Raw genomic sequence first — 63,874 nt, 5'->3', positions numbered from 1 at the left:
GGAGAAGCTAGAGGGCAAATCTCGGAGATTGGAGTGGGCACTCCTGTTTCTCCTCTTCTGTCCCTTCTCCAGAAGACTGCAACTTACTTCCCTTTCTAATCCAAGTCTGGGCCTTGAGGGCTTCTGTAGATGATCTGGGAACCTGCACTAGGGATCATCTAGTATGTTTATGAAAACTGGACAAGCTGGATCCAGGAGCAGATCCAATCAGAAGGCAAGCGTCCCGAATTTATTTATTTATTTATTTATTTAAAGATGACCGGTAAGTGGATCTTAACCCTTGACTTGGTGCTGTCAGCACCACGCTCTCCCAAGTGAGCTAACCGGCCATCTTCATATAGGGATCTGAACCCATGGCCTTGGTGTCATCAGCACCACATTCTTCCAAGTGAGCTACAGGCCGACCCCTTTGATATGATTTATGATTGATCAAATGAAGACACTGGAAAAATCGTGTGTGTATATAAATAGTACAAGCAGGAGGCTTCATTTAGCAGGGTAGGAAATGAAAAGAAGTTTACAAGGCGCTGATGAAAGAAAGGATGTTCATGAAAAATTGGGTAGAAATTGCCACTTCTCCAGATTTTTGGGAAACCTTCATGGGAAAGGTGGTGAGCAGGAAAGTTTGTATCAGTGATGCATGAGACAGTGTATAGTGTCTAAAGGTGTGGTTTTGAAGTCTGACTGCTTGAGATTAAATCCTGGCTCCATCACTTATAAATTGTATGACCATGAGCAAGCTACTTAACTTATTGTGCCTCAGCTTCCTGATCCATAAAAGGGAAGACAAGAAAAATATATCTCATAGGTGGTTTTGTGGGCATAAGATAATAAATGTAAAACATTTAGCATAGTAATTTACTGGTAGTGTGGGCTCAAACATTATCCCACAAGTGACCATTCACATGTAGAGCACCTCCTCAAACCTTTAAGTAATGGCAGGCCATTCCTGGCCTCAGCTTCTTTAGTTGTAAAATGATGAAGCTAGTCTAGATCAGTGGTTCACAGACTTAAGATGTCATGGACCAGGAAAAAAAAAAAAGTAATATAGGGTGTCAACTTTTATTTTTCCAACTAAGGAGATTTAAAAATGAAATCTTCCATCTAATATCACCACCATTTCATTTTTTATAATCTCAAAATATCCTTTTAAAAGAGTTGGAAAGACATTATCTCAGACTCAGATGGAATCTTTTTAAAAAGCCCAGTACATCATTTTTGTCATTTCTCCCATGGACTGGTAAAAAATTTGGTCCTTAATCAAAGTCCAACATTAAAAATTGTATTATTGCAAGTTTATTTTTTTTAAATGTGCTACATTAGCAATGATTTCATTTTCATAAAGTATTAAAATGAACTACTAAGTTGGTCTAAAAGTAGGATCGAGATTGGGAATGAAAATCTCTCAACCTATTTCCTGGTTAAATGGAGATTCTAAAGTAGTTGTATTTTGTGGCACTGGAAAGCAATACTGAAAAATCCTTTGAATCCTAGGGATACACTAAACATGCTTGGAAAAGCAGGGAAGAGGCAAATGATTCCTAGCCCTAGGGAACAGGATGGACTGAGATCTGAGTTGGGCTCTAATCTGTACTTAGTGACCAAAAGCAAAAACTGTATTCATTATGACTGAGGACTTTCTCTGAATACAAAGAAAAACTAAATGTAGGAGGCTCGGAGTGTTTTACTTTGCCCAGATTGGACAGTAATTTCGATATTTTTGCCCAACAGTACAAGGCAAGTATAAATTTCGCTTGAGAGCTAGTATATGCATTGCGGTAGGCAAACACTTCCATCCCCATCCCTTAGCAAAAAAGAAAATATACACACACAAACACAGACCTGCCCTAGGAGCATCAGTCTAGCATTTAGCAAGTTCATGTTCAGGCACATTCCCAGATGAAGTGGCCAGAATGGTATTTCTACTTTACCCTATATAGTACTACAGTTTTAATTCATTTGAACAGAAAATGCTAGATCATTCATAAAGGAAGTAGAAAAGGAAATGAGAAAAGGAAAGGAATACAAAGGCAAACATAATTTTTATGTTCAAACTAAACAAATGTGGTCCTTATAATAAGAGAATTTTATAACTGGAAAAGTGCTACTGAGAAAATGTGAGGCCAGGCCGGCCCGTGGCTCACTCGGTAGAGTGCGGTGCTGATAACACCAAGGCCTCGGGTTCGGATCCTATATAGGGATGGCCGGTTTGCTCACTGGCTGAGCGTGGTGCTGACAACACCAAGCTAGGGGTTGAGATCCCCTTACCGGTCATCTTTTATTTTTTTATTTTTTCTTTTTTTAAATTTTCTTTTCTTTCTTTCTTTTTTTTTTGTGTCGTTTTCGTGACCGGCACTCAGCCAGTGAGTGCACTGGTCATTCCTATATGGGATCCGAACCTGCGGCAGGAGTGTCCCTGTGCTCCCAGCGCCGCACGCTACCGAGTGCGCCACAGGCTCGGCCCACCGGTCATCTTTTAAAAAAAAAAAAAAAGAAAGAAAATGTGAGGCCTACAGGTTAAGTGACTTGTCCAAATACCCTCAGCAAGTTAACAGCAGAGCTAAGATTCTCCATCCCCAGTCTGGTTTTTGACCTCCAAACCAATTGTTCTCAACTGTGGTTGCACATAAGAATCACCTGGAGTTTTAAAAAAAATCTATGCCCAAGCTATACTCCATACTAATTAAATTAGAACCTTGGGGTACGGGGACCAAAGTATCAGCATTTTTTTTCTAAGTTTCTAATGTGAGGACATAATTAAGAACCACTGTCCTGTACCATAGTGCCCCAAAGATAATCAAGGAACAAATAAGGAGGATTCTGTGAATAGGTTTATTAAGACCATCTAGCAGAACCTCTTTGGCAATTATCACAAATTCTAGGCCAAATTCATATTTGCTTCCATGGCCACCATTACAACCACAACTGGATCACATAGTATTATAAAATGGAACTATGGTCACTTTATTTTACCCAAATTCAAATAGTTTTTCATAATCAGACTTTCTTCTTTCCAGTAATGTTACAATTGATGTATCCAAGTCCAAGTGTAACTTGGAGCTGAAAGAGCAATGACTACAGAACCAAGGAATTATCTCTGAAGCTGCTGCTCAGGCCACTGTGCCACCCCAGAAGCTCTATCCTGCTTTTCAAGGAAAGGCAACACCTGTTCTAGCCCCAAGCCAACCCTCACCTGGTTTCCAGTCTTTTCGCAAGTCTCAATTTTTCTTATGACAGCACATTACCAAATACCTGCCTCATTAGGATAACGCATAAAAACTTACTACAAAAAATTTTTAAATGTTTATTTGTATTAAATAGGTAGAATGGTATAAGGGTTCAAAGAAAATTATGCACTTCAGCCCTTGTTTCCCTACTGTTCACATTAGTTTATTAAAAGAAGATTAAGTAACATTAAGGGGAATGGAAGAAGTATTAATATACCCAGGGTAGCCAAGTCCTCTAATTCACTAAAGGATGAACTGAAATTGTTGGCCTGGTTCACATTTATGTAACAGCCTAAACAAATTATGTTTCCTTTATTCTAGGTCTGTGAAAAAGAGAAGTGGACAACGTTTATAAGACAGCAATCTTTTATTAAACATTTTTTTGTCTAAAACTATGCATGGAGAGATTAATCCTAATTCATAAATTAGGGTAAGTCTAACATCACTATTCCAAACAAGTATTATTTACAAAAATGAACTTTTTCTTTGCTTTATCACCAGGTTCACAGGACTAAGTTTTAAACCAACTTCAGTCTAGCTTTTATATTTTTCTTGCCATCAAATGCCCAGCAACCCTTATGCGGTAGGGGGCAGCCTTTTGACAGCAACATTCATCATTCACCAGGAATGTAGAACCACAAGTGAACAACAACAAAGATATTAAATCATTCCGAACAATTCCTATTTGCTTTCCAAAAGCATGCTGTTCTTATTCTCCCTTTCTATACAGACAGGTGGGAGAGAGACCCCATAGAGTACTGTCATGTTAATTAAATTAACTTATTTCAAAAGTGAACAAGATGGCTTAGTGTGTATGAGGATGAACTGCTGTGGATGACACTAGCATAATAAAGTAAACTTTAAACGCAGATTAGTAACATGTACCCCAGCAACTGGCCGGCTCAAATAGATACTTCTCATTTAATATGGATCTCATGTGCAAATTTTTTACTTTCCAGTTAAATATAGTGCCAAAATCTTTCAAAACAGTTAAGAGAATAGGAGTCTCAGAAATTCAAATCAAAATGTTAAACAATAAAAATTGCTGGCCTATTATACAGTTTCTGATAGACTCCAATACACTGGGTGCCAGAAAGTCATTCTATCTCAGTTGCTAGTAAAAAGGTAAATTTTGTGTACACATAAAAAGACAATATTACACGATTGGAATCTGTCAAAAAGAATATTTAGAATGGAATTTTCAGTAAACACTTGGGACGAACGGCAATCAGAACACAAGAGAAAGCAAAATCCACATAATTCCTAATTTGAGAAATCAAAAATGTATACATAAATTGATAAATACTGTCTTCATAGGTCACTACTTCCAAGGACTAGTTAGTAGTTAGTTTCTAACTAAATTATTACAGGACGTTCTGGTGTTACATTCTCTTCTTGTGATCAGTTTGTTCTGGCAAGACTCCAAGAACTTGCCCTTGAAAACAGCTTAGCAGGAGAAGGCTCTGAGGCAATCATTTCATTTATTAACTAGCCAGAGAGTAATTCCCAAAATTACAATAATCACTGACAGGACAAGCACCAGGATACACATCTTCTTGCGAGATTTTTTCTGAGAAAAGAAATATGTAAAGAAGACACTCATGAAACAAGTAAAATTTTTTATATCTAAGACTCCAAGAGTGCTTCGTAAATCTGCCTCCTTGTAATTCAAAATAACTCTATCCATATAAAAATATGTGGAGACCTTCCTAAAAATCTAAACAGTCATCAGCACTAGGCAATAGTGCAAGTTTTAATTCCAGGTCCCCAAATACAGTTTTGTAAAGGAGCTATACCTATGTTACTAGGCATTATTTGCAATAAGTTTTTTGTGCATGTGTATTTTAATAACAGTTTTATACCTATTATACAATTTTATGTTCATTATAAAAAATATATAGGTAAGCAGAAAGAGAATAATCATCCACAGATAAAACTGTTAACATTTTGATTGTATTTTCTTCTGATCTTTTATCTATGCATAGTTATTAGACATAAATGGGATCATACTGTATGTATGAAGTGTGATGTTTTTCTGACTTTATGTTGAGCATTAACATTTTTCTGTTATTATAAGCTCTTCATAAACCTCTCTTAATCCCCATATGCTATGGGTTAAATGTGTCCCCTAAAAGTTCATGTATTGGAAACTTGACCCCCATTGTAACAATGTTAAGAAGGTGAGAAATCCAGTTATGGTATCTGTAAGGTGGGGCCTTTGAGAAGTGATTGGATCGTGAGGACTGTGCCCTTGTGAATGGCATAATCCATTCATGGAGTAATGGAGTAATGGGCGTGATCCTGAGGGCTTTATAAAGAGAGCCAGTGAGAAGGTGTTAGCTCGCTTGCTCTTGCAATTCTCTCCATATGATACCCCGAGTTACTGTAGAGAGTCACCACCCAGAAGAAGGCCCTCACCAGATGTGTTCCCTGGACCTTGGACTTCCTAGCCTCCAAAACTGTAAGAAATAATTTCCTTATAAATTACCCAGTTTCAGGTATTCTGTCATAAGCAACAGAAACAGACTAATACATCATATAATACAACATTGAGTGAATGTATATAATTTACTTAATTATTCCTCTACTGTTGGATACTGAAGTCACCACATAGTTTCTAAAGGAAATACTATTATTAAATACAAATTCTTTAACAGCATTGCCAGGTAAAATACAGCTATCCTAGGAACATGGAAAATGACTGAAATGCTATTTATTAAAGAGCCATGCAACAACAAATTGAGAGAAAATGTGAAGGAACTCATTTGTGCACTGAGTTAAAATCCAGATAAGTCATAAAACCCAAGTTTCAACTAATATGTATAAGAATTTCACTTTACAGGAACAGTTTCATAATAATTAACCCCTATTTATTCGTATATAGTCAAAATTGATTCCATGTCTATCCTTGGTGGCAACAGTCAACATAAAGTTATCTAGGAAGCCCTCCTTTAACTGTACTGCTTACTATCCTAATTGAAGCTCATTTCAGCTGTTTAGGGTATGTAGTAGATTGAATTATGTCCCCCCATATTCATTGAAGCTTGAATTGTTTCCCCCACGTTTTATGTATTAGAAACTTAACCCCCACTGTGACTGTTAAGAGGATGGGAAATCCTATTATGGTAATTGAAAGGAGGAGCCTTGAAGAGGTGATTGGATTGTAGGTCCGTGCAGTAGTGAATGGATTAAAAATGGTGGTCAGGGGTGTGGTTCTGAGGGCTTGAAAGAAGAGAGAGGAGAGTCTCTCTCTCTGCTTCCACCGTCTTGCAATGTGACACCCCTGGGTCACTGTCGCCACCACCATCATCAGATGGACTTTGGACTTCCCAGCCTCAGAAACTGTAAGCAGTAAATGTCATTTTCTTTATAAATCACCCAGTTCCAAGTATTTTGTTATAAGCAACACAAAATGGTCTATTACAGGGTATAAAATCAGCCTTATCAGATTTAGGCATGCTAGCTTATGGGGTTAGCTTTGCAGTCAAGAGGCTTCTGTGTAAGTTTATCAAGATTTGATAACTTTTTGTAGATCTCTCTGCAAAATGAAACACTAAAAGTAGAACTGGACTACAGTTATGACTACTTGATTCCAGCTTAAGGCTAAGCAAAAGCTGCAGCTGTTCTCAATGTGTCCGTGTACTCTGATGGCCCGTAAAGTCTACAGCACAGAGTGACTTTCTTTGGTATCTGTTTTTACCTGATAGTAAGCAGCTTGCTGTAACTGATCAGTCGCTCTTTCAACATGTACCTCCGAGCTTTCCACATTGGCTTCTATGCTATCTGCAAAAAGGAGGACAGTGGATGTTTTAGCACACTCAGATGTTTCAAGACTGCAAATTGTACAGATTTCTGATGTTATGGGTCCTGGTTTCATTACCACCATCCCAACTATCCAGCCATGACATCAAAAGTCTACCTTGAAAATCCCTGTTCTTTGGAAATAAACACTAACGTATTTAGGGGTGAAAGGCTATGAAACACACAACTCACCCATAAATGGTTCAAAAAAAATTATGTATACACATACAGAAAGAGTGAAAGTACATAATAAAGCAAATGGGGTAGAATGTTAACAAGAGGTAAATCTGGGTAAAGGGTACAAAGGAATACCTTGTAGTATTTTTATTTTTCCAACTTTTTATAAACTTGAAATTATTTCCACATAAAAAGCTTTAAAAAAAAAAGTTATTAATTCCATAATTACGCAAGTTTCCAGACATCAAAGCTGGGAAGCTGACAGCTATTTCTCTAAACAAAGACTTACCAAGAGGCTATAGCAAGTGAATGGGGCTGAGTATTCAGGGAGGCCTCACTTTAACTTGTACATTTGACAACATAAGAAAATTTCTAAGAAAATAAAATAGCATTCCTAAACCTTAATTCTATAGCTAAAACGTCTTACTGACTTCTTTGCACATAAATACTATGAACTCACCTTAAGATTAAAGATATCAGTAATACATACCAATCAGATCACCTTGGTCATGGATCATCATGGCCAAATCTTTAAATATCTGATTGACATCCAAAATGTCAGCCTAAGGAAAACAAAAAACAACTAACATTAATCAACATGTTAGAAGATTCATTTCCTCTGCTTACCTAAAGTTTTAGCCTTTAACATAATATATGTGTTTTTAAGGCTCTGTACAGCATATTTTCTCCATATACAGAAAATGATCTATCACTACCTACTTAATATTGTAAAACAGAAGGCATGTAAATCTGCCCTTCAAGCAATATTAATGAGACATGCTAAATGGGAACCAGGAAGATTGTTCAAGCCCAAACAGTATAGAGTAGAAGCTAAAGTGCTGGTATGGACAAATTCTCAGTGTGATAGCCCTATGTGGAGCCTAGCCTGGGCCTCATGACAAAAGCCTGTGAGCGCCTCACAACAACAACTACTGGGACTTTGGACTAGAGAATTTAAATGGTCTTATAGGATCATGCGACCTGGTGAATGCGAGAAGGAGATACTCAAAACAGGGAGCCTATAACTGCTTTTAACTGACCGATAGCTGCTTGGTTGATGGATGGCAGTTCCAAGGTGAATAAACTACATCCTGTTTGGAAGGCTGCTACTCTGATTGAGGGAGGTAAAACAGATCATCTCAGTGGGCTGAACTATATACTGTTTTCTTAGCAGTGATGGAAAGATTGAACAGTGGTTAAAATCCATGATCTTACTGGTTTGGGTTCTTACCTACTTGTGAACCGTGACCAATGGCCTGGCCATATGGTCAGGCAGAAGGGCAGTGGAAACCTGGCCTATTAAAGGGATGTTAATAATGGGGCATGGCCCTATGGAAATTTATTTTATTTTATTTTTTATATAAAAGATGACTGGTAAGGGGATCTTAACCCTTGACTTGGTGTTGTCAGCACCACGCTCTCCCAAGTGAGCTAACCAGCCATCCCTATATAGGATCCGAACTCGTGGCCTTGGTGTTACCAGCACTGCACTCTCCCGAGTGAGCCACGGGCCAGCCCTGGCCCTATGGAAATTTAAGGGGTGCATTTAAGGTAGGACATGTCGATGTCCATCAGAACAACTCTATTCCAGGTTTGGAGGGTGATTGGAATCATAACTTGGCAAGAATAGTTCTTGCCAGCATTTCAGTCACTGGGTAAGACTCTATTGTAGTTGAGGCAGTCTGCTAGTTGCTGTGGATACACCTAACTGAGGTGGGGGAGAATAAGTATACAGTAAAATAAATAAGAAGAAAGGGTGTTATACAGGAAATAACTAATGAATGGTATAGAAAGGTATGCAGAAGAGGAAGACTTTACAGAAGAGGTAGGACTTGAGTTGTGTCCAAGGAGAGGCCATATAAGCAGAAAGGCAACTGAGTTAAAGAGCAAATAGCCCAGCTTGGCTGTAACATAGGGTTTGTATGTTAGAGGTGGGAAATGACTGGATATGAAAATTGAGAAGGAATTTGGACTTCATTCTGCTGAATGTGAAATGATCCATTAAATTCCTGACATCCATTATATTACACTCCTTCCCTTAGCTCTATGTCTCACTCTACTCCCTGCTATAACAGTATTTCTAATGTTAGAGAACCAAGACAATGATTATTAGCAGTAGGTGAAAAAGAGTAAAGAAAAGCTATAACATCTTTGAAGGCAATAAAATAATCATAACTTCTGATAAACTATCTCATCTGAAAACAGACACTAACGGGCGCTCTAGGGCAGTGGGTCCCAATCATGACTGCACATTATAATCACCTAGAAAGCTTTAAAGAAAATATCCATGCCCAGGGCCTCATCCCCAGAAATTATGATTTACTAGGTTGAACCCATATAGTGTGAATATTTGCCTATTTTTAATCTCCAAAAATAGGAATTTCACAGTCCAATCTAATAATTGGTGGGGGGGAGAAGAGTTAGGGCATTTTAGAAACATCTTCTCCATGTGATTCTAATGCTCAGTCAGTGTTTAGAATCATTGCTATAGATGAAGGTCAAGGGGGAACTCAAAGTTACTCCCCTTCCTGTGCCAGGGCTGGCAGTCTTCTACCTCCACAGAGGAGAAAACTACTCAGGTTTAAGGATATTTTACAGTCACTGTGCAGAGTTAAAGTTGGAAGCTCAATTAGGTAGAAATGGGGTATAGACCTCTCCCTCACCCCCCACCTCAAAAACGTTTTGACCTACCGAAGTGATAAGATCTACAATTTGGGATTGGACTTATGGATACACAAAAATACAGCGAGACTTTTGGCCTGCCTTTGCACTGGGCTATTCAACTCACCAAAGGGGCTCTCCATAGAGTCCTGCTTAACCTAGAGGTTAGCTTTGAAATTTGGAAACAAAGTCCTAATAAGCAATAAAATATTTGTTTGCCTTGTTCTGTTCTCCATGCATATTTCTCAAGGAGACCATACAAGATGTGGTGATTGAGTAAAGGATTTGGGTACTTCTGGGCACAAAGGCCAATATCATCATAACAGTAGTTCAAATTTACCATGATTACATTGAGACAGATAATATGCAAATCACACAGTGACTCATTTTGTGCTTTTTCATAAGCACTGACAGAAAATTCAGGTGGACCAGAAAGACCAGATACCTGCTGACACACTGAATCAAACAAAAAACATGACCTGCTCTCACCTCCAGCTGTTGAATTGCTGTTTCCCTCTCTTTAATAAGTTCGAGATCCTGCTCAGTGATGGCCACCTCATCCTCCTGGCTCTGCATCTGGTTCCACTCCTCATGGCTGCAGGGAGATAAGAATACTAGTTGATTCCTTCTCTCTAAGGTATGACATGACATACCTACAACATCTCTACTGCCAGCAGAACCTATCTAAAGACATAACCAGGGCTCCAACTCCTCAGTATCAATACAAAGTCCCTGAGAACCACATTCTTTATATCCAGAGGCAAACAGTTGATAATACTAAGAAAGCAAAGTCTCAGCTTTTATGGGCAAAACTGAGGGGAAGCAGAATTATGAGGCATGGGACTCCTTGTTGTTTCCATTTGGGGTACACTCTGCATTCTTGCTGGGAATTGCTACACAAGGCAAGTAGCCAGAGATTTAAACTCAATGAATTACACTGAACATCCCTTTCCAGGGCTGTGTTGGAACCTTGGGTACTAAATGGGTGGAGGAGAGCAGGGTAAGTGACCTATCAGTGCTTCGCCAATTACTTTAACAGAAACACATGTCCTTGTTTTCAGGAATGGCCTTGAGGTTGTGCTTTGCATTAAATGCCTCTTAACAGAAATGTTATAATTCTTCTCAAGTATTTAGAAGAAAGGCATATTACTTATACTAGACATGAACCACTTCGAAAATCCAGAATTATACATTTTTCCAACAGTATGACTAAATCATACTTCATCTCCACAATATTTAAAGAATGTCCTCCTTGTGCAGGAAATACAAAACTGAATAAGACAGAGTTCTCCAGGCCTTTCAGGTGCTCATAGTGTAATGGAGGGAGATGGATACATATCTGTGACAAAACACATTAAGTTCTGAACTAATAGGATGAATACATTCCTATGGGATAGCTTGGAGGAATTAAGAAAGGAGACATCTTTCAGATACAAATTGCATTTCCTCTTAATACTCCTGTAAGAATGAGTTGCCCCCATTTTAGAGGTGAATGGACAGAGACCGAAGAACTTTGAAGAATTTAAATCTGAATTAGAGGTAAGATGATTTAGACCTCCTCATCTGTAGATGTGTGGGTTCATACTTATTCCTAGTGAGTCAAGCCCCCTCCTCAACACATAGACGTCAGGGGTTTCATGGAATTTTTTAATTCATCTTGAAATTATTCCTTCCATAATTCAAAGGCCTTGGAAACACCTATGATTTTGACTTTTTAAATTTTATTTTATAGATTATTGGTTACTCATCCCAGGTCCCCTTTTATATTATCCTCCCTTTTTTTCTCGTTGACTTTTTATTTTTTATTTATTTATTTATTTTAAAAGATGACCAGTAAGGGGATCTTAACCCTTGGCTTGGTGTTGTCAGCACCACGCTCACCAAGTGAGCCAACCGGCCATCCCTATACGGGATCCTAACCCATGGCCTTGGTGTTATCAGCACCACACTCTCCCGAGTGAGCCATGAGCCAGCCCCTCTCATTGATTTTTTAAAATTAAAAATAGTTACAACTCAAATAACATGATTTTTAAAAAATAAATAAATAAATATAAAGACATAGCCTCCCATCTCAACTACCCAGCAGGTTGTATGAATAATTCTTTTACCTGTCAAATGAGACGAGCTGCTCTTCTCTTTGCCTCTCTTCTGCCTAGAAAGCAGATGGCATTAGCACTATGGTTATCTAGAAACATGTCACAGGCACACAAAACAAGGGTTTCCTTAGCTACGGGATAAAGAAGCAACATCCCTTGGCTCTGACAGGATCTGTAAGGTGACACAGGACTGTGGCAATCTATCTCAACTAAGAAATGGCTGTGAAGTGGTTGAAAGCAAATCTGAATTCCAGTTTGGGCCCACAACAGAAACCATACTGAACAGGATGAGAGAAGAGCATGGGTGGAAGAAAAGGATAAATAATAATAATAATAACCTATTTTAAAAATTTGGGAGAGGTAAATTAAGGGGACGAGGTGAAAACTTGCAAGAAGATAAGTTTCTAGAACATGTAAAGATTTTTTTAAATGGACATTTATAGCATATTAGGTACTAAAGTGGCTTCAAAATGCACTTCAAAAATCAGTCCAATGCACATATTACTTTTGTAATTTAAGAACAAAGAAAAAAATGTTCAAGACCAATTTGTTCATTTTTTAAAAGCTTGCTCTTTTTATAACAGCAATACAGGACAAACAAAATGACGAAAATTTCAAAATTCTACCCAACCAGAGGAACATTGTGTTTTTTTGTTTTTTGTTTTTACTTTTACTTTTTCCCTTTACTTTTACCCCATATCAAGAAACAGAACATTGCCGATGTCCTAAAAGCCCACCATGAGCCCTTCTCCAATAACAACTGCCCCCTTCTTACAGTATAAAGTATCCATTATCCTGACTTTGTGGAAATCATTGTCTTGCATTTTTAAAATGGTGATATAAATCCTTATTCAATATTGCTTTGCCTGTTTTGAACTTTACATAAATGGAATTATACTGTTTGTGTTCGTTTGTGCTTTGGATCATTCCAGATTACACCAGATCTATCCCTGGTGCTGAATGTAACTGTGGTTTGTTCATTTGCTTTGCTGTGTGGTATTATAGTATATGAATATATCACAATGTATATATCCATTCTACTGTTGATGGACATCTGGATGTTTCCATTTTTTGACTACTATAAATAATGATATTATGAAAATTCTTATATGAGTACATACATCCTGGTATATACATATACAGATTTCTCTAGGATAGAATTGCTGGGTCATAAGGTATGCAAGTGTTCTGAAAACATAGCCATAATGTTATTCAAAGCGGTTATTCCAATTTATACTACCACGAGCCAGACAGGAAAGTTCCTGTTGCATCATATCCACAACCCCCACCCCCGATTTTCACAGAATTAAAAATTTGTGCCCTCCTTGTGGACATGAAATAGTATCTCATTGTTGTTTTCATCTGCAATTCCACAACTGCTAAAGAAGATGAGTACCTTTTCATTTGTTTGACCATTATTCAAAATGATACTAGGCTAGCTAGTTAGCTCAGTTGGTTAGAGCATGGTGTTATAATACCAAGATCAAGGATTCAGATCCCTGAACAGACCAACAGCAAACGAAGATAATAATAATAATAACAACAGTAATGTTTTTATTTGCCTTTTTCACTGTATTTACACTCATGGAACAAAAGCAATGGTGGATAAAATGGCTCAAGGCAGTGGCACCAAACTATACTAATAATTTTGTATTCTCCATCACCATATACTCACAGTTTTTTTAAAAAAAACAAACCATTTTGCCCTGGACGAAGCTATACAAATTATTAATTAATCTTGACCTCTCAACAAAGAGCTTTTAATATTCTGTATGATGAAATGGGAAATATACATAAAGCACTTGTGTTGCATTCAGAAATATGTTTGTCTCCAGGGAAAACGTGTGTAATTGAGTTGCAGGCTGAACTAGCCACTTTTTTTTAGGGAATAACATTTTTACTATTCGATATAGTTTTATAAGAATTTATTTAAAAGTTTATAAAAGCTAGGGGCCAGTCCATGGCTCACTTGAGAGAGTGTGGTGCTGATAACACCAAGGCCACGGGTTTGGATCCCTTTATAGGGATGGCCGGTTAGCTCACTTGGGCGAGCGTGGTGCTGACAACACCAAAGCAAGGGTTAAGATCCCCTTACTGGTCATCTTTAAAAAAATAAATAAATAAAATTTTAAAAAAGGTTATAAAAGCTTACAAATGTTTATAAGCTTTTTTATACATATAAATTTTTCACATGGGTATTTGGCAGACAACTTCTTTTTTTTTTTTTTTTTTTTAAAAGATGACCGGTAAGGGGATCTCAACCCTTGGCTTGGTGTTAACACCACGCTCAGCTAGTGAGCCAACCGGCCATCCCTATATAGGATCCGAACCCGTGGCCTTGGTGTTATCAGCACCGCACTCTCCTGAGTGAGCCATGGGCTGGCCCTGGCAGACAACTTCTTAAAAATAAACAAAGCGAATCACTTCAAGGAAAACAACAGATAGTGTTTGTTGCCAATGATAAAAAATGTAGCTTTCAATTAAAAAAATTGAATTTTGAAAAACTTGTATCTACCACTGTGAGAATTTCCCATAATTTAAAGATTTTTCTGATGAAACTGAAGGTAATATGTAATTTTTTTTGATATTGTATAATGAAATGTATCAACATTTTGAAGACCTGTATAACTCAGGGGACCGATATTTTCCAAATGATAAATACATGATGTTACAAAAATCATGCATGGATAAGAGATCCATTTAAAGTATAAAATATAAATGTTAATGTAACAGAGTATGAAAAAATTATTAATATGGTTTTAGATTCCACAACGCAACTAACTTTTCTCAAGTTTTGATGTAGCACAGATTGAATATCCCTTATCCAAAATGCTTGGGACCAGAAGTGTTTTGGATTTGGGGATTTTTTTGGAATTTGGAATAACTGCAGAATACATACTGGTTGAGCATCCCTAATCCAAAAATCCAAAATCCAAAATACTCCAATGAGTATTTCCTTTGAGCATCATGTCGGAGTTCAGAAAGTTTCGAATTTTGGAGCATTTCTGATTTCAGATTTTCAGATTAGGGATGCTCAACCCATATCAAAGAAGAGTATCAACAATAATCAGAAAAAGTTATTAAAATTCTCCTTTCTCTTCCAATTACATATTTCTGTGGAACTGGATTTTCTTCAGATACTTCAACCAGAACAACATATCACTACAGAGTGAATACAGAAGTAGATATGTTCCCAGACCAACAGAAGCTAAGGGAGTTCATCACCACTAGACCTGCCGTACAAGAAATGCTACAGGGAGTTCTTCAAGCTGAAAGAAAAGGATGCTAATTAGTAACTTGAGAACACATGAAAGTATAAAACTCACAGGTAAAAGTAAGTACACAGTCAAATTCAGAATACTCTAATATTGTGATGATGGTGTGTAAATCACTTGCATATTTGGTGTGAAGGTTAAAAAACAGAAGCAGATATGAAAATCTAATCTAATGTCTATTAAGCCAGACGTTAAAAAGACTTTCAAAAGTGAAAACAATGCCACTCTTCCCACTAATTTTGTTTGTTTGTTTTAGAAAAACAGTTATTTTAAATTAAAAGTCTGATTTATATTTATGTTAATATGTAAGGGGTTTTAAAAATTTTTTTTCTCTCACCACTATACTTACAAGGATGTAATGGTTTTACTGTTATCTCTAAATGAATTAACAAATAAATATCTAATATTTTTCTCAGTTTTAATTTCTAATACATTAAACATCAATAGACATAATTCATATAAACAAAACCTCCTTGGGGTCTTTAATAAATTTTAAGAGTATAATGGGGTCCTGAGATCAAAAAGTTTGAGAACTATTATTTTATTGGGTTATATCTTTTTCATATTGATTCGTGATAATTCTTTATGTATTCTAAATAATAAACCTTTGTCAGTTATACATATAGCAATATCTTCTCCCTGTTTGTGGCTTCTCTTTTCACAATATTTAACAATTTCTTTGCTCTTCATTCCTTTCTGCTTTTCTGACTTTCTGTCTGGGATCACTTTCCTTCTACCTGAGATATATTCTTTAGAATTTCTTTTAGCAAGGTGTGCTGATAGGAAACTCTCTTTTGGTTGAAAATGTCTTTCATTAACCGTCATTCTGGGCATATATTTTTAATGGATTTAGAATCCTATACAGGCAGTTATTGTCCCTCATTAACATTCAAGACAGCATTTTACTGGCTTCCACTGTTGCTGTGGGGAAGTCAACTGTTAATCTAACATTGCATCTTTGAAGGTATTCTGTTGTTTCTCTGGCTAATTTTGTGATTTTTCTCTTTGTCTTTGGTGTTCTGAAGTTTCTTTTTGATGTATCCATGTAAGAGTTTTTTATTTATACTGCTTGGGATTTTTTAGGCTTCTTGAAACTGTAGGTTAGTGTCTTCCATCAGTTCTGGAATGTTATCAGCCATAATCTCTTCAAATATCACCTCTGCTTTATGTTTGCTTTCATTCTGTAACTCCAATTAAAACTATGTTAGACATTTTCACTTCATTCTCCATTTCTCATAACCATTCTTCCATATTTAACCTCTTAACTCCCTGTACTATATGCTGGATAATATTTTCTAATCAATTTTCTAGTTAAACTCTGTATACATTAAGTTTTTGATTTCCACATTATATTTTTCAATTTTAGAAATTCTTTTGATACTTTTTCAAAGTTTTTTGTAGTTTCCTTCTTCCTGCAGATATTTTCAAGTTTAATTCTAATATATAAAGTCTTCATATGGGCCAGCCTGTGGCTCACTCGGGAGAGTGTGGTGCTGATAACACCAAGGCCATGGGTTCGGATCCCATATACGGATGGCCAGTTGGCTCACTGGGTGAGCGTGGTGCTGACAACACCAAGTTAAGGGTTAAGATCCCCTTACCGGTCATTTTTTTAAAAAAAATAAAAAATAAAAAAATAAAGTCTTCATAGGTATATCTCACTTCACTGTTTCTACTAGTTCTGGTTCAGTGTAATTTGTTTCTTCGTGTACTCAGTTATTTTTAACTGTATCCTAACCATTGCCCTTGAAAAATTGTTTGATGGTATTCTTTCTTGGCTATAATAAAGGAGTCTTCACAGAAAGGATCTATGGTTGCTTCTGCCCGGTGCTCTACCAGTCCAGGACCACTTGAAGCTTGAGGCTTTGAACCATTCAGATAGTATGAATTTGGGCAGTAAATACACCTGATAGTTACTGTGTAGTACAGTTTATTGTCTGGGTTTCCTCTCACTCCTAACTTCCACCACCACCTGCTCAGTTCAGTACTGATGCAATCTTTTTGCAGTCTGCTGGAAGAAAGGAGGACTTACTTTTGGTTTACTCATACCCTAATGATATAGTCTTTTAGGGTCCAGTTTAATTTGAGGAGCATCTTCTTTTATATTCTCCATCTTGTGTGGACCCTGGCTTTGACTTTTATCCTCCTCATGCCAAGAGGACATCAAAACTAAAGTCTGAGTTTGCCCTCAGTAAGTGTATTCAGTGCAAAAGCAGTTTCAATGCTCTGCTTACATCTCTTAGATTTTGACCTCAATATTCTCATGGCTCTTTGATACATTTGAGAAGTTGGGTTTTTTAAAAATCCAGTATTTGATAATTCTTCTAAAAAGAGAGGCCTAGTCCAAATAACCTAGTCCACTATATTCTAGGAAATAGAATAATTCCTTTTTTAAAAAAGTTTTTAACATATTACCAGTATAACAAAATTACACATAATTCTACCTCCCATTTTTATAATTCTTGTGCATATTCCTTTCTAGTCTTTGGCCATATGCATACGTATTTTTTTTACATAGGTTATACCAATATGACATTTTCACAGCAGCTGATATATATGTTTATTGTTTGAGGTGATAGTAAACAAAGGCTAATGGTAAAAGAGGAAAGAAAAAAGAAAACTTGGGAAAAAACATCCTGAAATTGCAAAGGTCTTATTTTGGGAATCAACTTACAGAAAGACGAGATCCAGCTCTTGCTCTGGCAATAGTCTCCTTTTCCTTTTCAGATACCCTTCTCTGCACAGCCTGGAAATTGTTTAGGGCTGCAGAGAAGTCATTCATGAGGCGTTCCTTCTGAAGTTTCTGCTGGCGCTAAGGAAGTTAAGCAAGAACTTGAAATTTCATATTAACCCAGAAGCATTTGGTTTTAATTCTCATTAAAAGCAAAATTATACCACTTACAAATTTCCACCTAGGAAAATTATTATGAAATAGACTCTTCCTTAAATTAATAAATTTGCTCTTTGCTAGCTCAAATCCCTGGATAATACTACAGACCAAGTCAGAGTTTTCCTTCTTTCACTCTGACAAACTTGGGAACTGGGTATCATTTGCCTTGGAAAGTAATCTCAGAAGGAATTGCAATTCAGAATTTTGGTTCCCTGGAGGATCCAAAAGCAGAATAAATACCTTTGGATTAAGACTAGACAACAGAGATTGGTTTTTGCTAAAATGTTGAGACTGTATTCATCTATATTGAGTTCACAGCTTCCCTAAAAACCCTGGGATCATTTTCTTTTACAGTTTTTTTAAGTGAGGTTTAAAATCTTTGAGAACTTGATAACTACTTTGTTTATCTACAGGATACCCTTACTAAGCTTCTACTTCTATGTCTCAAAAAACACATACTGAGGGCACTTGCCCTATGCGAAGAATACAGATGTAAAAACTCACCCCTGACCTCAAACAACTTGCCACCTATTTGTGGACAAGTAACAAAGTCATTATAAATGATTGCCATATCCAATTAGTGCTGTAGAAGTTCAGAGGCAGGAATAATCAGTAAGAACTCAAGTGGTCAAGAAAGGCCTCAAGAGAAGGTGGATACTAAAGGAAAAGTAAGACGTGAATCAGCAGAAAGAAAGGGTAAGGCAAATCCAAGCAAGAGAATAGTGTGAACAAAGGCATGGTGGCAGAAATTTGAAGAATATCTATAAGGAGATAGTTTGGTTGGAACCAAAGGTTTATTCATGAGAGTAGCTAAAATATAAAATTGGAAAGGCAGGGAAGGGGCTAACAATAGCAGGTTTTAAATGACAAGCTAATGAGTTTTAGGGTCAATCTCTCAAGAACAAAAAGCAATGAAGATTTTTGAGCAGGGAACATGATGGGTACAAAATGGTAACTTAGAAAAATTAGTCTGTGATGGTGTATAAGGTGGAATGGAAGGAAGAAACAAGTCAAAAAGATTACTGCAATAGTCTAGGTTTAACATTAGGAGGACACAGTATCAGTCATGGGATCACAAAGAAATTAAGAAACATTATGACTTTGTGACTGTGGAAGAAGAGGAATAGTCAAGAATTGCTCAAATTTCAAACCTGGGAGAGCGATGGTACTGAAAGCATATTTAGGTGAGGAACCTTTTTCCCTTTTTCTGGGATTTTTATTTTTACATAAACAACATTATAACAATAAAGGGGGGAACATCACTCCCTGATCTTGCCATCCAAAAATATCATCTTTTGAGAATACCATTACACATTTTCCATGTTACCATACTATTCACAATTATGATTTTTAATAGTTACATATATTCCATCAAGTTGATCTAGTAAATTTAAGTAAACATTCCTTCTAGATTGTTCCCAGTTTTTAACTATTATAAATAAAGCTAAAATGAGGCCCACTGTAATAGCTAATGTTTATACAGTGCTTGCCATGTACTGCTACTCTTATAAGTGCTTTTTATAATAAGTCATGTAATCCATACAACAACCTATAAATTAGGTACTCTTATAGTCCCTATTTTTCAGATCAAAAAACCAGAGCACAGAGAGGTTAAGTAATTTGCCCAGGATCACACAGTGAATGGCAAAAGTGGAATTTAAATACAGGAAATTTGGCTCCATAGTACATATAGTTGGGGTTTTTTCCTTCAGATTTTTTTTTCCCTTAGGACAAATTTGCAAGAATGGGAATATTAGGGCAAAAAGCACAGACTTTTTTATGACAGTAAGTAGTGTAATCAACTTAGGTAAGGTGTTTGGGTGAAACATGAGGAGCTCAGTATAAGCCAACATGTTAAATTTTATATGAAAGTAGTATATTTAAGAGGAGATTTCAGAACAGGAATTAGGACATGGGCCAAGTACTTAAAGGCTTAGGGGCTAGGGATGGAAAAAGATCTGGAGTCATGATCATAAAGGTGACAGGGAGGTCATAAAAGTAGATCAGACTCCTGAGGGAGAAAATGTGGAGTGAGAAATGAGAGGATCAGTGAGAGCCTCGGGGCACGCCCACTTTTAGGAGGATGTAGAGTTAGAGGAGGCTGAGACTCAACCTGGGGATCACCAGCTTGGGGACAGAATGAAAGAGAATCATAGAAAAAAGAAAGTTTCAGTGGAGAGAGGTTGAGCAAGAGGATCAAAGGAAACAGAGGGCTGGCTGGTGAGCTCAGTTGGTTAGAGCATGGTGCTGATAAAACCAAGGTCCGAGGTTTGGATCCCTGTACCAGCCAGCCACTAAAAAAAAAGAGAGAGAAAGAATACAGAGAAGAAAAGTGAATTAAAAACTCCAAAAAGGCCACTCAATTTGACAACTAGAAGATCACTGATGATAGTACTTAGTATGGAAAAAAACCAAAAGTAGGATGTTTGATGTACAGGACGGTAGTGAAAAGATGGGTGATGAGGCTAAGATTAAACAGATGAGGAAAGAGTAAAAAGACAAATGGGTCCTCAGCACAATAGACTTAAGGGAATCCAAGGAATTATATTTCACCAGAGAGAGTATGCTTGTAGACCTATTTTGTGTTCTTAATGATCCTAGCTAATGGAAGGGAATAACAGCATGCATAATCCTCAAATAACTTCTATTTGGTTTTGGAATACATTAGAGGAAAATTTTTTTGGCAGAAGACTTAATTTTCTATTTATATTTTGCTTGGGGTACTATATAACTCTTAAGTACTTTCAGTACTCTGTCTGGCATCAGACCCTTAGACTCCTTTCTTATTACTATGAAAACTATCTACAAGTGTGTATTCCTAAGTGCACACCTGGGAGGAGGAAAAGGGTAATTTGGGAGCAGTTTGGAGATACTGGATAGCAGGGGGTAACTGGCCCATAATTGAAAGGCCAGCATGAGTAACAACTAAAACAAACAGACCATATATAGATAACCAAAGGGTAATTACATTAAGATTCTTTTTATCATAATTACTTTGTAGCAACTGAGCCAGCTCCCAGGATAGGAAAGTTGAAGGCTTTGTCTTCAGAGCCATCAGAGATAGGACATCATCATTTCAAAAGTTCAATAATAAAAAGCAACATAAGTTAAGTGCCCCCATGAATGGCATTGAAACTAAAAGTAAAATAGAATCACAGTAGGCTAAGGTAGATGGAGAAGGTTTTCTTCCTGGAAGAGAGAGGACTGTGAATGATAGGTAAAAGGGTTAAGCCAAGATGAAGGAAGGGACATGTCTGACTTCAGGAATGTGTGAAGAAAAGACATGGGAACAATGAATCCCAGTAAAAATTGTGTGTTTTTAAAGTATTTAAATGGCCATTGAATAAAATTACTTGAAAAGGGAAATGTTTTCCCCTGAGCATTTCCTTAACTTGAGACCTGTGAATGACTCATGGTGTGACATGAAGGTGACTGCAAAATATAGACGAGGTTTGATTGAAATTTATAGATACTGGATACAAACCAAACTAGGACCAAGTCTGCAAACATAAAGCTGCTAACCAAATCCCAAAGAGATGCAAACATTGAGATTCCTCTCAGTTAAACCATTTTATTAATATATGTATAATATATTATTAATAACAGCAGCAGCCACCACATATTGAGTACCTACTAAATTCCAGGTACTTTGCTACATCTGGTGCATACAGCTTTCTATTGTCACAACAGTCACATATCCCCCATTTTACAGATAGAGAAACTGAGGCTCAGAGAAGGTCTATCTAGCACCAAAGGCCAACTTATTTTTTGTTACACATACTACCTTTCTAATAAAACAAGGTCCTTTCCTGTTAATAAATAAAACAAAATACCAACCTGTTCTGAAGTAGATAAGGGAAGAGGCAAGGACCCTAATTCCTTCAGCAGTTCATTTGTTTCCTTGGCGAGCTGATTTGTGGAGTGTTGTAACTGTTGCCTAAGAGAGAAAAGATATGTTTCAGGATGTTGTCACTTCTTGAGAGCTGGTTATACTCAGTGTCACTTTATTCTCAGAGTGTGTCACAATGCAGGGAATGAAGGGCCATTTGAAGAAATGGGCCCTGGATGCCCAGGTTCACAACAAAACCTCAGGCAAGCCCACTTCAAGTCATCTTCACATTACTGAGCAGAAAGAACCTGCCTCAATTACACCTGCTGGAGGAAGCACAGATCAGGAATTTTAACTCTTTGGGGAGATAAGAAAAGTATATTATCAGTTCTGATAGAAATATAAGAAGAGCAATTGCCACCCACACCTAAATCTAATAGTTTTAACACACTGAAATCTCTTATAAAATTCTCACATTGAATTGCCCAGGATTTCTGCAAGGTTAGTGTCTGTCACAGTCCACTGACTAGAATTCAGGCATGGGTGGTTGAATGAAATGTGCATTAAAAGCATAGCTTCCTACCTACCCTAGGGAACAACCTCTAAAGATCTATTCCCACATTCTTGCTTAAAGGTGGTTCTTTTTCGGCTTTATTCTTGGCTCCTAAGTTGCTTTTTATACCTGACTTTCTGGCATTTCCCTCCAAAATAAAGAAGGCTGTGTTGTTTAAAAATACATAAAGAGTAGGGAGGGAAGGAAATTCAAGTGGAAGAATATGTAATATATTAACTGGGATTGGAAAGTAGTGGAAATTTAAAAAGAGCTCCTTTCATTCGTGATTTCCTCTACTCTCTGGCATTTCTGTAAAGTTTTTAAGGGAGAACAGAAACCACATGCTATGGTCTAAATGTTTGTGTCCCCCCAAAACTTATATGTTGAAATCCTAACCTCCAACGTGATGATATTAGAAGGTGGGGTCATTTTGGAGGTGATTAGATCATGAGGGTGGAGCCCTCATGAATGGAATTAGTACCCTAATAAAAGAGGCCCCAGAGAACTGCCTTGCCTCTTCCACCAAGTGAGTACACAGCAAGAAGGTGCCATCTATGGAAAAGTGGGCCCTCACCAGACACTATATCTACCAGCGCCTTGATCTTGGACTTCCCAGCCTCCAGTACTATGAGAAATAAGTTTTTATTTATAAACTACCCGGTTTATGATATTTTGTTATAGCAGCCCAAAAGGACTGAGACAACACATTAGTGTTTTTTTCACTGCAAATGGGCTTTCAGGATAAAAAATAAAAGAGGGAGTCTATCAGGAGCCTGAACATCCCAGGGAATACTAAAATATCCAGAGATATTTCATATCTATCTCGTATGCTCACAGTAATAACAGTTATTCTCTCACTTCACAATATCTAGGACAGAAAACAATGATTATTGCTCAGTATATTTTAAAAATGAAGAATAGAACTTCTAAGAGCAGAAATGGAGTCAATGAGGATATGATAAGAAGAATCAAGATTCTCTCCTACCAGTCCATTATTCTTTCCTTCAGTCTCCCTTTGGGTGATTCTGAATACATTTTTCTAATATTATATATAGTTGAATATCCAACTGGACTGGATCATCAAGGGTCCTATGCCAACAAGGAGGCTCATTCAGGCAAAGTAGCAAGCAGAATATAGTTTAAGAGTGGTAGGAATTCCCTTCTCTACTTCCCTAAATTGTTCTGTTAAACTGCCCAAGGGAAGAAAGAATGAGAGTTCAAGGACTTTGAGAAGAATGGAGATGACAATCCACTAATATATATATTTTGTTGCCCCTCTTCTGGATCCAGCTATTGAAGTATGTCCTCAACAAGCCCTCACAAAACCCAACCTTGTTAAGAAACTACTCACAGATTTTCCTGTAGCTTGCTTGAGTCCTGCTTCGTTCCTAGTTGGCTCATCAAATTCTTTATCTGAGCAGCTGGGGAGAGGGGGGGAAAAGATTTATTTAAAAGAAAAATACATTCATCATGAGCACCCTACTTCTCAGCTCACTGGTCTCTCCATATCCTGAGTAAGTACATGCAACTAATAGAAAACATGCTATGAACAAAACCTTGGCATATGTGTTCTTCCAAAAACTAATTACAAGGTTCACTTTTCTCCTATAGAGTAACTATGTCACTAAGAATAAGGTGGTTTTGTTTGTCATCCCCAAAGAATTTGCTAATTTTTCCAGGTATCCCATGGCACTGGTTAGAAATTTCATTACCTTTGGAAGAGCCTTGATACCAAATATCAATTGCAACAATAAAAAATTTAAATTCATTAATACACAATAATTTTTCTATAGCAGCCATTTTTGGAAAACAATGTACACTTATTCTTAATGATACAGTACCACTGACTGAGTACCTCTGTGTGCCAGACACTACACTAGGAGCTTTGTATACATTCTCTTATTAATTTTCACAGCAACAGTCTGAAGTAGATATATCTTCATTTTGCACATGAGAAAATACATTTAGAGAGGTAAAGTATCTTATATAAACATACCAAATTAATAAATAGCAGGACAAAAATTCAATCCAAGGTACATCAGACTCTGATGGCTGTGTTCTTCCAACTGTGCTGTCTGTACTGTGATATAGTCAAACACACAATTTGGTTGAGCATGCTCTATCTTTTCCTAGATATTTTAAGACTAGGAATGGTCATGTTTGAATCCTGGACATTTAAACCCCTAGCCTGGACCAGGAAAGCAGAGGTCCAGAGGAAGTAAGAAGGAATACTCTGACACCAGCTTGCCTGGGAATCTGAACACCCCTGTCCCTCACTGACTTCTGCAACAGGAATAGAACTCTTGATTTCTTTTGTGCCTTGCTTTCCATTTTCTTTTTCTGGCTGGTGGGAAGAGTGGGGGAGATTTATTCATTCACAGAGGTAGGAAGTTGTTGTGTGACTTCTTGTTTGCTTGCTTGCTTTTTATGAGCATTCATTGTCTTCTATTATAGGTAGCTGGAGTACAGGACACATTAATAGAGCATTCTTCACCCAGAAGAAACACACTTATCTTCAAGTTTCAATAGAACTTCACGAAAGATATATGGCTCCTCCAGCCAAAAGACAGTCTCCTTTGTGAGAGCCTTTCCTGTCCTCTGGATTAGTGTCAAAGTTTCACTTGTGAAAAATGACTGGGTTAGTGGACGAAGATGAGGAAATCAATGTGTATTATACAATTTGTGAATATTATAGGGACACTGTACATAAAATGCTTCCATGTCCAGTAAGAAAAAAAATCTAACTTATTAGAATTTTGAAACTTAAAAATTAATTGTTCCAAATTCACTTAATGGTAATGGTGTTCTTTAAATTAACAAAATTTGGAAGTCACAGTCATAATCTTGTCCCCAATTTGGTCACCAAAAGTAGTAAAAATGCAATCTAAAGTTTATTAAGTACCTTATAATAACAATGATGTGCTAATAGTCTATAAGTCTGATCAGAAGCAATAATTAGGCAAAAATCTTCTGATTACTGGGTGACTCTACTCTACTCATTCATTGCAGAAATGAACAACCCAGTCCTTAGCCATATGTACAAGTTATTTTTCCCTAGCCAAAATCACTGCATCATGTAAAAATTTCCAGAGTCAAAGATATATAGGTTTGTGGCACTTCAGATTATGATTTCACCTTATTTTAAGACCTAGCAAATATGGAACTCCAGGGGCTGTCTGGTTAGCTCACTTGGTTAGAGCATGATGCTGGTAACACCAAGCACCAAGGTCAAGAGTTCAGATCCCCTTACTGGCCAGCTGCCCCCCCCCCCCAAAAAGAGGAACTCCAATTTCATAATTGAAATATAGGATTCACTTGATTAGAAATTTGCCTTTTGACAAAGCTTCCTTAAAATATATCTATTCTATTAATTGAAGGTTACTTAGAGCTTAATGGTTCCATAAGAAAATGTAATCACTATAATTACTGCATTCTGCCAAGGTAGCATTATGTAAGATATAAATAACCTTTTTTCTTTATCACTAACATGTGTACTGTCCTTATCTAAGTCAAATGGAAATCAAGATACCACTAAAACTACCAATTGGACAACATTAAATATAAATTATAAAACAGGGCAGGCATTAACATTTACTGAGCATTTTACAGTGGGCTAGGTGCTTGATAAGGATTACCTTATTTGACCCCAGCAATTCTTTAAATATTATTATCCTGGTATTGCCGTATGGGCACACTGAACCTCATGAGAATTATGGAACTCATTCATTCATTTTGAGTAGACTACATACTCTATACTGTTCTATGCCCTAGAAAACACTTGTTTTCAAGAAGCTTACATTCTAAGGAAAACAGATAACAAACATATATCAGGTGATGATAAATAGTATAAAGAAAAATAAATTCAGGTAAGGACTGGAATGACAGCAGTGGGCAGAGGGTACTAGTTTATATAGGGTAGTCAGAGAGTCTTCTCTGATAAGGTGACACTGAACATAGATCTAAAGGAAGTGAAAGATCAAGCCATGCAGCAATCTGGAGGAGAAGCACTCTAAGCAGAGAGTAATTAGTACAAAGTCCCCACGGCAAGAGTGCTTGGTGTGATTGAGGAACAGCAAGGAGGCCAGGCTGGCTAGAGCAGAGTGAGCAAGAGAGATAAATGGCCAAAGCAGTAATGGAGAGCCAGATTATATGGGACCTTGTAAATAATTATAAGGACTTTGAGTTTTAATGAAATGTGAAGCCACTGATGGGTTTTGAGCAGAGTGTCATAATAACAAGAATTCAAACCCGGGGCTACTTCCAGTGGCTATATTCTTGTGCCACATTATGTTCTCTCAAAAGTCCATCTCTTAAAGGAAATAGAATGTAGTCACACGGGGCAGGCCTAGATTTCCCAGTGTTCCATTTAACCCCACCCTACTTATCTGATACCTCCCTAACTAAATAGCTCTCTGTGCCATATAGGCTGATGTCCTTGCTCTAACCTATTCCCTTTCCCAATTCACTTCCACCTGTGGAAATATTCCTCTGTACTCACCAGAGTCCAGCAGAGTGCCAGGCACCCAGTGGGAACAAAAATAATTATTGATTAATAATTACTGATTAATTGAGTCAGCTTCCCTTTACATCATGGCACTTTTTTTTTTTTTTTAAGATGACTGGTCAGGGGATCTTAACCCTTGACTTGGTGTTGTCAGCACCACGCTCACCCAGTGAGCTAACTGGCCATCCCTGTATGGGATCCGAACCTGTGGCCTTGGTGTTATCAGCACCACATGCCGGCCCCAGCATGGAACTCTTTTTAAGGCAGAAGATATGAATGAATATAAGCTAGGAATAATGAGACCTAATCTAAGCCAGACTTGACCACTAACTAGATGTATGGCACTAAGCAAGTGATTTCATTTTGATGGGTCTCTTTTTTGCCAATTGTAGATAACATTCAGATTTAACTAACACTTATTGACTACTTACTATTTGTGTGGGGTTTTTATTTTCTCTCATTAGATCTTTAGAATTATGTGAGGACTAAATGATAAGTACTCCCACCATTGCTCAATTCTAAAATTCAGTAATAATGAAATAGCGCTAGTCCCAGAATGATGCTGTGTAACCAAGGAGTTTTTTTGCAGCCTAAAAGTTTGGCATAAAGAAGCTCCACCTGTGACTTTCTTAACTTTGTAACTGCAAGGTACAAATGGGACTGGACTGAGTATATGCCTCTAGAGGGCAGGGACTGCATTCTACTCATTTTTGTATGTGGACAACCACCATGTCCTACACACACACCTCCAGTAAATAGTTGTTTGAATATATGATTACACATAAAGGTAGATCCAACAAAAAAGTCAAAAAAGTAGAACTCTTCTTAGAGGTATGTCAGAGGATCAAGTTATTAATCATCTATCAAAATGTATTAAATACCCTAGAGAGCCATGGGAATTTTATAGAATATGGAAAAAATCAATTTATAATCTGCTCTTCTCTGTGTATTCTCAGCTGAGAAATTTTCTGTTTTCTTCCAGACTTTTATCTAGACTTTTCTGATTTCCTTTGTTGAGATGAACTGAATTTGTGGAGTGGGGGTAGAGGAGATTGGGGAAATTGGGGGGATGGAGACTTCATAGAGTAATTTGTTAGCTAAGCACGAGAATTAATCTAAGCCTTCCTTAACTCTTTCTAAATTCCTACGTATTAAGATATTTTCTGAAAAGTTTCCAGTCAAGACACAGGTATCAGATACCCTAAAACTCAAATCATAAGGACAATAGTATCTTAGTCTACTGGAATCCAAAGAAGCAGAACTTTTTATATACTGCCTCCATGACCACCAGCATCAGGGATTTGTCCAAAATTAGTGACTCAGTGACTCATATATTTTACATCTAAGAACCGTATCCTTCAATAAACCTAAAGTACAAAAAGGAATAGAGTGTTTACATATATTCTTATTTCCACTTGAGTACAGTTAAAATATCAAAAAGTGAAGTGATACTTTTTAGAAATATTTTTATCAAAATGAGTTGAATCTAAAAAGGGTTTTCTGGCAACTTGGTTAATGAGAAAACTTCTTTTCCAAGCATTCTAGTAAATGAAAGTTTTACTTTAGATTGATGTGTTATGACATTTTGGATGAAAATAATGGATTATCTCCTATGAAATACTACATAATCCTAGAAACCAGATGACTAGGTCAATTGTAAAGATAAATCTTTCAGTTCCATGTAAACAATTTTGTAAACTAGGCCTCAAATTTCTCCGATCACTGACCTCTCTCTCTCTTTTTTTTTTTTTAAATTGGAATGCTTCACGAATTTGCGTGTTATCCTTGCGCAGGGGCCATGCTAATTTTCTCTGTATCGTTCCAATTTTAGTATACGTGCTGCCGAAGCGAGCACTGACCTCTCATTTTTAAAAACATGTCCTGGCTAAAACTTTTAAAAGAATATAAAGCTAATCAATTTATTGTACATTTCAGCTAACATCCACACTAGGAACTACTCTAAATTGAACACTCTTTATGTGCTTTTAGCTGATATCAGCAGAATCTGAAGCTCCAAATGAACCTTAATCCAAATCAAAGTCTAATCATATTGAAAACATTACAGGTGAGGAAAAATTTTCTCTTCATTTGACAGAATCTAATGCTCTAATTCAGTACATTAGATATTCAATGAAAAAACATTATTTATACCAAATGAGAAAATGATAGCATACATGGTGATTATGACAATGAAGTCATCTCAGTGTTTTACTCTGAAAATTTGGTTTACTTTCTATTTTTATATAGCTACAATGAAAATTACATGACTTTTTTTTTTTTGGCAGCTGGCCAGTAACAGGAATCAACCCCTGGACCTTGATTTTATCAACACCACACTCTAACCAACTGGGCTAACCGGCCAGCCCTTTCTTAACTTTTAAAAAAGTCACTGTACTGCAATAGTAAAGCTCTAAACTAAACTGAAAATGAGTACTAGTTAATAAAGGTATGATTTTCCATTTACCATAGCAGTGACAAGAGTATGTAACTGTTAAGAGCATAGGCTCTGAATTAAGACTGCCTATGCTTGATTCCTGGTTCTACCACTATCTAGCTGAGTGATCTTGAGCAAAAGGTTCCACTCCTTTGTGCTCCTGTTTCCTCACCTAAAAAATGGGAATAACAGGAGAACATTCATATGGTTATTGTGAGGATAAAATGAGATAATTTAAAACTAAATTTAGAACGATGTCTGGCATAGAAAAGCACTCAATTGAGGATAGCTATTATCAAACTCAAGACCAAGAAAAATGTACTTAGCAATGATAAAATCAATTAAATACATAATGAATGCCAACTACACATCCACTGCTGTGCCCGGCACTGTAGCTAAAGAGAAACGTATAATGCATGGTATCTCTATCCCCACTGACCTCTCATTTGTGATCTCTCTAGTTGGAGTGACAAGGTCAAAAAGCTTGGATTAATTAAACAATAATATAAGTGCTACTGTGATGGAAAATTGCTTGTGAATTAAAAGGAAAAAAAACAAAAAATGATAGCTAACATTTCTTAAACACTTCTTATGTAGCAGGTGCTATTTTAAGCATTTTACATAAATTATCTCATTTAATCCTCACAACCCTATGAAGTAGGTATTAAATCCATTTTATAGATGAGGAAACTGAGATAGAGAGGTAAAGCAATGTGTTTACACAGCTAGTAAAAGGCAGATCTAGGATTCAAACCCAGGCAGTATGACTCCTGAGCCTGCCCACCTAACTACTAAACTACAGTGGGGCAGGGGACTCAACAACTAATATTGCTGTTTATTGAATATCTTCTATGTGCCAGGCAGTACACAAGATACTTTCTAACATCCCCTTTTAACAATTCCGTTCATTTTACAGATGGGGTAACACACAAAAAGGGAAAATAACCTGTTTAAGTTTAACAGTACATAGAAGAGCAGGGACTCAGTCAAAGATCTGCTGACTTTATCTTTCAAAATCAAAGGAAGGCTTAGTTACGAGGGGCAGGATTTAAGGACAACTCAAAGGATTTGTATAATTTATATAGCCAGTGAGATAGGGAGAAGAAAGGTATTACAGAGTGAGCAAAAACTTGGAGCAAAAAGCAAGTGTTCAGGGATGTTAAGAAAAATAACCTGCATGTAGCAAAGAATGAGGAGAAGAAAATATGGCTAATTTGGATTAAGATCCCAGAGAGTGAATGTTAAGATCTGATGCAGTATACAACAGAGAGCCACATTAGGCTCTTGAGGAGGTGAACAGTATAATGAAAACAGGATTTTAGATGTATTTCAGGTAGCAGCATCAAGAGGAACTGCAGAGACACTCAGAGTATGCTGTTGGAATACAGATGTTGAGATAATGAAGACTTCAGAGAATGGCAATGAAATAAAAAGAGGCATATATGAAAATAACTTTGTAAACCAAGATCAAGAGTTTCAGATCCCTGTACCGGCCAGCCACCAAAAAAAAAAAAAAAAGAAAGAAAATAACTTTGAAAGAGGAACCCACAGGATTTCATGATAATCAGTTTTAAAAGTTCAACTCCTTATTTTGTTAGTAAGCAAAATCATATCAATAAATTAGCAACAAAAAGAACAGAAATACTATTCTTTAATCTCTTCAGGGTTAACTTTAGGCTGTTAGGTTTTTTCCTGTATCTGCCTCAGCACTACTTGCCCAGATCCATCCTTTCACAATAAGCAGAGTCAAGTACACTTCCTCTGTACCCCACATATACTGATAACAACCGTTTGTACTGGGCAGTCAACCTTGGCTGTACCTATAATAGCCTCACAGTGGGCTGCTGTATTTCAGACTGATGTGCTCAGCAATTCCAAACCCACCTCTGTGGTTGAACAGTTTAGAAAAAAGAATAGCTATTTTAATGAGTACAGGTCCTTGCAGGGCTGTATAGGTGTGAGGATATACATCTACGAGCTCACATTCCAAGGATATACTTGGGTATGCTGGCAATGTCTTGGAGAGGTGTGGGGGAGGCACTAGCATGATAACTGGGGAGATGCAACATCATCCTATCAATTTAAAATTCCCAATTCCTAACTAAACAATCCCAAGGAAAGGATTTCAACTTACACTGCCTAAGGTCATAGGATATGGTAGATACTACATAGTACAAGGGGAAGGAGGCAGGAAGAGTTCCAAAATGGTAGAAAAGCCTCATTTTTTCAAATCAATTGAATACAATTTATTATACACCAAGACCCTATAGGGTCTGATCCCTAACTACCTCCTTGACCTCCTTTCCTACTCCACTCCCCTTCTCTAACTGTAGTCCAGCCACACTGGCCTCCTTGCTATTCTTTGAACACACTAAGGGCTTTGCTCTTGCCCTCTGCTTAGAATGCTTTCTCTAGCTACTCACGTAAGTCTCTCCCTCACTTCATTGAGGTGTCTACTCACTCAAATACCACCTCCTCGGGCCGGCCCGTGGCTCACTCGGTAGAGTGCGGTGCTGATAACACCAAGGCCCCGGGTTCGGATCCCATATACGGATGGCCGGTTCGCTCACTGGCTGAGCGTGGTGCTGACAACACCAAGTCAAGGGTTAAGATCCCCTTACCGGTCATCTTGAAAAAAAAAAAAAAGACAAATATCACCTCCTCAGAGAGGCCTTCCTTGACCAACTAACCTAAAATAGCACATCCACCCTTGTCTTCCCTCACTCTCTATCCACTTACCCTGTGTATTAGTTTTCTGTTGCTTATAACAGAATACCTGAAAATGGGTAATTTATTTTTAAAATGAAAGTTATTTCTTATAGTTTCAGAGGCTAGGAAGTCCATGGTCCAGGGGGCACATCTGCTGAGAGCCTTCTTCTGGGTGGGATCTCTCTACAGGGTCCCATAGCAACCAGGGATCACATGGTGAGAATGGTATGAGTGAGAGCTAACCTTCTCATTCCCATTCATTATAAAGCCATCAGAACCAGGCCCATGAAAACCCAGTAAACCATTAACCCATTATTCCATGAATGGAACAATCCACTCAGAAGGCACAGTCCTTGTGATCCAATCACCTCTTAAAGGCCCCACCTTTCACCACCATATTGGGATTTAAGTTCCAACATGAGCTTGGGGGGACATTCAAACCACAGCATCCTGCTTTATTTTTCTTCATAGGACTTACTATTACTTGATATTATTTATATGTGTATGTATATGTACATACACATACATAAACACACACATACACTATCAGAGCAGGGATTCTGTCTCTTGTTCATTGCTCTATCCCCAGCACATGGCAGGTGCTCAAAGAATATTTGCTGCATAGTCAATGAATGAATCTATCATATGCTTGGGACTGAGATAAGTACTCGAAATATAAAGATGAATAAATCATGTACTCTGGGGCTGGCCCGTGGCTCACTCGGGAGAGTGCGGTGCTGATAACACCAAGGCCCCGGGTTCGGATCCCATATACGGATGGCCGGTTCGCTCACTGGGTGAGTGTGGTGCTGACCACACCAAGTCAAGGGTTAAGATCCCCTTACCGGTCATCTTTAAAAAAAAAAAAAAAAAAAAAAAAAAAAAATCATGTACTCTGTCTCAAAGGAGCTAACAGCCTAGCAGGGGAGATGGACATACGGCAAGAACAGAAAGCACCACAGCTTCAGGTATTCCCCCAGAGTGTCCTCTGGAGAGTGAAAAAACAAGTCACCTGTATACTTGAAGTGTTAACTGCTATAGAACTGTAATATTAATTAAAAATTATAAAACAGCAAATTGCTGGCCGTAAGAGACAGACCTGGTTTGAAATTCAGGTATTGCTGTTTGTTAGCTGGGCAATTATTTAACCTTTATCAGTCTGTTTCTTTACCCATAAAATGTTAACAATACTGGTAATTACTTTACAGAGTTGTTATAAAATTAAGTAAGAAAATATACGTAAAGCACTTTTCATGCTACCTGGCACTCACTATGTACTCAAATGTTAGCTATTAATATTATTAACGGTTGACTCCAATGATTCCCTGGAGCCCAATGCCCAATAAACAGCTAATTCTTACCAATACTATTACCAAGGAAACCTCTCCTATCATTTCCTTCCTCTTTCTGTTGTTGCTTCTTTTGTTTTTTTTTTTGGCGGCTGGCTGGTATGGGGATCTGAACCCTTGACCCTGGTGTTATAACACTGCACTCTGGCCAACTGAGCTAACCAGCCAGCCTGTTTTCATTTTCACAGTTCCTAAATGGTGTCTCTGATTCTAGTCTCTCACATTCCAATTCAGTTTACACATTCTTGAAAGAATGAAATGCAAGCTCCTTAACTTAGTATTTAATATCCTTCATGTTTGGGCCCCAACTTACCTTTCCAACACTAATTTCCACTTTCCACTACTTTCTGGAGTCCACCACTCTAGCCAAATTAAATTACTCTCCTTTTCTTTATATACCCTATACTTTTCCACTACCATACCGGTTCATTTTATTCCCTCTTGAAATTCTCTTCTCCTCTTTACCTTCAAAGGTTCATATCCTTTCCACCATCTTTCCAGATCTAGCTCAAATGCCATTAATGTCTCCCCTGATCCATCCCAATTGAAAATGGTTTCTCTCTCCCCTGAAAACCTACATAATGTTATTTATACTTCTTCTATGGCTCTGATCTCTTTCAACTTTATATTTTGGATGTTTATGTACCCCACAGGCTCCCTATTGAAAGATACATGCAATTCCTATACTTACTACATAGCCTGATACTCAAACAAATATATGTTGAATAAATATTTCACAAATAGACATTAAAATTAGGTTTAGCCTCAACAAGAAAGTTTCAGCCTTGAAACAGAATTTTTTTATCTAACCTGTATTACAGCTCCCTCACAAAAGGAAATTGGAACACAATTCTATGGTTTCTAACCAGTGATCATATTATTTTATTTTATTTCTGAATTTAACAAGCCACATACATTCTTTCCACTTCCAAATCACCCAGTCGCAATCCCTTCCCATCAGAAACTTTCGACCTCTCAAATTCTACAATATGCATTTAAATTTAAAAGCAAAGTGACAGATTATTCTTTAAAATATAGAATATAATTGTAATTTAGGGCCCGCTAGTTCTACCTATTGACAGACTACAGCCAACCTCACAAAAACAATAATAAACAAGGGTGATCACCATTCTTTCCAAGTAATGTTACTGCTGTTGACCTCCTGTTTATAAGGTTCTGAGATGATTTTTCAAGCAAAGAAACAGCCTATATTTGACTCATTCAGCTACACATTCACTCAGACTCTAATAGTGAGGAGAGAGTTTTAAGACAAGCAATGACATTCTGAATTCCACCACCAACTCTACCATGTCTTACTTCCTGTGTGGTTGCAGCGAAGTCCCTGAGCTTCTCCGTATACCAGATTTGTTCAAAAGAGTAGCTAAATTGGGAAGGAAAACAAAAGCCTTATCTGCTTAAAATCCAAAAATATACCCAAATTCTTTGCTACAAAAGGCAAACTAATGTTAATTGAAATGTTTTTGGTGAACTCTGTTTATTAAAACAGAAGTTATCCCCCCCACAAATACCAGTCATTGTGTCTGATTTACGAATTCATTACAGGAAGACTGTATTAAGTCACCCAAACACATGCACTCTCCACTTCCCTTAATTGAAAGTTGCTGATTTCCGAGGAGCCAGTGGCTGAGCAGAATGTCAACCCAAAGCCTAAATCAGTAAGCAACCCTCGACCCAAGCTGGCAAAGGAGGAAAATAATGTAGGTGGGGAGAGGGCGAATGACAGGAAAAACTCGGCTGACCACTGCGCCAAGTCAACACACTTGCTGCTCTCGAAGTGACACACACACCCCCTCCCACCCTCGGGCTGTCAGGTGTGCTGTTTTGGCCCCAATACCGTGAAGGCAGAATTTCTGAGAAGAAACTAATTGTCAGCTGGAGCTCCGGACCCTCGGGGAGCCAGGGCCTGACAGACTCGAGGATGGCGGCCCGCCGCCCCCAGAATGGAGAGCCCGAGACGGCCTCCGGTGTGGCCTTGGCCGTAGCCCCGGCTGGGCTCCGTGTGCCGGCAGCCTTCCCCAGGCCTGTCCCCAGGACGGCCCCCGACCTCCCCATCTCGGTCCCCCGGCTCACTGGCTTGGCTGATCCGCTGGATGTTGCCGCTGCATGTCTGGATGATGCTGTTGAAGTCCCGGAGCTGGGACCCGGAGGGCCCCGGGTTCCGGTACAGGTCTAGGGGACCGTAGGACATGACGAGGAGCTGAGAACCGCTTGCCCTGCACCGCACTCCCACCGGAAGCAGCCGTCAGACAGTACCCGCAGGCTGACAGGGAAACCGGGAAGAACAAGGGCGGGGGAAGGGGCTGGAAGCTGCGTGCGCACTAGCCCCGCCCTCCCGTAGCGCGCACGCGCGCCCCCGCCCCGCCCCCTTGCTCAGGCGCCGCTGGAGCTTGTGCTGGGCTGTGGACTAGAGGCTTCGCTCCCCGAGGCTTGGTGGTGTGGGTCGGGGCGATGGCGTCACACAGCTGGGGCTCAGATTGGATGAGGTTGGGTGGCGGTGGTGTTGTTCCTCGCCAGGGCACAGTGACAGGAGGCAAGAATTTTCGATGTGTACAAAATTGTACCAGATGATCTCAGCCCTTACATCCTATTCTGTTGTAATGTGAGAATTCAGGCCCAAATATGGGCGAATTCAACAACCTTGAAACTCAGATCCGTAACCAAACCGCAACCCCAAATTCCTCACTCTACTTCCAATTCTAGGGCTTTGGTAGTATTTGCGGAGCACTTTTACGCTTTCCCAACCACTTTCATTTCCCTCTCCACTCCTTTTCTAATCTAACAATAAAATAATGATAATATTTATTGAACACGTACTGTGTGTGAATCCTCCCTGCAGTTCTTCATTAACTCACAGCATTTTTATCTTTAGAATACATAACGGACAATCCTTTTTAAATGTTAAAGTAACTTGGCAAAGTAAGCATTATTATTTTCCTTTTTGTAGATGCGAAAATTAAGACCAGAGAGGTTAATTCGCTTTACTGAAGTTTGACTGAAAACCCAAACACTAAGCTGACTCCATCGTCATCTCGCCGCTTCCCTAGAACTCATCGCGTAATCCCAAATTCATTCTCCACCTAAATCTCATCTGTATCAAATAGGGGTTTCTGGGAAAGCCAGAATGACAAAATTTAAAAATTATTTCCTTAAGTAGTTTGGATTATATGATCTCAATGTTCCCACAGAAGACTGCATTTTGTGAACATATGGTAAAAGGAAAGACGTGGATAGGATTTTGGTTTGGGAGGAGATCAAGATGGTGAGAAGTGAAGAACTGGCAGTGTTTCCTGTGTTCTTTGCCCCACTTCACCTCAGCCTTCTTTGCAGTCTGTGGAAAATGCAGAAAAGAAGCTGCTTGCCTGTGGGGTAGGGGGGACCCCAAATGTGCAAGTGAGACTGTATTCAGCCTTAGAACTTTCTAAAGCTGGATTATCTCTATTTTTTGTTGGAGCATGTATGAAAGCATTTTTTTCTCTATAGAAAGGGACAGATGACATGTGGGGGCTCTTGTGTTGGTTACTAAAACCCCACCACTTCTTAGAATCCATACTTTTATGTCAAATCTTATAGTAAATCATGTAAATTGTATTTTTTCCGTATAAAACAGTCCTGAGATTTTTTTCATTTATTTTTGACACTATTTGAAGTGAAGTTCAGTGAAGATATTTTCCTCCTATGAATTAAAGATATGGTTGTATAAAATAAAAGTGATTTCCATGTGTGCATCTCACAGCAGTAAATACTAGATGTGAAATAAACATTTACTGAGTTAATACATGAATAATAGAAAATAATTTAACCATTTCTTTCTTACTTTTTTTTTTTTTTTTTTTTTAAAAACGACCAGTAAGGGAATCTTAACCCTTGACTTGGTGTTGTCAGCACCACGCTCGCCCAAGTGAGCCACGGGCCGGCCCTTAACCATTTCTTAAATGCCTCTTAGGTGCCAGGCAGTATGAACACATTTTACATACATTATCAGTAATCCCCAAGATAAAGCCCATGTGATAAAGACCACCTGTGGCCTCACAAAGTTAAGTTTATTAACTTGCTACTGCAAGGAAAACTGTGTGCCAGAGGAATCATGGGGCACATCACCAAACATGGGAAGAGTGAGTTATGCTAGGATTTGGGGGGAAGATAGATTGTGGGTAAAATTTAAAAGAAGCAGTGTTTTGACAGCTCAAAGCACACCAGGCTATGTGTAAAGGGATTATCATTAACCTGAGCTGACAAGAGGACTCAGGATCCTGTTTCCTTGGAAACTGCAATGTGAAGATAAATGTGGAATGTCGTATCTGGAAACCTCTTATCTGAAGCTCTGCACCTGGGTTAGAAATTGAGACTGCTGGGGCCGGCCTGTGGCTCACTCAGGAGAGTGTGGTGCTGATAACACCAAGGCCCCGGGTTCGGATCCCATATACGGATGGCCGGTTTGCTCACTGGCTGAGCGTGGTGCTAACAACACCAAGTCAAGGGTTAAGATCCCCTTACCGGTCATCTTTAAAAAAAAAAAAAAGAAAAAAAAGAAATTGAGACTGCTTCTCTGTGTCAAAATAACTCAGATCCTTTGGGTAGAGTGGAGTATTCTATTCTTACTGATATTTCAAACAGAAATTTTCTGGAAGTCTATGATTTTAGAGAATAAGTTCTCTCGGCACTATGTTCTTTTGTTAATTAATGAAAATACTGTAGTCTTTATGGGTTTGCACCCATCAAGGCAAGATTAGCTCTTTGGTTTAGGCAAGGAAACTGGTGTTCTCTGGAGATTCTGGGTACTTGCCCAATGTCATACAGTGGTTAAGTGGCAGAGCTGGGATTCATATGTACCCTATGACCCAGCAATTCTACCCCTAACTCTACAGACATACCTTGGAGATGTTATGGGTTTGGTTCAGACTACCGCAATAAAGCAAATATCACAATAAAGTGAGTCACATGAATTTTTTTGTTTCCCAGTGTATATAAAAGTCATGTTTACACTACACTGTAGTCTATTAAGTGTGCAGTAACATTAAGTCTAAAAAAAAAATACATGCCTTAATTAAAAAATACTTTATTGCTAGAAAATGATCATTAGCAATGATCTGAGCCTAAAGCGAGTTGTAATCTTCTTGTTGGTGGAGGGTCTTGCCTTGATGTTGATGGATGCTGACTGCTCAGGGTGGTGGCTACAGAAGGTTGGGGTGGGTGTGGCAATTTCTTAAAATAAGACAGCAATGATGTTTGCCTCATCGATTGACTCTCTCTTTCACAAAAGATTTTTCCTTCTTGTGGGGCTGGCCAGTATAGGGATCCGAACCTTGGTGTTATCAGCACCATGCTCTAACCAAGTGAGCTAACCAGCCAGCCCTTCACAAAGGATTTTTCTGTAGCATATGATGATGTTTGGTAGCATTTTACCTATTGTGGAGCTTCTTTCAAAATTAGAGTCAATCCTCTCAACCTCTGCCACTGCTTTATCACCTAAGTTTCTAAATCTTTTGTTCCATATTCTAAGTCTTTTGTTTTCATTTCAACAGTGTTTACAGCATCCTCACCAGAAGTACATTTCATCTCACGAAATCTCTTTCTTTGCTCAACGGTCAGAAGCAACTTCTCATCCATTAAAATTTTATCATGAGATTATAGCAATTCAATCACTTCTTCAGGCTCCACTTCTAATTCTAGTTCTCTTGCTATTTCCACAGCACCTGCAGTTACTTCCTCCACTGAAGTCCTGAACCCCTCAAAGTCATTCATGAGGACTGGAATCAGTTTCTTCCAAACTTCTGTTAATGTTGATATTTTGACCTCCTTCCATGAATCACTAATGTTCTTAATGACATTTAGAATGGTGAATCCTTTCCAGGAGGTTTTCATTATACTTTCCCAAATCCATCAGAGGAATCACTATTTATGGCAGCTACAGCCTTAGAAAACATATTTCTTAACTAATAAGACTTGAAAGTCGAAATGACTCTTTGATCTGTGGGCTGCAGAATGGATGTTGAGTTAGCAGACATGAAAACAACATTAATCTCCTTGTACGTTTCCATCAGAGCTCTTGGGTGACTGCATGCATTGTTAATGAGCAGTTATATTTTGGAAGGAATCTTTTTTTCTGAGCAGTAGGTCTCAACGGTGGGCTTAAAATATTTAGTAAATCATGCTACAAACAGATAAGCTGTCATCCCGTTGTTCCATTTATAGAGCACAGGCAGAGTAGATTCAGCATAATTCTTAAGGACCCTAGGATTTTCAGAATGGTAAATGGGCATTGGCTTCAACAAATCACCACCTGCATTAGCCCCGAACAAGAGAGTCAGCCTGTTCTTTGAAGATTTGAAGCCAGGCATTGACTTCTCTGTAGGTCTCGAAGTCCTAGTTGGCATCTTCTTCCAAATATGAGGCTGTTTTATCAACAATGAAAAGCTGTTTAGTGTAGCCACCTTCATCAATGATCTTAGCTAGATCTTCTGGACCACTTGCTGCAGCTTCTACATCAGCACTTGGGCTTCACCTCACACTGTTAGGTTATAGAGATGGCTTCTTTTCTTGAACCTCATGAACCAACTTCTGCTAGCTTCCAACTTTTCTTCTGCAACTTCCTCAACTCACTCAGCCTTCATAGAATTGAAAGGAGTTAGGGCAGCTCTGGATTAGGCTCTGGCTTAAGGGAATGCTGTGGTTGGTTAGATCTTCTATCCAGACCACTAAAACTTTTTTTGTATCAACAATAAGCCTGTTTCACTTTCTTAGCATTTATGTGTTCACTGGAGTAGCACTTTTAATTTCCTTTAAAAACTTTTCCTTTGCCTTCACAACTTGGCCAACTGGTGTAAGAGGCCTAGGTTTTGGCCTAACATAGCTTTTGACATGCCTTCCTCACTAAACTTAATCATTTCTAGATTCTGATTCAAAGTGAGAGATGTGTGACTCTTCCTTTCACTTGAACACCTAGAGGCCATTGAATTAGCCTAATCTCAGTATTGTGTCTCAGGGAATAAGGAGGTCTGCTGAGAGGGAGAGAGACTGGGAATGGCCAGTCCAGTTGGTGGGGTAGTCAGAACACGCACAACATATATTAAGTTTGCCTTCCTATATGGGCACAGTTGGTGGCACCCCACAACAATTACAATAGTAACATCAAAGATCACTGATCACAGATCACCATAACACATGTAATAACAATGAAAAAGTTTGAAATGTTGTGAGAATTACCAAATGACTCAGAGACACGAAATGAGCACACTGTGTTGGAAAAATGGCACCAACGGGGTTACCACAAAACTTCAATTTGTAAAAAGCACAATGTCTGTGAAGCATAACATATCGAAGCTCAATAAAACAAGGTGTGCCTGTATACCCAGCAGATATGCATACATACATGTTCCAAAAACCAGGTATAGTTCATAGCAGCATTTTTTTAGGACCGAGCAGCATTTTTCTGTACTTAACTTTTATTGTTATAATTAATATACAATAGGATGCACAGATATTAAATGTTCAGTTCAATAAAGTTTGACACTTGTATACACCCATGTAACTACTACCCAAACCAAGATATAGAACATTTGCATCATCACCCCAGAAAGTTTCCTTGACTCAATTCTCCTCATCCCCAGATATGATTTTCTGATTTTTATCATTGCAGATTATTTTTCCCTATCCTTTTTTTTTTCTGGCAGCTGGCTGGTGTGGGGATCCAAACCTTTGAACTTGGTGTTATCAGAACCACACTCTAACCAAGTGAGATAATCAGCTAGCCAGTTTTGCCTATTCTTGAACTTCATACTTTATGTATTCTTTAGTATTTGGTTTGTTTCAATTAGCATATGTTTTTGAGATTTATCCCTGATGTTGCATGTATCAGTAGTTTGGTGTATTTTATTGCTGAGTAGTATTTCATCATATAAATATACTACAATTTGATTATCCATTCTCTTATTGATGGGCATTTGGATTGTTTCCAGTCTGGGGCTATTATGAAGAAGGCCATCCCAGCATTTATTCCTTCTAGTTCCAAACTGGAAGCAACCCAAAAATCCATCAACAGTAGGATGGATAAACTGTAGTATTATAGAGCACAAAAATAAATGTCCTACTGCTGTGTGAAAAACATGGGTAACCTCTAACAAAGCCCAACACAAAATAAGTACAATCTGTATCATTTCATTTTTATTAAGTTCAAAACTGGCAAAATTAATCTATGTTATTAAAAGTCAGAATAGTATGTAGTTAGTTTTGAGGAAGAGAAGGAGTGACTAGGAATGGGCGCATGAGATGAGGCTCTAAGATTGTATTTCTTGATCTAGGTGGTGGTTAGACAGGTCTGTTTATGTTGTGAAAATTCATCAAGTCATATACTTGTGATGTGTGCCCTCTTCTTTGTGCGTGCTATACTTCAGTAAATAAGTTTCATATTTTAAAAGTAAAGAATCATTATCACTAGCATGGTAAGCTTCCTGCAGAATGGTAGGGAAGGATCAATGGAGCAATTCACTTATTGCAAGTAAGACTGCATTAAAAGTAGTACTTATCATATATTCCTGGTGGGAATGCAAAATGGTACAGTCAATTTGGAAAACAGTTTGATAGTCTCTTATAAAGTTAAACATAAACTGACCATACAACCCAGCAATCCAGCCATCCCACTCCCAGATTTTTACTCAAGAGGAATGAAAACACGTGTCTATAAAAAAGACCTAGAGAAAAAAAAAAAGACCTAGATGCAAATATTTAAGGCAGCTTTGTTCATAATAACCAAAAACTGGAAATAGCTCAAATATCCATTAGCTGCTGAATAGATAAACAAACTGTGGTACATCTATGCAGTGAAAACTTCAGCTATAAAAAGAAACTACTGAGGAGCCGGCCGTGGCTCACTTGGGAGAATGTGGTGCTGATGGCACCAAGTCAAGGGTTAGGATCCCCTTACCAGTCATCTTTAGAAAAAAAAAAGGGCCAGCCCGTGGCTTACTTGGGAGAGTGTGGTGCTGATAACACCAACGCCGTGGGTTCGGATCCCTATATAGGGATGGCCGGTTAGCTCACTTGGGAGAGCGTGGTGCTGACACACACATCAAGGGTTAAGATCCCCTTACTGGTCATCTTTAAAAAAAAAAAAAAATGAAACTACTGAGACACGAAATAAATTACTGAGACATGCAACAACATAGATGAATCTCAAACACATATGCTAAGTGAAATAAATCAGATACAAAAGGCCACATACTGCATGATTTCATATATATGACGTTCCGGAAAAGGCAAAGCTATAGGAATAGGCTGAAGTGGGGGTAGTGGGATTGATTATCAAGGGGTACAAAGTAAGTTTTTTGGGGTGATAAAAATATTCTACATCTTAATTGTGGTGCTGATTACACAACTACATACATTTGTCAAAACTCATTGACTATTCACTAAAAATGGTAAATTTTATATGCGCCGATTATATCTTAATTAACTTTTTTAAATGAAAGTCACTCTAGGAGTCAGTGCAATAAAGTGACATGCACGAGGTGGGTAATGTGGAGTTTTAAAAGAGGTATAAAAGTTGTGGGTTGCATGAATATTCTGGTGGCCTAGAAGTCACCTTGGGATAAAATGACTTTGGAAGCAAAAAACAAGTGAACATACATGTTCATTCTAATTTGTCCCTCTATCACCTTCCCTCTCAGGAAACAGAAAATGTTGATTCTGTAGAAGTAATGGGTGACAAGTAGCTTACAAAGCTGAGTGGATACTATGTGCCAAGCACTGTTGTAAAGACTTCTACATTATTGTTTAATCCTCATGACAACCCTAAGGTAAACAGAGATAGGATGCAAATCCAGGCAGTCTGACTTCATAGCACAGCACTGTCTCACCTGTCAAGTGGGATTGATAATCTGCTGCAGGGACAGCCTGACAAGCACTAGTAAGCAGAGAAATCATTGATCCCAGTAAGAGCTAAGAAACATGAACTTTCTGGGCCGAGCCCGTGGCGCACTCGGGAGGGTGTGGCGCTGGGAGCGTGGCGACGCTTCCACCGCGGGTTTGGATCCTATATAGGAATGGCCGGTGCACTCACTGGCTGAGTGCTGGTCACGAGAAAGACAAAAAAAAAAAAAAAAAAAGAAATATGAACTTTCCCCAAAATGATAATTTTCATTGCTGCCTTCAAAAATCCAGAGGTTCACACAGTGATTACTCAGTCCTATAGGACAAAAGTCAATGTGGTAGCCAGCATCCAAGATAGACCTCAGTGATTCTTGCCTCCTGGTATTAACACACCTGCGTGGTCCCTTCCCACACTGAATAAGTAATTTGTAACCAATAGGATATTGCAGAAATGAGAGTGTGACGTCTAAAGGTAGGACATCAAAGACATTGCAGTTTCCGCCTTGCCTCAGATCCAGTTTAATTCCAAAATCCATTCCGTGTAGCAGATTATATTTTATAAGATGGTCACCACAATAGCGTCCATCTTACATGTTCTACTTTGTCCCTCTCCCATCAAGAAAAAGGTTCTATGTGTCCTCTCCTTGAGTCTGGGTGGGCTTTTGACTGCTACCACCAATAGAGTATGGCGGAAGTGAGATTACAACACCTACAGGGATAGGTCAGGAGATGTATGTAGCTTCAGCTTTGTTCACTGGAACACTTGTGCCTGGAGTTTTGAGCCACCAGGTAAGTCTGATTATCATGAGGCCACCATGTTGGGGAAGACCAAGCTATATGGAGAGGTCACATAAGTTCTCCAGTCAGCATTACTAGACTTCCAGACATCCCAGCCCCAGCCCCAGATACACAAGTAAACAGAGGCTTCAGAGATGATTCCAGCCCCATGAAGTATCCCTCAGCTTTTGAATCTTTCCAGCTGAGGATCCAGACATTGTGAAACAGAGGCAAGTCATCCCCACAATGCCCTGTCCAAATTCTTGACCAATAGGGTCTGTGGGCATATTAAAATGGTTGTCTTAAGCAACTAAATTTTGGGGTGATTTGTTATGCAGCAATAATAACCAGAACACCCTGTAACTCCTGCCACTTTTGGCCTTCCTGACAATGGCGCTTCCTCCAAGACCCATAAGCTGGCTGTCAGTTGAAGACAGCTAGACTTTGGGTAACATATGGTCTTAAACTTCAGAGGAAGGAGCCAAAGACTGTCTAATTACTTTGAGGGTTATTTAGAGTGATTGAAGAACTTCTTGAAGGATTGGATGATGTCTTTCTCCGTTTATACTATATTCTTCCCCTACAGTGGTTTTTAAGGCAGAATAAATGGATAAATTAAGATAATTCACACAATAGAGGTGGCTGTAAACAAAGCATACAGAATAAACCTAATTATCTTCAATTTATTTAGAGAAAATAAGCTGTCTTTAAGTTTACAGAATGACCAGGATGTGACTGTGACAATGTCTGAAAGGTATCTGTTTCTAATTTAAAAACCTACTACCATTAGTGTTTCAAACTAATATATTCCTTTCCTTTCAAGATGGCATCTCAAAAAAGCTTTCAGTCATACCTTATGAAGATTCATCTTGTATTATATTTTGAATAAATAAAAAATATAAAAATCATGGTGTGGTGGTGGTATCCAATATTTCACTAAATGGAGTCCCCATGAAGACAATAACTTTGTTGGTTTTGTCACTGCTGTATCCCCATTGCCTAACACAATGCCTATTACAAAGCAAGCATTTAAACTGGATAAATAAAATCACAGAAGAGAGAAAGAGAATGCGTTTATTCTCTGATGGACATGGAACTCATTAGCACAGTTAGGCTTTTAATTTAAGTCTACAGCAAGACAAACTGTTTTCTAGATTAAAGGGGATAATGAGATATGTCTACTGGTGAACCAGCAATAAATAAAAACAAAACCCAATAATTATACTTGAGTCAATGTGAATTTTTATTAACACACATTTGTCAAAGTCTGTACAAACCAAACATTCCTGTTTTAAAATGTCCGTTATTACAAACATACAAAGAAACAAAAGGTGTTACCAAAAGTTACTCAATTTCATGGTATAACAGTATCATGATTTTTAAAAACCAAAATTTCAAGACTGAGGTTTCTTCCTTCCCTTTTTGGAACTTATGGAAAGTTAGAAAATGTGTGGATTTGCTTTATATTAAATGCTAAGACTTTAAAAAATGATTTAGTATAAAACTAAATATGTGTTTTTATACTGTCATACTTCCCATAGCAGAATTTCTCAGTCTTTAAAATTAAAAAAAACAAAACCGTGACTGTCATTTTTTCACAATCTTCTTTCCCATAGCCAATGCAAATGCATCTGAAAAATATTATCTGACAGTTTATCTTACCTAAAAGTTTCTCATTCAAGAAGTTACAAAACTATTTAGCACTGCCGTTTCCCTTGCTCAGAAGGGAAAATTACATCCCCAACTAGGGTGATATATAAGCAATGTGGTCCACTGTATCTCATATCAGAAGGAAGCCACCCACTTCCACATCTCTGTCCAATTACGTGCATGGCTCCACTTATGAGAATGCTATCAAATCACAGAGCATTCACTTCTTGGAAATGCCTAGCAGGTTAAATTTACTGCTACAATTTTGGTAGACTGAGGTACAAATGTCACCTGCCCTCATGATTACCTCTAACTCTAGTACCCACCTGCATTAATGATTCAAGGGTAGTTGGTTTTGCTCTGTTTCATGGCACACACTACACATCCTAATTTCTTTCACAAACATCACACAGAGGACCTGAAAATATGGCTAGAAATGCAAATCTATCCCCTTTCCTGGAAATGTAAATCCATGTGCCTATGGGGTCAAGAAGGGAAGACAGGACACATACAACTCTGGCAGAGACCAAGCTACTTCTGAGAAGCACCTGTTTTCAATATATTTCCATTAAAAGCAGGGAGTGTACACGTTGGGTGGGTGAGGAGGAGTGGAGAGAAGGTACAGTGATATCATTTCTCCCAGTTGGATTCAGAGTCCATACTTGAGCAGCTCACACTGACCCCAGATATGCTCCATAGTTCAATATTATACCATTTTAAGTCTGCTCATTTAAAAAAAGAGTCTTCTGACAATAGCCCAGTATGACAACTGATATAAGTAAAGGGTATTTTTTAAAAGAGAAGTGGCAGTGTGAGAATTTAAAATCAATCACATAAAACAATCAAGAAAAGGGTGGGGGAGGGAAGTGTCCAGTACAACCTGGACAAACTTTCTCTCTGCCCTTACTTAAAAAGACAGACTATTCGAATCTTTGCTACCTCCCTTAAGAATCTCCTTAAATGCTCTTCCAAAAAAATCCTTCAAAAGGCACTTAACTCCATACTTATGCACTGAATTGTTTCACCTTAGCAATCAGTTTTTAAGACTCCAAGGCAACAAGAAAAAAAAGATCTGATTCTTTACTAAAAGCTAGAGAATAAGACTGTATTTTTCAAGAGGCATCACTTTTACAAGAACTAGCTAGGCTACCATTATTCCTTTATCAAGAAAAAGTTTCTTTTTTTTAAAAAATAAATAAAACTCTGGCTATACATAGTACAAAGTTCATACATAATATACCTGGAAAAAAACCCAAGAGTATACCCTGAAGCAAAAGGTTTATTGGAGAGAGAAAGCCTCTTCCATTGTACCAAGTCTTAAGGTGGCAGTTTTCAAAGTTCAGAGGGTGGTAGTGATATACAATTAATGCCAAACTATTTGCTCATGGGTATGGCAGGATGCAACAATGGACAAAACCCCCCCACATCATTCTGCACATAACACTGAGCACTCACCACCACAAAAAATAAAGAGTAGTAGCAAAATAGAGAGACAGAGACAGAGAAGAGAAGAGAAGGAGTAACAGTAGAGTAGAAGAGGAGTAATGAGAGAGAAAGAGTGAGCTTGAAACCTCAAACACTCAAGCATGCGGTCATAACACAGCACGAACCAGGTGTTCCCATTCAGCCCACTGCAATCGCACAAAGAAGGATAACTGTAATAAAATAGAGACTTTTAAAGAAAGCTTACAATTCCCAAAGAACAGCCAAGTCTCCACCCCTAACCCAGGATGACTCCATTTGCTGTTGCTGGGGAGCCTTGCTGTGGTCTGTCATGGAGAGGTTATAGCTCCTGACTTCTCAGACTTCTTGCTCTTAGACAAGGCAGCTGCCTGCTTCAGGAGCTCTCGGTTTTTGGCCTAAAAAAAAAAATCAGTGCAAGAAGGATGTTTTAATAACATAGGATAAGTTTTTCATGCAGAATAAGTGCTGATGCTACGGCAGACAATGTAGAAGGTCAGAAAGAGATGAACAATTTCAGAAGTAGAAAACAACAGAAAGCTCTAGGGTTAGACATTTGGTTCAGGGAAAAAAGTATTTGCTAGAGGTTAATCAGTTACCTCAATCTTTTGGGACCCACTGTTAGAAAAGAATGCTTCATGCAATATAAACAAACCATGGAGTGCCTTAATGAGCTGAATAAACAGAATTCATAATTCAGACATCTGGAATCACATCTGGTTTATTCAACAAAGAACACATTTATTATTTTCACTGTTTTTGAGGGGAAAAGATCAAAACACATCCGAGCGTAAAACAATAAAATATATCTAAAAGGGAGATTAATGTGATTTGTCAGTACTATGAGAAAAAAGAAATCTAAGAGATAATCACGTAAAATACAATCGGCTAAGTACACTAGAGTTACCATATAAGCAGAGTCACCTGCAATTGTTCTGTGACTTCTTTGTGGGTTTTCTCCATTTGGTTCATTTTGGCCCTCATCTGAGATTCTTGGTACTGAAAATCAGCCTTCAACTCCGTAATCTGGGGGGAAAAAGCAGAGTGACCAGAAGAAATTTCTACGCAATGAAAAATGTTTTGGTATCAGAGAGCTAGCTAAATGGTCCCCCAAATTAATGAAATCCAAGGCTCCCCTTCAGATCCATACCTAAATCAAAGCCAGGGAGTTCCATATTCAATTTTTTTCTAAAGCTTTCCTAAAGATGACACAAAATCCTGACTAATATTTCTGATACTTAACAAACCATTAGCAAGTTTTTAAGATTTCATGTACTTAATATATGCCAACAACCCTCCAAATACATTCAAATAAAAGAATGACACAAAATAATTGACGGTTTGAGAGATGCCATCAATTATTTTGTGATATTATTTTGAGACAACAGCTGCTGCCAGTTACGAAACTTTTACTATGTTCCAGAAAAACTATTAGATTATATTACTTCATGCAATCTTTATGATAACTCTGTGGGGGTAGTATTCCTATCTTATAGATGGGAAAACCGAGGTTTAGAAAGAGTTAAGTAATGTAATCACGATCATACATAGTGTTAGCAAGTGACAGGGCTAGGTTTTAAACCCTAGGTCCCCTCTTCTGTTGACTATGCTATTTAAGAAGCACAAAGAAGGGATATCTAAATCAGAGAGGTGATGTGTCAGCTGAGTTTTGAGGTACAGTAGCAATAGACACATGAAGGAAGCAGAAGGACATTCAAGCAAAAGGAAGAGTATGGGTATAGGCAGAGAAGTGAGAGATAACTGAAAGATTATTGAAATGACTGACTATATGGACAGTGGCAGGAGTTGAGGTTAGAGACAGGTAGGCTTGATGTGGAAAAACCTGTGTTCCAATCCAAGGAGTGTGACCTTGATCCTAAAAGCTATGGGAAACAATCTGTTGTTTGTTTATGTTCTTTTTAAAACCCTAACTCTGCATAGCAGTAGAAACAATATTAATTTTGTCTTTCCTTTGCAAACATCATTTTATGTGCCATCCTGATCTAGTCCATGAAGAGTATATACTTGGGTCCACTTTTATCTGATAGTCATGTAGTCGAGTGAAAAGAATATGGGTCTTTTCTCATGAATCTCCACCTTACTGGCAGGAGAAAGCATAGCACAGTAGAAAGAACAGTAGAGTCAGAAAGACTTCAGTTCATTCCAAGTCTTTGGGTTCTGCCATTTATCAGCTGTGTGATTTGGACAAGTTATTTAACCTCTTTGGGTCTGTTTCCTCACCTATAAAATGAGGTAGAAATTCGATGAAAAGAATGCATGTAAAGCATTTAACATCATAAATGTCTTTGTTGGCCATTCAGAATGAATCATGGGCTTCTGTACTTGACAAGAGATAACATATGTCACAGGGAAAAAAAACAGAATTAGGGGAAGGGACTGAAACCATAAGAGGAAGAATGTTGGAGGCATTCTTCATCTACGAAATAATGATAATAATTCCTACCTCCAAGGGTTGTTATAAGGATCAATGAGTTAACACATATAAAACACTTAGGATAGAGCCAGGCACAAAGTAAGCATCCAAGAAAAGTTACTATTATTAGGCAAAAATGAGATACTCTTTAAGAACCTGAAAATAAATTAATAGACATGAGTCAGAAGAAGGATATAAGAAGTTCCCTTAAAGAGGGAGGCTGACTCTCAGACCAGACTCTCTTATTCTGAAAATATTAACATGAAGATATTAGAGATATAAGATAGAAAAAATTTTAATGTAAAGACAGAATATTAACACTGCAGATATTAACTAAGAATTAAGATATTAACATATTTAAAGAATGGGTCACTCAGTAAGGAGCTGTAAGCAATGGAAGCACAGTAACATAGGAGTCATGGAGGAGGGCCCACCTGAACACTGTCCGGGGAAGAGGGAGACCTGGCCTACATACTTTGAGTATTACTGTTCCATGGAGATAGCCATCCCCAGAATAGAGATGGAGACATCAGGTTCTTTTAGCCTGAGAACATTAAACATTCCAATCACATAAATACCTCCTCTTGTCCCAACTCCATGCTCATTCAGCACCTTCTGATTACAACCCTCCAAGGTAGCTCAGGCTGAGAAGAGCAGCATGCTGTTATATGACCCACTGTGAATTAAGATGTGGATACTGTGGTTTTACACATGGTCTCTGTAAGCTTGGTTAACAAATGTCCTCTCTGAGAAGTAGACACTCCCTCCAAATGCTGAGACAAATCAGCTTTCTGAACCCACTTGACTCAGGTGGATTGACCAAGGTAATGCCATCCCATGAGTCATCTTGGCAGACAGCTAGCCTCTCCCCAGAATATGCCAACCTCACCCTGGGATCTCTCCCAAAGCATCAATCATAAGTACCCACCAAACACCAGTTAAATAAAATTACCATCATCCTGTCCCATACCATGTATCTTAACCTTGCATCATTCTGGTTGGAGGGGCATTAACTAAACCGTACCTTCTTCTCTTTCTCTAAAATCATTTGATCCTTTTGATGCAACATCTTCTTCAGAGTAGCCACTTCTTCCTTAAGCTGGGCAATGATGACAAAGTGGTCAGTGCCTGGTGAGTCCAGAGCCAGGTCTGGGGAAAAGCTGAGTGGAAAATTGGAGGGAAAAAAATCATAACTTGGATGGATAATCTTTTCTCCACCTGAAGATGCATCCTAGGCCACTTGACTGCGGGCTCCTCAAGGGCAGAAATAACTATTTGAATTTCCAGCACCAGGCTCAACAGCATTTGCTGAACTGCACAGGCAAGATGATCATCAGATAACTGTACCAACCAAAACAACAACCCAAGAACGTTCCTGCAGCATCTTCTTTCACTTCAGGACTAAAATAAATGCCATGTCCCAAAAGCCAAGGTTTACTGGTGAAACAATCATAACAATTTTTTGTGATTAGATCATTTCCCTAGAATTCTGGATAAATTGTAAATTGTAAGCTCATGCATTTTTTTTAATGCTCCCCAGATCTCATCTTCCAGCTCGTTGTCTTCTGCTCCAAAGCACTGATACGGTGCGGCTGCTGAGAAGCTGCTGCATTCTGTCCCAGGAGCAGTCAGTCGTTTTCAAAAAAGATGAAATTAATAGGAAGCAAGCCAACTTCTCCCTATGCTACAATTGTCCTACCAATATCAAGAATTCTGCGACATTTAATTAGGAAAGGAACAAAGAGGTTTCAAAATCCACAATCACATCACAATCTGGGTTTTCAATAGATTCCTCCCAGTAACAGTATCAGAGCACTCCATTCTGTTGAAGTGCCAGGTGGACTTTATATCCTTTTAGCAGAATCTCTTAACCAGGACCAGTTTCAGGGAATCTGTAAACACCTAAAATTATGCGGACAATCTTGTCCACACATACAATGGGTGGTTTCTAGGGTGAGGTTCCATAGCTTTCAGTGAGTGGTCAGGAGTGTCTCAGACCCAAAATAAATTAAGGAATCACTACCCAGAGAAACAAATCCTGCCATTCTCTAGAGAATTCCCAAAGGACACTCTTTACTTGTCCCTGGACTGTCTTTAAAGTAAAACACAAGCCTGTTTTTCCTAAGGAGACACTGGAATACTGATTTCCATCTCCCTACATCAATATAGCAACAACTTGTTGTTCCACCTTGCTACTGGCTCTTTCTTGTATCTTAAATCAATCACATCCAATAACCAGAATTTCTCTACTCAGGAAGAAACTCCAAATAGCAAGCCTAGCTACTAGACATACTTCCTCACAGTTACCATGTCAAACATTTCTATAGCTAGAATTGGAAGATATTGCCCATTGATAAGAATATTCCCACCCCCCTCAGTCTACATGAAGCAATGAGAAGAATGTTGGAGGAAGAATGAATCAATGCTTTCATAACTGATGAATGTGCAGAATTACCCAATAACAAAAAATAAATGCAAAATAATAAAACAAGGTATGCAGGAGAAAGCACCGAAAGGTCCTATCACAGTCTCCACAAATTTCAGATCTAGAGGCACCCCTATATCTGCAGTCTTACATCTATTTCAGTAGCCACCAAAGACCTGTCTTCCCTCAACCCAACAAATAAACCCATAACTAGAGCAATGAATGAAACAGAGTAATGAGCTAGTATAAGTACTTTGTGTTGACCCAAAAGCTCCTAATGCTCTGCTCTACCTGCTTCTTGAGAGAGGATTCCTTCCATACCAATAAATTGTTGACAAAACCAATCCTGTCTATCCTGTGTTAGGTCCTGACCTATCTAACTCTCTAACTCCTGGTTCAACAAGAACTGCTATAAATGAAAAAAAAAAAAAGGCCTAAGTTAGCAAAGCAGTAAATCCAGTCTCTTTCCAAAAGGCTCCAATGACAGGGAACTGACTCATTACTTCTCCAGAAAACTTTTTGTCTTCCCCAAAAGCTCTTAATAAAGAACAATCGTCCTCAGGCTGAGCCAAAACCTTTCTCCCTGTAATCCTTCACATTGGTTGTGAGTCTGTCCTCAAAGGCCACACACAGCAAGTCTAATCTTTCAGGCACATTTCAAAGGGAGAATAAAATGAACAAGGAAGAGTAATGAATGTCCTTTAGGAACAATAAACCACAAGGTGTGCCTGGGTGTCACTAACTATTGAGACTGCTTTTTTATTGCCTATGGAACAATAAATAAATATGATTAAAAAGTAGCTGGTGCATTTCCTTAAGAAAAGCTAGAAATTATCTCAGATTTTCCTCAAATTGAAAAGTTTTGTTACAATTTCAACAAACAAATTAGAAAATATGGAGAGGGAGGCTATAGATTTTGTAGGCCACTAAAAAACAAAGACTAAGGTATCTTATAAATATAAAACCATTAAAGAAAGCTAAAAATAACATGTTCTGTCTCTATGATATGGCGGGCAAATGGACAAAGAAAAAGAGGAGGAAAAATAATCAAATGTGCCTCAGTATTAAATAAGTAAGAGAGGAGAATGTGGTAGTATAGAAAGGCCAATGGAAAACTGTTAGGGAGAAACTTGCAAAAGACATGGGGAATAAAAATTAAAGAATAAGAGCATATTTTTTAAAAAAAAATTTATTATTATTATTTTTTTAAAAAGATGACTGGTAAGGGGATCTTAACCTTTGACTTGGTGTTGTCAGCACCACGTTCAACCAATGAGCTAACCGGCCATCCCTATATGAGGTCTGAACCCGCGGCCTTGGTGTTATCAGCACCACACTCTCCCGAGTGAGCCACGCGCTGGCCCTAAGAGCATATATTTAAAAGTATACGAAATTTTTTTAAGTAGGGCCAGGAAAGTAGATTGTGATTAATTAAAAAGTGTGAACAACTACAACAATAGATATTTCAGAAACAAGACTGATTATACTTGGTACAGAATTGAATTCAAAATAGGTATGCAGTAAAAAAAAAATTTGGTCTGCATGACATTAAAAAGGACTGTCAAAAAAAAGAAAAAAGATTGTCAGAATGTTTTTTTCAAAGTGAAAAAAAGCAGGAAAAAAACCCCACAGAAAGTAAAAAAGGATAGCAAAATGTAATTTATCTCGTGTTATGAACACTTAAAAGGAAGAAATGCAAACAAGTGGAATAGAATGTTAAGACTGCTAATGCAGGAACATTCAAATGGAACTTGCATATGTATGAAGATATTTTTTGTGGCAGCAGAAAAAACTTTCCAAATTTTCAAATTATAAGAGTAAATTACTTTCAAAAATTAGCATGTCATTTTAAGGAAAAAATAATCTTTTTTTTTTTTTTTTTTGTCTTATTCGTGACCGGCGCTCAGCCAGTGAGTGCACCGGCCATTCCTATATAGGATCCGAACCCGCGGCGGGAGCGTCACCGCACTCCCAGTGCAGCACTCTCCCGAGTACGCCACGGGCTCGGCCGGAAAAAATAATCTTTTAATATCTTTTCTGGAGAACATGAACAGCCATGTACCTAAGTCAAAGATCAGCACCCCCTGGAGGAAAACAGTCATTGCTGGTGACCGGATGCAATAAAACGGTCTGAACAAAAAGTTGAGCTTTTAGTTTGGTGTATCCATAGCAATGGACGGCAAGAATAGTGGCAGAATCTCAAGAACAAAATAAGCTAATAGAAGGTAAACTTTAAGGATTGGTTAAGCTAGAGGACACGAATGAGCTTTTTTCATGTCATTCAAACACAGTCTGGGTCATAAATGATCACAAAACAGAAATGATGAATCTAAAGGAATGAATCTTGCCATAGGCCTTTATCAAGCAGGGCATTCAAAAGTTCATTCCTTTTAGTAGTTTTTTTGCAGGGTCACGCACTCTGGTAGAGGTAATGGACAACCTGCGCCACATCTACTGTCTTCAGAATGGCCAGTCTAGCTGCTCAGAGAACAGTAAAGCTGACCAGAAAGATGGTCTTATGGTTCCTTCCCCATATAATCTTAATATATAATTAAGCATTTCCAGAAGTTTCAATTCAAGAACTTTAAAATCAATGAAACTACAGTTGGTTACAGCATGGTATTGATAACACCAAGGCCAAAGGTTCAGATCCCCTTATTGGTCAGCTGCCAAAAAATAAAAAATAAAAAATAAAAATAAATAAAATCAATGAAACTAATTGTAAAAAGACAGCTTGTCTTTTAAATCAAGTTAACAAAAAAGGCAATGGGAAAGAGTAAACTTTGCAGATGTTTTGCATTCCCCTAAATAAACAAAATCCAGCCTTGGGAAGCCTATATGCTCGGCTGCACCCAGAGCCACCACTGGCTGGGAGGGATAACTCTGAATGGGAGGAGTTTTCAGAATGACGATGATTCCAGTGATTCTAGGGAAGAGCGTGTCAGGTTGTCTCGCTTCAGGATGCCTGGGTCTGGAGGGACAGGAAAATCGTTGGCCCCAAGACTCTGCTGGGAAGCAGGCCACTGAACCAACAGGGTCGGGGTACTCTGGATATTAAGACAAAGCAGCTTGTGAGAGGAAGCACTGCTGAGAAGGAGAGAGGAAAGCGATGAATAACAATATGCATTCACACAGGCTTAAAATGAAACAAAAATACTTAAATGCATCTCATTCTCTCCTGATCCAGCATCTGCACTGGGCTGGCTTTCTGAGAGCTAAGGAAGTGTGGATTATCCCTCACAGACTGAGCAACACTACACTAGCTTAACCCCGACTTTTCTCTGCTCTGCTTCTCAAGACCAACTCCAGCCCTGCCTGGAGGAGGCTATGGGCACAGATCACAGTGAAAAGCGCCCAGCTCTTGACTTCTTAGAATTAAGAAGTAGAGGAGTTATTTAGTGGACTGCAGAATTCAATTACTGTTAATTCCAGTTACAAGCTCTTATCTTTTAATGACAAGATTAGATTTATAAACAGCACTGTTTATTTATAAATTGTCAAATGGATAGTGTAGCACCCCTAAAAGGCTCACTGACAGCCACAGACTAGCTCTAAGCCATACCCTAAAATGTATTACTGTTTCAAGAACTATGTATGCATTTCAAATGAGTGTGTGCACATACTTCATCTGGCTCACCTGTCTCCATTAGTTGTGATTGACTCAAACTTGGACTTTTTCTTTGGGATTTCATTTTGAATTGAAGATGTAGAAAGTGTTTTCTGGCTTTTAACGGCAAAAATAGAGAGACACACATTAGAAATCAAAGAGTAATAAAACATCACAATGAAAGTCTGTCAAAGGGACCAATGTAAGATGGTAGCTCTTCTATGCAAGAGCTAATTATTCTCAATTATTAAAATCTACCAAGGTATTGATTTGTAGGTCCTGCATGGGTAGCTAGTTTCCACTAGACCAAAAAAAATTCTTGGCCTTAATGAAATACTACCTGCTTTATTAATAAACATAAGAACAGAATCAGTAGAACTTCAGAAAGAAGTATAATCTGTCTTACATTTTTAAAAGTACTTTTACATCCATTGTCTCACATGTATCTTATAATCCTATGAGGTGTAGACACATTATTATTTCTACTTTGCAGAAATTGAGCTTGTCAAGGTTAACTAACCTACCCAAGGATATATAGCTACTTAGTAGTAAAGCTGGGACTAGAAACCAGGTCAACATATTTGAACTCCTAGTCCAATTCTTCTTCATTCTATCTCTGTGATACTGGAATCTGAGTCCCAAAATAAAACTAAAAATCAGCTTTAGCCCCAGTAAGTTCACCCGAAACAGGTCGTGAAACAAAAGCTGGATGCCTGTTTCTGGTCTGCAATCCTTTTGATGGATATCTAATTGCCAAGCCCAAAGGAATTTTCAGACCATTTTTACTTGACCTCTCTTCAGTATTTGATATCACTGACCACTCCATCACTCTTGAAACTTTCTCCTCACTTGGTCATCCTACTTTTATGATGGCTGCTTCTTAGTTCTGTCCATCCCTTAAACACTGAACGCTTCTAGAGTCCTGTTCTCAGCCTCTAATGGAGTTATACCACCCACGAGTAAGGTTTTAACAACCACCTATCATAGTGGTTGGAAACAATGTTCCCCAGACCACGTGCATTAGAATCATCTGGGATGTTTATAAAACAATGCAGATCCCTAAACTTCATCCTAAATCCTACTGAATTAAACTGTGGGCTGGGGCTGCAGGAATCTGCATATTAAAATAATCTCCGGCCCTTGGCTCACTTGGGAGACTGTAGTGCTGATAACACCAAGGCCACAGGTTCAGATCCCTACATAGGGATGGCCGGTTAGCTCACTTGGGAGAGTGTGGTGCTGACAACACCAAGTCAAGGGTTAAGATCCCCTTACCAGTCATCTTTTAAAAATAAATAAATAAATAAATAAAATAAAATAATCTCTACTCCTAGTGATTCTTATGTCTACCAATGGCTCACGTCCGAACCTCTCTTCTGGGTTCTAGGCTAAGCTCCTATAAATAATTCTTGATGCTTCAAACTCAACTTTTCAAAAGAGAACTTCTTCTCTTCTCCCTTTCCTGTACTCTCTCTCAGATAAGGATCTACCTGTTTACCAAAATAAGAAACCTGGTAATTATCGTTCACTCACTCAGCTCCTGCCCATGTAGCTGTTCATCAAATATCTAAGTTCCTCATAATTTCCCTCCAAAGTACGTTCCTGAATCTGCCTCTTTGATCTTCACTGCCACTGCCTCAGGTGAGGTTCTTGTTTTAACATTACCTGGAATCTTACAAAAAAGCTTCTTAATTAGCCCCCAGCCCCTATTTCTTCCAATATATTTTTCACTCCAGTCAGGGTCTGCAGGACCCCTTTTCCTCCCAATCCCCAGCTCCCAATCATAAGCTCCAGCAATATAAAAGGATTTACAATTCCCCAGTATTCTCTGTGGTCTCATGCCCTCCGTGCCTTTGGAAATGCTAGTCCCATACCCTAGGATGACTCTACCCATTGTTTCTCTGATGATTCCAACTCATCCTAAAATCCAGCTCCAACACCAGCTCTTCTCCAAGCATGCCTTGCCTGACTTCCCAAGGCAGTTAATTACTACTGCCTCTCATGCCTGTATCTTCAAGTTTCCACTGAGGTGCCCATTGCATTATACTGAAATGATTTGATTACAAGTCTGTCTTCTCTACCAGACTGCATACTCTTGGAGAATAGCATGACTCTTTTACTCATCTCTGCATTCCCAACAGAGTCCCTGGCCCATGAGAGGACTTAGTAAGTTGGTTGAATGAACAAAGTCATAATGGTAGTATTAACAAAAAAATAACTAAACTGTATTGAATACTTCCTATATGCCAGTTATAAAACTAATCACTATGCATGTACTTATAATTTATCTTCACAACACCGTGTGAGGTAATACTATTATTTTCCTCATTTTACAGATGCAAAAACTTGCCCAAGATCCCCACAGAGAAATTGGCAGAACCAGGATTCAGTCCAGAGCCAGAACTTTTAACAATATTACAGATACTCTGAAAGGAAGCTTAAGACAACAATGAAAGGACATCTTTTTGACTGGATCCCACTAGGACAGATCTAGAACTATCAAATCTATCAACCTCCTGGCCAACTATGCATTAAAAAAACTCAGAAAACTAAATGTCCAGTCTTCTAGAAGATAACCCACTCTAAGGGTGAGGAGAACACTACATGTGAAAGTAGAGTAAGTTCCACAAAACTTTCAGACATAGTATAAAGTCAGGAAATCCTGACACCTTATGGAAATCACCTTGGCCCTTGGAAGACATATGTATTATAAAATACGATAAGTGAGATTCCTCCTACAGGCTAGTAACTAGAAAGAAAATAGGAAAATTTATATGAGATGGTATCTTCCACAACTGATTGTGTGAATGCTACATCTGACCGACCAGCACCTCTGCTATTATTTCATGCATCTTGGGGTTACCTGTTATAATGGCCACCACCACTCAAGCGACTGTACTGCTCCTTCTCCTGGTGGCTGGCACGAGAAGAGCTGCTCAGGTGCTTCCTCTGCTCTTTGGTCTTCTGGAGGACCCGTTTGTATGAAAGAGTGCACAGCCAGCACAGCAATTTCCCATCTACCTGAAAGACGAGAAGACAAAGATGAAGAAGAGGGAATGTAGTGCAGTGGCTGAGAATGTGGGCACTGGGAGCTGGAACCTCTGGGGTAAGTCCTAACTCTGCCACTTCTGAGCCATGTGACCTTGGGCAAGCCACAGAGGGCTGTTACAAGGATTTAGTGACATAAGGTAGGTAAAATACTTAGCACGGTGCCAGGCATAAATGTTACTTAATAAATATCAGCTGCTAATTTCATGCATCTTTTTGTTTTGTTTTTCTTCAACTTAGCAAACACAGACCAGAGCAAAGTTCCCATAAGAATTTTAAAAGACACAAATATCTCCTTAGTGCTCATTAAGAAAAACTCAGCAGGGAGAAGACAAGACAGAAGGTAAAATATAAAGTCTACTTCAGGGGTTTTAATTTTTTGTTTTTGGCAGCTGGGGTTTTCTTTTAATTGAAAACTAAAAATCATAAATACTCACCATATAAAATATGTTATTTTGAAATATGTATACACCATGGAAAGGCTAAATTGAGCTCATTAACAAAAGCATTACCTCACATGTTTTTCTTTTGTGGGGAAAAGATTTAAAATCTACCCTCTTGGGCTGGCCTGTGGCTCACTCAGGAGAGTGCGGTGCTGATAACACCAAGGCCACAGGTTTGGATCCTATATAGGGATGGCCGGTTGGCTCACTGGCTGAGCGTGGTGCTGACAACACCAAGTCAAGGGTTAAGATCCCCTTACTGGTCATCTTTTAAAAAAATAAAAAAATAAAAATAAAATAAAAAAATAAAATCTACCCTCTTAGCAATTTTCAAGAATACAATACATCGTTATTAATTATAGTCACCATGTTGTACGATGATCTTTTGAACTTATTCCTTCTAACTGAAATTTTGACCAACATCCCCCTAATATCCTCCCCCATACTTCAGTTTTAATACCTTATAAATGGCTGATAAAATGGTATGCTGGATACCTTCTCTCAGATAGAAAGACTGTCCCCAGAGAAAGCCCAGTGGGTGAGGAGCTTTCTGGGCTTCAGTACCTGGTGGTGTCCTACCATGGCACTGTTTGAATTAGATAAAGTTGATTCCTTTGAGCAGAAGTGGCTCTACACCAGGGAACAAGGCACAAGGCTAGGAGAGAAGGCTTCCTCACCCCTCAGAAGCTGGGGTGCTTTTGTGCCACAGACTGTAAAACCATTTGTGGGACAGTCTGATACAGGCAGCAGAAAAGCAGGGCTGGTTGGAATTACACACAGAAGGGTGTGTGCTGATATTTTATGGAATTTTACAGTTTTCATTTCTTATTCCTGAAATTAGATCTGTGCCCCATCTTGAACATGGGTAGGCTATATCATCATTTATCTGAAGTATTTTTTATCTCGTCCACAAAAGCCTCTTTGCTCCCCATCTCCCAACCCATCAGCAAGTCCATCAGTCTAAATCTATCCACTGCTTTCTCACTCCACTGCTGCCATCCTAGTAAAGCCATTCTCATCTCTCACTACTGCAAGAGCTGCCCAGATGATCACCCAACTTCCACTCTTGGGCCCTGACAAACCATTTCCACAAAGCTGCCAAAAAGGGCTTTTTAAATGTAAATCTGATTACATCTTCTTTTCTTAAAACCCAATAGTTTCTCATCCTATCTAGCATAAAATCCAAATTTTTTATCAGGCCTATGTTGACTTAAATGTAACCCCTAATTGCCTTTAACCTCATTTGCTTTCTCTTCCCCTTGTTTACTCTGCCTTTTTTCCCAAATACCAAGCTCATTCATGCCTTAGGGTCTTTTCACAACTGGTCCCTATTCCCAGAATCTTATCCCTCCAGAGCTCCCCATGGCTGCTACCTTCTCATCATTCTAGTTTCAGCTCAGATGTTATCTCCTTGGAGGTCCTCCTGACTCTAAGCTGGCCTCCCCAATCACTCTCTACCATGTACTGTTTCTTCATAGCACTTACATCTAAAATATGCATTCATTTATTTATTTCCTTCTTTGTCCTCACCCATCTCTCTCTCATACACATGAATATAAGCTCTGCGACAGTTAAGTTCTTGGCACTGTTAGATAAAGTTGATTCCTTTGAGGAGAAGTAGCTCTGCACCAGGGAGCAAGGCACAAGGTTAGGAAAGAAGAATGTGGCTTCTTCACCCCTCAGAGGCTGGGATGCCTTTCTGCCACATTCAGACTGTAAAACCATTTGTGGGACAGTCTGGTACAGGTGGCAGGAAAGCAGGACTGGCTGGAATTACACAGAGAAGAGAGTATGCTTTCCCTTAGATCATTAGTGTATTTACAATACCTTGAACAGTGTTAGGCACATGACAAGTATTTAATTATTTGTTAATGAATATATAAATGAACTTTGAAACCAAACTTCAGTCTTGTTCAGTTCATGGTTATGGGATATGGCCTTAAGGTAAAACACTCCAGAGGACCATGCCTAGGAAAGAGCTTTCACTAAAGAAGGGTTTGAAAACAAGGCAACTGCACTGAAAAAGGGAAAGCACTGAATATAAAAATTGCACATAGAAGAACAGGACACTTTATTTTAGATAGCTCCTTTAAAAATAAACTTTAAAAATAAGGTCATCCTCCGAGAATTAATCAAAAACAAATAATCATAGATAACACTGATTAAGTACTTATCAAGGACAAGATTACATTCTAAGGGCTTTACATGTAACGACTGTTGTAACAATGCTGCGATCTAACCATCTCCTTTTACAGATGAGGAGACTGAAGCACTGATGAATTAACTTGCCCAAAGTCACACAGCTAATAAGTGACAGAATCAAGATTTCAACCCACACATTATGAGTACAGATCACTTGCTCTTCTTAATCCTTAAATTTAGCACTCCTCTATTAAAGTTTTTGTTTGTTTTGTTTTCTGTGGGGTTTTTTTTTTTTTTTTTTTTTTTGGCGGCTGGCTGGTATGGGGATCTGAACCCATGACCTTGGTGTTATAAGGCTCCGCTCTAATCAAGCATCTACTAATGATTATGAACAGGTGACTGAGGATGTCTAAAAATATCCAAATCCTTAAGGCAGAATTGTAACTAATAAAGCAGAAACATAATGAATTCTAGTATAACCAGATTAATAAAAATTAGCTATTCCAATTAATAATACATGTATCATTCATTGATTTATATTACATACAAGGCTCAAAATTAAGTGTTTTACATACCTATCTCAATTAAATATCCCCATGTCCCTGTGAAGTAGCTACTGTTATTACCATTGGGAAAGATCAAGAAATTGATGCCCAATGAGAGTAACTTGCCCACGATCATTCCGCTAGCCCCAAGAGTGGGATAGGATACTGGTCTGGGCGACTACAAAGCTTGTGCAGTCCCCCAGATCTGGGTAGCACACTATCATATGCTACCTCCTGATTACTAATTCAGCTTCTCCAGTATCTTGATTCAGGGAAGAGGTGACCTGGTTGGCAGGTAACAGTATTTTGGTCACCGGAAAGTTATATCCTTCCATTGTAAATTAATGAATTTGGTTTGCAAGAGTTAGCCCTTTAGAGCCTAAGCACCTCTGAAAAGCACCTCTGGACACTGAAAAGGAGTTTCTGAACTGCGTTCTTTTAGTCAACAAATATTTATTGAGCACTTACTATGTGTCAAGTCACTGGAAATACAGCAGAGTACAAGATGGACAAAGAGCTCACATTCTAATAGGGTGGACAAACATGTAAGCAAATAAACAAGATCATTTTCCATAATGTTACATACTAAGAAGACAATAAAACAGAGTGATCTGACAAAAAGTGACTAAGAGAGTTGGTAAAAGGTTTCTGTTTAGAGGTGGCATCTAATGATGCTCACTTTAAACGTTAAAAGTGTAAAAGTTGGCTTGCCGGTTAACTCAGTTACAGCGCAGCCTTGTAACACCAAGGTCAAGGGTTTGGATCCCATACCGGCCAGCTGCCCTCACCTCCCCCAAAAAGTGTACAAGGTGCTTTGTTATAATAAAACTAAATGTGTGTACACACAAACACACACAAGACGTGGCATCTGAGCTGAGACCTCACGAGGAGCCGGTTATAACATTCTAGAAAAGGGCACATCAGGCAACAGGACAGACAGTGCAAAGGTGGGAATGAGGCTGGCATGTCTGAAGGATTGAAAGGTGGCCACCATGGCTGGAGCAAGGTAAGAGGTAAAAAGCATGACGAGAGATGAGACTGAAAGCTAGGTATGGGCCTTGCAGGCCATGGAAGGGGTTTGGGTTTTATTCTAAGTGCAACTGAAAACTACAGGAGGGTTTTAAGCAGGAGAGTAATATGACCAAACTCTAAACCATTTTGGTTCCACCAAAATACCACCATTCCACATATAGCTTCCCTCTAATGGTATCTTCTTGTGATCTTTAACTTCAACAGATAGAAACTTTAAAGAGTCAGACAGTAAAACTGGTTATACCACTCTATCTTGCTTAAGTCACAATCTCTCCTTTACAGAGTTCTATAGAATTTTGCAAATCACCATTTCACTTATGTGGGATACTGATCATTGTAATTCAGATTCTCATGAAATATTATAATATAATGGTCCTTATTTGATAACTAAAGAAATTAAAGTCTGAATAAATGTCTTCTTCAAATCCAATAACAGAACCAGAAAAGGAATTGTGAACTCTTTTCTGTTATGTCTTAACACAATTGGCCCACCTTAACTTCTCTGAAATAAAAATAAATCAGGAAAAACACAGAAATTTACCTTCTTTCTATCATCTTTCCTGTCAAATGCACACTGCTGCTTGCACTGTTCGCAAGAATATGGTGGTCCATACTTCTTCTCTGAATTTGTGCAGCGCTGGCATTTATTGCCAATAAATGCTGCAATTATGTTGCAATACTGACAAGGTTTGGGCTTAAAGAGAAAAAAAAAGGATCAAGTAAGTATATCATAAAATACCAGTTCATTTTTAAAAACAATAATTCCTACTGTGTAGTCTATTAGTCATGGTAAAAATGTATTCTCAACTTCATAAATTTTGCTTTCATACTGATCAAACAAAGCTTAATTCTTAACACTATACAAAGTGTTTTTCTGCACAGGACTACTAATTTTAAAATAAATAAAAAATAATAAAAAT

At 38.4% G+C, this 63,874-nt stretch overlaps 2 protein-coding genes and 1 non-coding gene across 4 annotated transcripts in view; all 3 read right to left on the bottom strand.

The window, feature by feature from the left end:
- Window positions 1-3,575: 3,575 nt before the first annotated feature.
- STX12 (syntaxin 12) lies at window positions 3,576-35,805 on the bottom strand. The gene is made up of 9 exons (XM_063104805.1): window positions 35,597-35,805; window positions 23,861-23,930; window positions 21,965-22,064; window positions 17,912-18,049; window positions 11,975-12,018; window positions 10,356-10,461; window positions 7,696-7,768; window positions 6,928-7,010; window positions 3,576-4,797 (listed from the first exon to the last, which is right to left on the bottom strand). The coding sequence occupies exons 1-9, from the start codon at window positions 35,712-35,714 to the stop codon at window positions 4,705-4,707; spliced, it is 825 nt and encodes a 274-aa protein (XP_062960875.1). The 5' UTR covers window positions 35,715-35,805; the 3' UTR covers window positions 3,576-4,704.
- Window positions 28,762-28,868, bottom strand: LOC134385310 (U6 spliceosomal RNA). Its single transcript, XR_010024302.1, has one exon. It is a non-coding gene; the product is annotated as a U6 spliceosomal RNA (small nuclear RNA).
- Window positions 35,806-45,461: 9,656 nt separating the features above from the next.
- Window positions 45,462-63,874, bottom strand: part of FAM76A (family with sequence similarity 76 member A) — a 23,247-nt gene continuing 4,834 nt past the window's right edge. Inside the window, exons 4-9 of one of the 2 annotated variants that reach the window (XM_063104753.1) lie at window positions 63,496-63,648; window positions 58,608-58,765; window positions 55,775-55,861; window positions 50,737-50,872; window positions 48,203-48,304; window positions 45,462-47,676 (exon numbers count right to left, since the gene is read on the bottom strand). In XM_063104753.1, the coding sequence (XP_062960823.1) occupies window positions 47,590-47,676; window positions 48,203-48,304; window positions 50,737-50,872; window positions 55,775-55,861; window positions 58,608-58,765; window positions 63,496-63,648 (723 nt within the window). In that variant the 3' untranslated portion in view covers window positions 45,462-47,589. The remainder of the gene's footprint in view (window positions 47,677-48,202; window positions 48,305-50,736; window positions 50,873-55,774; window positions 55,862-58,607; window positions 58,766-63,495; window positions 63,649-63,874) is intronic. The other variant, XM_063104754.1, reaches the window with a different exon arrangement.

Source organism: Cynocephalus volans, chromosome 8 (genome assembly GCF_027409185.1).
Source record: "Cynocephalus volans isolate mCynVol1 chromosome 8, mCynVol1.pri, whole genome shotgun sequence".
Lineage (NCBI taxonomy): Eukaryota > Metazoa > Chordata > Mammalia > Dermoptera > Cynocephalidae > Cynocephalus > Cynocephalus volans.
Note: the sequence above shows the minus strand (reverse complement) of the source record. Positions and strands in the feature narration are given on the sequence as shown.

Excerpts from the sequence above, each read along its gene's own strand:
- STX12 (XM_063104805.1), bottom strand. The coding sequence starts at position 35,714 with ATGTCCTACGGTCCCCTAGACCTGTACCGGAACCCGGGGCCCTCCGGG. Across the intron at positions 12,019-17,911 it reads GAGCTGGATCTCGTCTTTCT|GCAGAAGAGAGGCAAAGAGA; the intron begins GTAAGTTGATTC and ends TCTGCTTTCTAG. Across the intron at positions 7,011-7,695 it reads TGACCAAGGTGATCTGATTG|ATAGCATAGAAGCCAATGTG; the intron begins GTATGTATTACT and ends TCCTTTTTGCAG.